The following is a 69076-nucleotide window of genomic DNA, read 5'->3' as shown; positions in this document are numbered from 1 at the left end:
CCAGACCAATAGAACAGACACTTGATATCAGTGATTAGAACCTGGGTCACAGAACCAAAATGGCTCAGAACTGTGGAAGAACCACAGAGTGATGGAACCAGCGTCATAATTAACCTAGCCTGCCAATCTTTTGTCATCTCTGTGTTTGTGTTGTGTTCTCTTGTGTGTGGATCTCAACTCAAATAGTTAGGCATTCTTATCTTGTTAGCTCTATAATAACACAGGGCACCTTTCTCAAGCTAATTTATTTTCTTACCAAACGACGAAAAAAGCCAAAAAATGTCAGCTTTAAAATAGTTGTGTGGGTATTTGTGATGAAGCAGTACAGTGTATGTAACCAAACAGTTTGCCATACGGCGGAACTCACCATAACCAGAATACCTCATGATAACAGTGTAAACCCACAGTTTGTCTTTCAGCCAAAACCTCAGACGCGCAGCATTTTCTCTTGTAAGTTCCCCCTTAAGGCGTTTGCATGCTTCCCAGCCGAAACAATTTGGAAGAGTTTGTGCATATATTATGACAACATTTTGTGACGTTTTTGTTTGTTTTGGACATCGGTAAGGTTTTTTTCGGCTGTTCCCGGCACACAAAATTTTTTCTCGAGGACAGCCGAAGGTCGGGAGCCGGAGTCTACGCCCCTTCGTCCGTGATTGGTCAATTGTAGGGATTCTTCAATAAAGTATTTGGGTGTGTTTGTAAATTGCCTCCATTGTGTCAGAGTGTGCTCTGGGTCATTCGTAAATTCAGAGCGTTGTCAGATTGTCTGTTGTAAATTCAGAGCGTTTCGCTCTCGGAGCATTCAGAGTGCACACTGGACGCACTGGCCGAGGAGTAGGGTTGATCCGAGTATTCTGACCTCAACGGCAGTCAAGCACCCAAGCTAACTGGCTAAAGTTGGCTAGTTTGCTAGGTACTTGCAGACACAAATGAGAGACCATTTTACTCGCCCTAGCAGAGCTGGTTAGGCTGTTTTCATGTTATCTAGAGTGTTAGTGACTGTAACTGTGCCGCTGGCAACAATTTAATTCCGTTTTTTTGCAGACGTTTACTGACACCGGTCATATTCATCAGGTGTTGCGTGATCGTAAATTCATCAGTTATTCTGTGCTCTGGCACACTCAGACAAGAGTACTCTGAAATCGGAGTAAATAGCCAGAGTAAATTTACGAACACACCCATGGTTGTCACTCAATGAGAGACGACTCGTTTTCATGCACATCTTTTCATTGAGAAATACTGCACCAAACATCTTAGTTAGATGTAAAATGAATGACAGATTTATTGAGTTATCTTAGATTAATTCTGACTATTTTGAGGAAGTGTATACTGGCTACGGCATGTCAAAATTGACAAACAGTACTATTGCCGCTTTTTTCTCGTTTTTCAAGGGAGTATGCGAGAACACTCTTTTGGTTCACTAGCCGCCAGCCGAACTGAAGCATGCTGATGCCTTTACAGCCTCATATCACACTATGCCTTTATCACCAAATCAGTATAAGATATAATATGGAGTGGACCCACAATGGAGCCTTGGGGAACACCAAGACATGATCCAGGCTGTAATACAGTAGTTATTAAGCTTTAAAAGTTGAAATCCAGTGACTCGTGGGAATAATCTTTTGAGAAGAGACCCAACACAACTCATAAAAATATCATTGTAATTGGATGCCCCAACTTTGGATACAATGATTCAATCTCAGTCAGTTTAAATTAGGCCAGAATAATATCACTTATACTGTGACTGACACTGAGTGTACAAAACATTAAGAACACCTTCCTAATATTTTGTTTTGCATTCATTTAAATCAGGTACCCTAGTTTTGGTAACAATCAACCTCAAGCCTACTGAAGTGAAGTTATGACAGATGTTCTAACATTGATGCATGATATGATATGCAAGCTAATCATTTAAGACGTGGTAACACACTTTCTACAACAGCAGGAAGTAGGCCAGCCTTCATGATTTTGCGTTGAAGAACCTGAACTGAATGCAAACCTTCACGCTATCCAGGGGCAGGAACATGAGTGTTTTTATTGGATCCTTCCTGTGCTCTGGTGCATTTGATACCTGTGCCTTTCCATTCTCCAAGTCAGGCTGTTTAGGGATGTACTTCACAGACGCTAGGGTTTATGTCGTTCATAAGTTGGACATCTCCAAAGCATGACTATTTGCTCCAGTTGGAGTGTGATTTCTACTAAGCCTACATGTTGGCAACATAATAATAATAATATAATATGCCATTTAGCAGACGCTTTTATCCAAAGCGACTTACAGTCATGTGTGCATACATTTTACGTATGGGTGGTCCCGGGGATCGAACCCACTACCCTGGCGTTACAAGCACCATGCCCTACCAAATGACCTATAGAGGACCACATACCCTATGCTCAAGGTCAAAAAGGTCAATTCTTTCCCCCATAGTTAGCAAATCAGAGGTGTCCATTTATACTCACTGTTTGTGATTTGTGCCTTTAGTTTTTGTCAAAGTAGATGACACCCCTCACAGTGGATTGTAACACACAAACAATACTTTGTCTTCCTTTGTCTGTAGATATACAGTACCATGATATACGGGTTGTCATCTCAATAGGTTTATCCCTTCTGTTGAGTGTGTTGGTTGGGGGGAAATAAAAAAGAACACAGCTCAAGTGTTTGTACATGTCACTGAGTTTTGCTGATCAATTCGGGCAATGCAGCAATAAGAAGTGAAATGTGTTGAGCTCAACAGCCCCTGAGTTAGATTGAGACCAACATCTAGTGGTTCCCTCAGGTACTGGGTCACAGCCCCATTGTAGGTGTTATTACATAACATTTTATTATTGCATCAGGCTGGTATTGGATTAATACTGTTTGACAGTTATACCCCAAATATCCATATAGCCCTTGTGGTTTTATTTAGCCTTACCGAATTATTATGTTACTAAGGTGTCTAATAGGAATTGGAAAACTTGCTGCCCCTTGAAACTGCGCATGCACTCCACACCCCCATGTCACAATTTATTTCATTATTTATCACTTAGGCTCTGGGACTGTTTCGTATTCAGGGATGAAGACAGGTTTAAAACTATTGTTGCTCCATCTATGGCTCTGCTTATCATAGTGTTATATCTACCCCACTACATCTCCCCTCTACCAATGCTTTAACCATTGAGAATAGGTTTGCAAAGATAACAGTAGTTTACCAAAGTTACCAGAATCCTTAGTAATTTAGGTAATTAACAGAAAATCTATGGCAATCTATCGTAACTATGGTAATTTATACTTCAATAACTTTTAAAAAATGCATTCATATATAATATTCCTTTTTTTATATATCGGTGTCCATATTGTCCATTAGTTTCTAGTAAATAGACCATATGGTTAAAGGAAAAATAGTCTTATTAATGAAAAAAGCATGTAATCAACAATGGCATTATTTTACATTTTAGTCATTTAGCAGACACTCTTATCCAGAGCGACTTAAAATTGATTTAACTCTGCAACTCTTCCAACTATTGACTCTTTTTTTTTTTTTTTTTTTTTTTTTTTTCAACTGCCATCAGTTTGAAGCCAGAACAATGACAACAAATACATACAGTGCATTCGGAAAATATTCAGACCCCTTGACTTTTTCAACATTTTGTTACTTTACAGCCTTATTCTAAAATGGATTAAATAGTTTTTCCCCCTCATCAATCTACACACAATACCCCATAATGACAAAGCAATAACAGGTTTTTAGAAATGTTTGCACATTTATTACAAATAAACAACTGAAATATCACATTTCCGTAAGTATAATATAATAATAATATGCCATTTAGCAGACGCTTTTATCCAAAGCGACTTACAGTCATGCGTGCATAATTTTTTTTTTTTGTGTGTATGGGTGGTCCGGGGATCGAACCTACTACCTTGGCGTTACAAGCGCCGTGCTCTACCAGCTGAGCTACAGAGGACCCTTTACTCAGTACTTTGTTGAAGCACCTTTAGCAGCGATTACAGCTTTGAGTCTTCTCAGGTATAACGCTACAAGCATGAGACACCTGTATTTGGGGAGTTTCTCCCATTCTTCTCCGCAGATCCTCTCAAGCTCTGTCAGGTTGACGGGGAGCGTTGCTGCACAGCTATTTTCAGGTCTCTCCAGAGATGTTCGATCGGGTTTAAGTCCGGTCTCTCCTGGGCCACTCAAGGACATTCAGAGACTTGTCCCGAAGCCACTCCTGCGTTGTCTTGGCTGTGTGCTTAGGGTCATTGTCCTGTTGGAGCAGGTTTTCATCAAGGATCTCTCTGTACATTGCTCCGTTCATCTTTGCCTCAATCCTGACTAGTCTCTCAGTCCCTGCCGCTGAAAAACATCCCCACAGCATGATGCTGCCACCACAATGCTTCACCGTAGGGATGGTGCCAGGTTTCCTCCAGACGTGACGCTTGTCATTCAGGCCAAAGAGTTCAATCTTGGTTTCATCAGACCAGAGAATCTTGTTTCTAATGGTCTGAGAGTCCTTTAGGTGCCTTTTGGCAAACTTCAAGCGGGCTGTCATGTGCCTTTTACTGAGGAGTGGCTTCCATCTGGCCACTCTACCATAAATGCCTGATTGGTGGAGTGCTGCAGAGATGGTTGTCCTTCTGGAAGGTTCTCCCATCTCCACAGAGGAACTCTAGAGCTCTGTCAGAGTGACCATCAGGTTCTTGGTCACCTCCCTGACCAAGGCCCTTCTCCCCTGATTCCTCAGTTTGGCCGGGCAGCCAGCTCTTGGAAGAGTCTTGGTGGTTCCACTCTTTTTCCATTTAAGAATGATGGAGGCCACTGTGTTCTTGGGGACCTTTAATGCTGCAGAAATGTTTTCGTACCCTTCCCCAGATCTGTGCCTCGACACAAGCCTGTCTCGGAGCTCTACGGACAATTCCTTCGACCTCATGGTTTGGTTTTTGCTCTGATATGCGCTGTCAACTGTGGGACCTTATATAGACAGGTGTGTGCCTTTCCAAATCATGTCCAATGAATTGAATTTACCACAGGTGGACTTCAATCAAGTTGTAGAAACATCTCAAGGATGATCAATGGAAACATTATGCACCTGAGCTCAATTTCGAGTCTCATAGCAAAGGGGCTGAATACTTATGTAAATAAAATGTTTCTGTTTTATTTTTATTGTATTTTTATAAAATTGCTAAAAATTCTAAAAACCTGTTTTTGCTTTGTCATTATGGGGTATTGTGTTTAGATTGCTGAGGAAATTGTTTTATTTAATCCATTTTAGAATAAGGCTGTAACGTACCAAAATGTGGAAAAAGTGAAGGGGTCTGAATACTTTCCGAAGGCACTGTAGATCATTTGTGTTCACTTGTCGCATCTGTGCTTGGTTGCGTTTTCCCTGTGTTTGTGTCACCGATGCACTTGGGACCTCATTCTAAAAATATAACTTTTGGTAGGCTAATCAAAACAGTGGTCTGAATACTTTCCGAAGGCACTGTTGACATAGTAAAAAATAAAAATAAAATATATATATATATATCATGCTGAAACCCTCATATTAAACATTAATGGTATTCACTAAGTTGATCATTTATATTTAGGATAATGTTTTACAGCTTATATTTTACATGTGATAATGCTACACAGAGGGCCAGAGATAAATACAGACACCTATGATAATATGACTACCCAAAAGGGCCACTTGATGTCTTATGATAGATAACATTAAATCCTTGAAAGATAAAAACAATTCTGGTAGTTTACTGGTAAACTGAAAGTATCCAGTAATATACCCTCCCTTTGCAACCCTAATTGAGACCCATGTCATGTTCCTCTGCATTTGACCACATTCAAACTGATACCTGTCACAAAAAAGAACGTGAGTGAGATGACGGCCACTCAACAGGAATCGTACATCATTCCGTACATAAATTAACTATTTCATTTTAAAACAGAAAATATAATAGACAATATGTTATCAAGTGTGAAATTACTCAATTTGGCTATTTTATGGGTATTGTTATGTCTATTATTGTTGTAATTGTAATTATTTTATTGTAAAAAGACATGCTGCTCTTGTAATGTTGACTGTACACCAAAGTGAAATAAAAATACAGCATTGTAATTTTGATACAAACTTTGTTTTGTCATGTGTTGCCACTGTTTAAATGACTTTTCATGTTCATTTAGTTATAATATTCAGGTCCTTCAAGTCCTGAGGAATGGAATTAATAGTTTCTTCTCACAGCCACTGTATCTCTGGCTTTGAGGAGAGACTATTATTCTAGTGGCCGTAGTCTTGCTACTGTTCAGGTTGAACACTGGAGGGCATTCTCTCTCTATCCAGCCATACCCTTTCCCCTTTCCCTTTTAGTAGTAGCAGGAACTGATGACAGACTGGGAAAAACACACCATATGTTGCAGAATCTATTAGTTACATTGGCAACCTATCATAAACAGTGCTTATGCATTGGGAATAGATTTTACATTCTATTCATCCTATTGACTTTTTAGTATAGCCTTTTCTATATTCTGTTCCGAACAATTATACATAACCTAGGCTATCCTATATTAGTCAATGGTACCCATATTAGCATTTTCGCACTTCATGTCCACATTATCCCGGAGTAGAATGTTTTATATTGTGTAACTCAATTGTGATATTGTTATGGCATACAATTCAAAATAATGTCCTACATTAGGACTTCATAACTGTTGAGTTCTAACTTGAAATATACTTATTTCTGTCACTATAGAAGAACTTATTGATTACGTTACATGTATGATAACTGTTTATGTTCTCTGTCAATGAAGGGTGAATAAGGAATGTATGGAAAGTTACTGAGGGAGGCAAAGGGCAACAATCTCTGATAAGGCAGGCCAGCTGCGGAACTAGGGCAGAGCGAGGAATTCGGCCCGAGGTCAAGTCAACAGATGAAGTGAGAAGAAACCTCTGGGAGGGGGGCCAGAGGGGCCCATCCCAACAACCGTCCTACTACAGTCCAATCTCACACTTCCACACCCACGAAAGTTCTTGCAACAGGCAAGGCCATGACTACACCAGTGAGTGGAACCAATTAAGTTCCTGCCTAGCAACAGAGATATATTGGCTGTCTAGATGTGTAAGGAGTTGACCTCGCCTAGTAGGAGGTTAAAAATATATGTGCTTGTGTAATCATACCTTGTCTTTGCAGCTGTATGACCCAATGGGATGAATAAACTTGGCTTGAGCTTTTTCTAGTCACCATTTCAGTTATTAATATTTGTTCTGAACCTAACATAACCCATTCATAACCCATACATACTGCATTCATGAGCACAGACATGAGTGCACACCATTGGTGCATACAGACACACACACACACAAAGGAGGGAAGTTGTGTACAAAGACTTGTGCTTTTAGTTGTTACGACTTGCTTGTGTATGTGTGTGTATGTGTATGTATGTGCATGTTCATACTCTTCCTCATTGTTGTTGCTGTTGTTCACATTGAAGAGAACCTGCACACCGGGGGTGTTTCTCATAATGCATACTACCATGCTCCGAGCATGCAAATTGGAGCACGGGAGGGTCGGAGTTGGAGTCCAAATCAAAGTATGCCAAACGGAGCAAGGAGGACACTTCTCGAATGCGTACTCCATTTGTACATATTTAGAAGCATGTATCGATGCAAGCTTCAATGGAAAGTATGCAAAGAAATATGACGCAACCATGTAAAAAACGATGCAAAATTGATTGAACTCAATGGCGGCCATTATTTGAGCTGAAGCGAGAGAAAATACCCTCAGACTTCAGAATGAAATGTTGCCTATTCACATTTACATTTTTACATTTACATCATTTAGCAGACGCTCTTATCCAGAGCAACTTACAGCTTTGACTGGGCTGAGCGGGAACTGTGCTTCCGTAGAGGTAGGGGGGCTAGCAGGCCAGAGGTGGATGAACGTAGTGCCCTCGTTTGGGTGTAGGGTCTGATCATAGCCTGAAGGTAAGGAGGTGCCGTTCCCCTCACAGCTCCGTAGGCAAGCACCATGGTCTTGTAGTAGATGCGAGCCTCAACTGGAAGCCAGTGGAGTGTGCGGAGGAGTGGGGTGACATGAGAGAACTTGGGAAGGTCAAACACCAGACGGGCTGCGGCGTTCTGGATAAGTTGTAGGGGTTTAATGGCACAGACAGGGAGCCCAGCCAACAGCGAGTTGCAGTAATCCAGTGCCTGGATTAGGACCTGTGCCGCTTTCTGTGTAAGGTAGGGTCGTACTCTGCAAATGTTGTAGAGCATGAACCTGCAGGATCGGGTCACTGCTTTGATGTTAGCGGAGAACGACAGGGTGTTGTCCAGGGTCATGCCAAGGTTCTTTGCACTCTGGGAGGAGGACACAATGGGGTTGTCAACCGTGATGGCGAGATCATGGAGCGGGCAGTCCTTCCCCAGGAGGAAGAGCAGCTCCGTCTTGCCGATTTTCAGCTTGAGGTGGTGATCCGACATCCACACTGATATGTCTGCCAGACATGCAGAGATGCGATTCGCCACCTGGTTATCAGAAGGGGGAAAGGAGAAAATTAATTGTGTGTCGTCTGTGTAGAAATGATAGGAGAGACCATGTGAGGATATGACAGAGCCAAGTGACTTGGTGTATAGAGAGAATAGGAGAGGGCCTAGAACTGAGCCCTGGGGGACACCAGTGGTGAGAGCACGTGGTGTGGAGACAGATTCTCGCCACGCCACCTGGTAGGAGCGACCTGTCAGGTAGGACGCAATCCAAGAGTGAGCAGCGCCGGAGATGCCCAACTCGGAGAGGGTGGAGAGGAGGATCTGATGGTTCACAGTATCAAAGGCAGCGGATAGGTCTAGAAGGATAAGAGCAGAGGAGAGCGAGTTAGCTTTAGCAGTGCGGAGAGCCTCCGTGACACAGAGAAGAGCAGTCTCAGTTGAATGACCAGTCTTGAAACCTGACTGGTTTGGATCAAGAAGGTCATTCTGAGAGAGATAGCAGGAGAGTTGGCTAGAGACGGCACGCTCAAGAGTTTTGGAGAGAAAATAAAGAAGGGATACTGGTCTGTAGTTGTTGACATCGGAGGGATCGAGTGTAGGTTTTTTGAGGAGGGGTGCAACTCTCGCTCTCTTGAAGACGGAAGGGACATGGCCAGCGGTCAAGGACGAGTTGATGAGCGAGGTGAGGTAAGGGAGAAGGTCTCCGGAAATGGTCTGGAGAAGAGAGGAGGGAATAGGGTCAAGCGGGCAGGTTGTTGGGCGGCCATGTCCCTTCCGTCTTCAAGATTTCATCTGGAGAGAGAGGGGAGAAAGAAGTCAAAGCATAGGGTAGGGCAGTGTGAGCAGGACCAGCGGTGTCATTTGACTTAATAAATGAGGATCGGATGTCGTCAACCTTCTTTTCAAAATGGTTGACGAAGTCATCCACAGAGAGGGAGGAGGGGGGGGGGAGGAGGATTCAGCAGGGAGGAGAAGGTGGCAAAGAGTTTCCTAGGGTTATTTAGAGTGGTAGAAAGTGGCTTTAGCAGCGGAAACAGAGGAAGAGAATGTAGAGAGGAGGGAGTGAAAAGATGACAGGTCCGCAGGGAGTCTAGTTTTCCTCTATTTCCGCTCGGCTGCCCAGAGCCCTGTTCTGTGAGCTCTCAATGAGTCGTCAAGCCACGGAGCAGGAGGGGAGGACCGAGCCAGCCGGGAGGAGGTCAAGCGTATTGCCTGAGAGGGTGAGGTCAAAAGAGGAAAGGAGTGGAAAGGAGGAGGCAGAGAGAAATTAGTCAAAGGCAGACGTAGGGAGGTTAAAGTCACCCAGAACTGTGAGGGGTGAGCCATCCTCAGGAAAGGAACTTATCAAGGCGTCAAGCTCATTGATGAACTCTCCAAGGGAACCTGGAGGGCGATAAATGACAAGGATGTTAAGCTTGAATGGACTAGTGACTGTGACAGCATGGAATTCAAATGAGGAGATAGACAGATGGGTCAGGGGAAAAAGAGAGAATGTCCACTTGGGAGAGATGAGGATTCCTGTGCCACCGCCACGCTGACCAGATGCTCTCGGGGTATGCGAGAACACATGGTTAGACGAGGAAAGAGCAGTAGGAGTAGCAGTGTTTTCTGTGGTAATCCATGTTTCCGTCAGCGCCAAGAAGTCGAGGGACTGGAGGGTAGCATAGGCTGAGATGAACTCTGCCTTGTTGGCCGCAGAACGGCAGTTACAGAGGCTGCCAGAGACCTGGAACTCCACGTGGGTCGTACGTGCAGGGACCACCAGATTAGAGTGGCAACAGCCACGTGGTGTGAAGCGTTTGTATGGCCTGTGCAGAGAGGAGAGAACAGGGATAGACTGATACATAGTTGACAGGCTACAGAAAAAGGCTACAAAAATGCAAAGGAGATCGGAATGAAATGAACTAAACATCTGGGATGTTTAAACATCTCATATGTTGCTTATAATAAATAATATGCCATTTAGCAGACGCTTTTATCCAAAGAAACTTACAGTCATGCGTGCATACATTTTTGTGTATGGGTGGTCCCGGGGATCGAACCCACTACCTTGGCGTTACAAGCGCCGTGCTCTACCAGCTGAGCTACAGAGGACCACATGCTTGACTACAATATTTTATGTTGATACGTTAATAAATACATGCTGTGTTAATTTTGGTATACCTGCATACGTACCGTAGTTTGCAAGCCCATAATAAGTCAATAGGGCTAACTGGCTAGCTACTACTGTTATCTAACCAATAATTGTTAGCTAGCTACCCACAAAGAATTTACATCTATCTTGCATACTATTTGTTTTAGGTAATTTTGCCTGTTAAACTATTTAGTTAGCTACATTATTACGATTCACATATAGCTATCAGCTGATAGTTATGAAGTAAAACGGTTGCTTTGTGTATATCTTTTTTAGTCTCTATTGCCATTGTCCTGGCTGGAAGATAGTTCAGTGAATGGGTAAGTCCATAGGTCAATAGGGCTAACTGGCTAGCTAGCTAGCCACAACATCTTTGACATCTACATTGCAGAAATTTAGTTTTAGGTCATTTTTGCCTGTTTAACTAGCTGGCTAGCTAGATTATTACGATTCACATATCTAGCTGATAATTATGAAGTAAAATGTTTGCTTTGTGTATATCTTGTTTCGTCTATTGTTGACATTGTCCTGGCTGGAAGAAGGTTCAGTGAATTTATACAACAGGTGTGTCTAATCCTGAATGCTGATTGGTTAAAACCGCATTCCAGCCTGCTAAATCTATGATGTTAAAATGCCTATTTACTCTGTTATGCTGAATGTGCAATCCACTGTCTCATCAGACCAGCCAGGCAATTTATAAACTTTAGACATTATCTCACATTTCTTTTAGACTAACATTTTGTTTTTTAACAGCTGAGATTTTTATAAACCTTGCTGTCAGTCTCTCCGACATTTGCAACATTGTTTAAATAATCAAATTCGATCTCCTGCTGTCCCATTGTAATGAGTCAGACAGGCAGGCAGCGGGACGAGACAGACAGGCAGGCAGCGTTTCTCAGCCAGTCAAATCATGAATCAGTTTGAAGTGATTGTGTTAACTGTGTTGTTGGCTTGCTCCTGACGAGAGCACATTTTCTATGCCAGGCGATATCGCAACTCATTAGCTCATTGTTATGGATGTGTCCAAATAAATGTCACTAGAAAACAGCTTAAACAAATGCAGCTACTGTCGTTATTCTGGCTGCACTGTTTGCCATGACTGTAAGTTAGCCGTAGTTGGCTAGCAAGGGATAAGAACATTGCCAGCCAGTATGGCAATGGAACATTTAGAACAAACGACTGGGTCGCATCTCTGGCAACCGAACCGATAGAACGAAAACGCAGCCGGCTTGGGTATGTAGTGTCTTAAAGTCTACAATATGCTGACTGTTGCAGAAAGTGTGATAGAGGGAACTTGGCCCTAAGATTTTGCTGATGTGGCAAAATGGTGTACTCTACTGTGCTGGAAACATCTGGAAAACATTACTGTGGTTCATGGAAAGATGATATGGGGAGCAGTGTGGAAAAGGCCAGGGATTGGTTTTTTAGAATCACACCATATTACGTCATAAATTATATAAAACCATGTCTTGAACAATAGAAGGAGAGAATAGCAAATTACTGATTGGCTGTGCTGTCTCACAGATATCTGCAGAATCTGTCAAATTCCGATGCTGGAACCTTTGTTATAATAAACCTTTGAAAACAGAGTACAGTGTCGGCGGATTCCTTATCATCACAAGCATGGACCAGCAAAGGTGTGTCTTTTAGACACTACATTTAATGGCGACGAGGATTGGGGCGTCTTGCATCTTTTCTCAGCGTTCCATTCATGGGCTACGAAGTGACTCCTGCTCAAAAGGCATGCAGAAACGGTGAGCTTTCTCACAAACTTTGGGCGCTGGCCGGTTCGTGTGGCTGTGTGTGTGTGCGCTGGGGGGGATGCACCGTCTAAGAACTTGTGTGTGCGTTTTGCTCTTTTTTGCTGTGTGATAGGAATTCCGTTCTAAATTTTCTAAATTAGTTTGCGTTGAGAACAACGCAAAAAGTGGGGAGTGTCTGTAGGACACACCGACAGGACACCGATGTTTTGGCTTGAATAAAAGTGCAAGGAGTGTCCAAGGAAAGGCTTAGAGGATAACGCTTGAAATGAGTAACAGTATACTTTTAGGGCGCCGTTAATTTAAGCAAGCCCTTGAAACCAAGGCATCAATATGATGGCCATAAATCTTGATAGTTATTAGATTAACTCTCAAGTCAGTTCTGGGAACTGTGAGTTTGTACGAGATATGTTAAATTGTATGTTACCTCTTGGAATATGGTTGACGAATTATATGTCCAAAGTGACCTCTCATTTAATGTCTGCAACTCAAGGTAGCAGAAATTTAGCAAAAGGAATACAAAAGAAAATAGGAACGGCGATAAATGGATCCTCTGTGTGTGTGTGAGAGAACGACAGCCAATTTCTCTCTGTGTGTGTGTGAAACAGAGAGAGGGGGGGGCTGCGTCTCTGATTACTTCCAGTTGTGTGTCGAATACAGGGCTTTACTCTTTTGTAAGGAAATATGGTAGTCGAAGTCAAAACCTTATGAGTCTCTATAAAAAGGAGAATGTTCATTAACTATTAGAATAGCATGACCCTACAGGGAGGACTTTTTGAGAGTGTATAGAGATGTTTTGTAATTGATAACAGCATAACTATCAATCTGCAAACTAGGATAAGTGAAAGATAACATAACTTGGAAGTGGGATTTGTGTTCTGTGTGTTTCGTGTTTGTTTGTATGTTCTGCAGAGTCTTGTTATTGTCTGTGGGAGCGGAGAACGGAGCAACAGCGGGTCTGTTTATAGCTCCTTCCACTCTGAAATCACATTGGTGACTGAACTGCGCACGTGTAGGATTTTCTGAGTTTAGAGTTACGCACGACAGCTGTGCCTCTCCCCCACCTCCACTGAACTATTGGGGGAGCAGAAAAGTGCACACAAAGTGAAATGTTCTGTTGAATTAACTGTTGCTTGACTGTAAAACTGTTTGGTTGATAATCGGTTGAGTTAGTGAATGAGAGATATATTGACGGATTAAAAATAATAATAATAAAATAAATGAATAAAATACAATGTTATTGAGCTATTTATAATATTCCTGAGTTAAGCTGTTTGCTTATTTCTTAGCGTGAATGTGAAAAGAAAATATATATATATATATATATATATATATATATATATATATATAAATAATGATGAACTAAATTCTTGCTTGTCCTTTTGTCCTTCTGTCATACGAGAGACAAGAAGGAGGAGACAGTGTCAGGACCCGGTGCGAGAAACAGTCACTAATAATTGTCAGAACCCAGAAGATGAGGCAGACACAGCAGTACTAGAGATGGTGGTTTAATAAAGAACAAAATTCCTCAGGCAAAGAAACTAAATCCACAATGTCCAAAAATAAAGCCAAGAGGCACAAAGAGGAAAACCTCCAAAAAACAAAGAAACTCCACAAAGTGGTAAAAATCCCACCAGAGAAATATCCATATAACACAAGGCTGGGGCTGGGGCTGGGTGCTAACTTACAAACACTGAGCAAGGAACTGAGGAACACACAGGGTTTAAATACTAACAGGGGAATGACCTACAGGTGCAAACAATAATTAGATCAAGAAAAAACAAAAGGTACAAAAAAGGTGCAATGGGGACATCTAGTGACCAAAACCCGAACAGTCATGGCCAAAACCTGACAGACAGAGAGAGAGAGAGAGGAGGTGCTAACATCAGCTGGCATCGATGACAACCACCCAGCCAAATTAAGGCCAGTACTGTACTTATCCACAAAACCTACTTTCCCTTACAGGATTTAATTGATACATTGTGTCTACATATAATTTTTCATGTTGTGACCATTTCGCAGGAACTTGGCAACAGACTGATGAATTGATGTAATTGATAATTGCACATTAGAGTTTTTGTCAATGACTTGTTTTGATTAGAGTTGTGTTGGAAATCCAGCATTGACATTATTCTGTAAAATTAAGGTAATTAATTGCTTATTAAGCAATTGGGTAGTGCTGCTGGTACAGGTATTTTATTTTTTAATTGCTCTGGAGTTGACTACTTTCCTTTACTCTTCCTCATCGGATGTGGTAAGATTGCCACTAATCAATAATTTGGTAAAATAAAATTCACAGAATAATTAGTAATTGATTGATTGATTTGATTGATTAGTTTGTTGATTGGATTAATTGATTGATTGATTTGATTAGTGATTGATTGATTGACTTGATTGGATTAATTGATTAATTGATTTGATTAGTAATTGATTGATTGATTTGATTGATTATTGATTGATTGGATTAATTGATTGATTGATTTCATTGGTAATTGATTGATTGATTGATTAGTAATTCATTGATTGATTTAGTTAGTTGATTGATTGGATTGATTGATTGGTTGATTCGATTGATTGATTTGATTGGTTGAATTTATTGATTGATTGATTGATTGAATTAGTTGATTGATATATTGATTTGAATTGGTTAATTAATTGATTGGATTAATTGATTAATTATTTTTTAATAAAAAAAAAAAAAAAAAAAAAAAAAAAAGGAGGGAAACTAGAGGGAAACACACAACATAGTCATTACAATGGGGAAAAAGGACACCAAAACTACAAAAGCAATTACTCCTCTTCATGTAGTACAGAATAGTAATCCTCTAGTTAATGGTATAGCAAAATTATCTGAAAAATGGAATAAACGTTGGCCTGACATTGAACAACCATGGCCATTGGAAGGCACTCTTAACCCAGACGTCATCAAGATAATGCAAGTGCTTGTATCCACGTATAAGGCAGATCAAAAGAAGGGGAAGAAAGGAAAACTTCGTAAAGAAAAAAGACAAAGAGAGCTGGGTGTTCTTAAGCTTTTTGAAAATGAAGGACAAAAACTGATAAAAGATACAAAAGATAAGAGAGACAGAGGTACAGAGAAAATGGCAAAAGAGGTGAAGGTGACAGAAAAGCTAATTGCAGAAGTCAATACACCTTTCTCATATATGGATTCAGCAAAAACACCCCCACCTTATGAGAAAGAAGCCAAGTTTAAGGACGTTTATCCTCAGCTTCCAGTGATCATTCAGGAGGGTGACTATTGCATCAGAGATGAAGATGAACGAATAATAGAGAGAGGACAAGCAGAAACGACCATAAAGATGAATCCAAACTCCAAAAGCAGGAACAAAACGAGATGTCTGGAAACTAAGGGTAGAGTGAGGTCAAGGAGGATGGAACTTGATGATGATGATGATGATGATGATCAGAGTGATTCAGAAGAGATCATGGGTGGATATGACCCTGTCATCAGACAGAGGTTGGCCAGAGCGGAAAGAAGGGGTGATGGAAGTTGGAAGAAGAAGAATACAAGTGATTCGAGTGCTGGTGAAAATGAAGATGGAGACAACGATGAAGATTTGGAGACTAAAGGTGCTTCATGTTCAAGAGGATTTTATCCTCCAATGACTAACACAGAAGAAATAGAAAGAGATATAGACCGATGTGTATCATACCTGTATAAGGCCAATGATTTAGAAGAAGTAAAAGAACTGGAAGAACGACTCAAGAAGCTGAAGACGAAGGAAAAGAAGCTGCTGAGAAAAGAATCCCAAGAATCTGAGAAGAAATATACATTGAGGCCAAGGAAAGATGGCACTAGTAAGAAAATTATGCCGGTGATCATTCGAGGACAAAACCTAGAATATAAGCCTTTGCAGAATACCGATATGTCAGATATACTTGAGAAGCTGCCTACTCTTCAAGATGGAGCATATCCTTGGATTTCAAAGTTGGAAGAAATTACGGTGGGAACACAGTCTGCCATAGGAGACATTAAGAGACTTTTGGCTAATCTCCTTGGGATTCCAGGCATGGAAGAAATTTTTCAGAGAGCTGGACTTCATAGATATGTGGGAACTGCTGTGAATGATCCTGAATTGTTGGCTGCAAGCAGGAATCGGCTGTGGAGAGCACTGAAAGATACGTTTCCAACAAATGTGCATCCTGACAACATTCTGATTGACCCACTAGGACAACAAGAAAATCCGAGAGCCTACGTGTCAAGAGTTCATCAAGTGTGGAGAAATATTACCGGAAATGATCCAGATGTGAGTCAAATTGAGCAGTCAATCTTGAGAGCTAAACTACAGATGGGACTGCCCTTACCGGTAAGGAGCAAACTGGCAGAAGTGGTTGGACTTGGGAGCATGACAAAAGGTGTCTATACAGATCATATAGCCCATCAAGTGGATCTGTACCGGAAAAAGGAACACAACCAGAAAGAACAGGACCAAGAAACTCTCAGAAAACTCAATCAAATACAACTGGAGAAGAAGAAGGAGAAGAGAAGCATTGGTTATGCAGAATCAGTGTGAACCAAATAACAATCACTGCTACAGCTTCAACTGAACAAGGTCAAATGCAATTATACCAGCCACAACAAGTGGTATAAATTGTTTCATATCCATAGATAGTTTCTGGAAAGAAAGAATTTCAGAGGAAGATACGGGAGCAAGTGAAGATCACCTGTCCTCTAGGTGAACCCTATAAGGAGCAAGGACTCTAGAGGTGCCTAGAAGATCCGAAAGGAGTTTTCAACTGGTAGCATCAGGACCGGAAAAAGATCCAACAATTGAAGTGAAAATAAACAATGGACTATGGGAAGTGATGATGGATAGCAGAAAGGCTTTTATCTGTGTTCAGCCTGAAGAGGTTACACATCTCACGATGTCAAATCAACTAATTATGAGAAGGATTTGGAGGAGTGAAGATCAGCGATTTCTGAAGATGATGATTTTGGCTCAAGGACAAGGAGAGTCATAAGCTGTATGGAAGACAAATGAATCTGTTTGAAGTGTGAAGATGAATTGAGAATCTATGGAAGAAGAGATGTTGAAAAAAGTTCAAGAATGTTTGAGATATCAGAGTAGGACTGATATTGGATTTGTGAAATCAGCTCAATGGAGATGAAAGTTGAGGAGCCAGACCTCCTTGGAAGAATCAGTATCCATTGAAAGATGAAGCAATCCAAGGGATTGAACCTGAAATTGAAGGACTTTCGAAAGCAAGTGTTTTGAAGACAATGAAAGAAAAATCGTTAGAGTAGCAATCAAATATTGTTTTGGAGAAACCATGATGATTTAGTAAGCTATGGGTTAGCTTATGTTGCAAAAGGGGAGATTAGGATAAAAATCACAAAGGAGTAGAGTTTTTGGGAACCATATTTTCTTGAATAGATTGACTATGTCATAGGCAGATGCACAATCTGTTTGAAAAATAATGTGTGACTGTTATTCTTGGTTACATTCATATACCAAGAGGTGCATAAGATGTTCAACTAAGCTAAAATATGCTCAGTCGGTTGCAAAGTTGTTGTGTAAAGAAGTCATAAGCAGGTGGGAATTTCCCGATTTAACATCCTCAGAAAATGGGAAAGAGTTTTGTGAATAAATCAGTGAAATGGGTTTTCGAAAAATTAGAGAAAAATAAAAATTGGAAAAAGTTAGACTAAAATGTTATGAAAACTAGGGTTGAAATAACTCTAGGAAATTTGGAATATCTGATTGTGGGATGATTATATTATTGTGATGAATCAAAGGGGGGAAATGGAATGTGATTCATTTTATATATAATCTTAAATATACATTCTTATATTTTTAGCTGATATTGATGTTTTAATTTGCATGTGTTGTTTTGCAAAAGATACTGTTTGGTATTTTCTTTTCTTCCAGAAGCATATGGGGGAATATGTAGAGGGACTCAAATACTCAAACATGGACAATATGAATGGACTGGAGGAAGTGGAACAAGAAAGGAGTGGAAATGTTCCGATTCCATCATCGACGTCGCATTGAAAGACGACACTGTGGAGGAGATGAAGTGTAGTGGACTACTTTCCAGTGTTATATTCTTTCTGTATTAATTTTTGAACAATTATGTTTTCTGTTGTTGGGTACATGTGGGGACCTCAGATGTTTTTGTTTATTTCGTTGAAGTTTAGGGATATGGGGTCTAGGCAAGGAAAGAGAGAATCCACAGGAGGGTCCGATGGGTCGACCAGCCTGAATGTGGACATTTTGATTGTATTTTGTTTGCTGGGGTTTTCATATGTATTCAATTGCATCATAGCTTAAAATGTATTCATGAAGATGTGTGAATTGATCTGGAGTACTTAGGTGGTCGCCTAGGGCAGAGGGGCCGTGAGAGAATTTTCCTGTCTTGACTGACTGATGGATATTTGGAATGAAAGCTGCCAGACAGGTTTTTCGCTCTTACACTCCATGACAATTCATTTACACTCCATGACAATTCATTTACACTCCATAACAATTTATTTACACTCCATAATAATGTATTTACACTACATACAAAAATGTGTCTATATAAACATGTGTTTAATCTCCATAAATTTTGGTTTATTGTTAAAGTTACTCAAGAACAAGAATTGTTATTTGTCATAATCCTATTCTTTTTGTTTTCGAGACTTAATTAGTCTCGAAGGGGGGAAATATGTAGTGTCTTAAAGTCTACAATATGCTGACTGTTGCAGAAAGTGTGATAGAGGGAACTTGGCCCTAAGATTTTGCTGATGTGGCAAAATGGTGTACTCTACTGTGCTGGAAACATCTGGAAAACATTACTGTGGTTCATGGAAAGATGATATGGGGAGCAGTGTGGAAAAGGCCAGGGATTGTTTTTTTAGAATCACACCATATTACGTCATAAATTATATAAAACCATGTCTTGAACAATAGAAGGAGAGAATAGCAAATTACTGATTGGCTGTGCTGTCTCACAGATATCTGCAGAATCTGTCAAATTCCGATGCTGGAACCTTTGTTATAATAAACCTTTGAAAACAGAGTACAGTGTCGGCGGATTCCTTATCATCACAAGCATGGACCAGCAAAGGTGTGTCTTTTAGACACTACAGGTAGCAATTGTGTCGGGACTATATCTTGTGGAAGGATAAAATAGTATGAATAAATTCATTAAAATAACGTTAATAATATTTTTTTGAATATGTTGTTAACCCGTTATATAAAAGTGATAAAGCCCTCGAAGCCGGTGTTTGAAGGATATATTGGCACGGTTTGGCGGCCCTCAACTTTTTTATTGTTGTCATTTAGCAGACACTCTTATCCAGAGTGACTTACAGGAGCAATTAGGGTTAAGTGCCTTGCTCAAGGGCACATTGACAGATTTCTCACCTAGTCGGATCGGGGATTAGAACCAGCGACCTTTTGGTTACTGGCACAATGCTCTTAACCATTAAGCTACCTGCTGCCCCCGGGCTTAACAACACCCGTGCCAATACATCCTCCAAACACCGACTTCTCTGGCATTATCACTTAAGGGGAGGTGAAGCGTGAGGTAATACAGTAGGGGGAGTAGGAGTGCTTCTGAAATGTAATGTTTTACGCATTCTCCATACTCTCATCCTCACAAGAACGTACTCAAGAGAACGTCGTCTGAGAATGCAAATGGAGCATGAGAGTGTGGAGCACGGTAGTATGCATATTGAGAAACATCCCGGGTCTCCTTGTACACCTGTGTTCCTCCTTCGTCTCCCTTTTCTCCCCCTCCATATCCAACTTCACATTTACATTTTACATTTCTCAATGGCAGCCATGTTTAGTGCCAAGATATCGACCAATAAAAATTGTCAGAATGTTACGAGGCACTCAAATCTGCTCTAGAGACTCAGGGAGGCCAGTGGAGGACTTTGAGGAAGGGTTTGCTGGTGTTTGCTACTATTAATTTAATATTACATCTACATCCAATATGCTCACTGTGATTCAATTTGACATCTTATATTCATAATTACAAACTTTTGCTATTATTTTCACAGCAGACATGGACCCCATCTTCAAAAAGTTGGTATGGCAGGTGCAACAACCTCGACCGCAAGGTTCTACAGAGGGTGGTGAAGAATACAGTGAGGGAAAAAAGTATTTGATCCCCTGCTGATTTTGTACGTTTGCCCACTGACAAAGAAATGATCAGTCTAAAATTTTAATGGTAGGTTTATTTGAACAGTGAGAGACAGAATAACAACAAATAAATCCAGAAAAACGCATGTCAAAAATGTTATGAATTGATTTGCATTTTAATGAGGGAGATAAGTATTTGACCCCCTCTCAATCAGAAAGATTTACATTTACATTTTACATTTTAGTCATTTAGCAGACGCTCATCCAGAGCGACTTACAGTTAGTGAGTGCAAAAAGGAGTGGGACAAAATCCCTCCTGAGATGTGTGCAAACCTGGTGGCCAACTACAAGAAACGTCTGACCTCTGTGATTGCCAACAAGGGTTTTGCCTCCAAGTACTAAGTCATGTTTTGCAGAGGGGTCAAATACTTATATGTTTTTCTGGATTATTTTGTTGTTATTCCGTCTCTCACTGTTCAAATAAACCTACCATTAAAATTATAGACTGATCATGTCTTTGTCAGTGGGCAAAGTGCTGGCAATCACAGAGGTCAGACGTTTCTTGTAGTTGGCCACCTGGTTTGCACACATCTCAGGAGGGATTTTGTTCCACTCCTCTTTGCAGATCTTCTCCAAGTCATTAAGGTTTTGAGGCTAACGTTTGGCAACTCGAACCTTCAGCTCCCTCCACAGATTTTCTATGGGATTAAGGTCTGGAGACTGGCTAGGCCACTCCAGGACCTTAATGTGCTTCTTCTTGAGCCACTCCTTTGTTGCCTTGGCCGTGTGTTTTGGGTCATTGTCATGCTGGAATACCCATCCACGACCCATTTTCAATGCCCTGGCTGAGGGAAGGAGGTTCTCACCCAAGATTTGACGGTACATGGCCCCGTCCATCGTTCCTTTGATGCAGTGAAGTTGTCCTTTCCCCTTCGCAGAAAAACACCCCCAAAGCATAATGTTTCCACCTCCATGTTTGACGGTGGGGATGGTGTTCTTGAGGTCATAGGCAGCATTCCTCCTCCTCCAAACACAGCGAGTTGAGTTGATGCCAAAGAGCTCCATTTTGGTCTCATCTGACCACAACACTTTCACCCAGTTCTCCTCTGAATCATTCAGATGTTCATTGGCAAACTTCAGACGGGCCTGTATATGTGCTTTCTTGAGCAGGGGGACCTTGCGGGCGCTGCAGGATTTCAGTCCTTCACGGCGTAGTGTGTTACCAATTGTTTTCTTGGTGACTATGGTCCCAGCTGCCTGGAGATCATTGACAAGATCCTCCCGTGTAGTTCTGGGCTGATTACTCACCGTTCTCATGATCATTGCAACTCCACGAGGTGAGATCTAGCATGGAGCCCCAGGCCGAGGGAGATTGACAGTTATTTTGTGTTTCTTCCATTTGCGAATAATCGCACCAACTGTCGTCACCTTCTCACCAAGCTGCTTGGCGATGGTCTTGTAGCCCATTCCAGCCTTGTGTAGGTCTACAATCTTGTCCCTGACATCCTTGGAGAGCTCTTTGGTCTTGGCCATGGTGGAGAGTTTGGAATCTGATTGATTGATTGCTTCTGTGGACAGGTGTCTTTTATACAGGTAACAAGCTGAGATTAGGAGCACTCCCTTTAAGAGTGTGCTCCTAATCTCAGCTCGTTACCTGTATAAAAGACACGTGGGAGCCAGACATCTTTCTGATTGAGAGGGGGTCAAATCCTTTTTCCCTCATTAAAATGCAAATCAATTTATAACATTTTTGACATGCGTTTTTCTGGATTTTTGTTCTGTTATTCTGTCTCTCACTGTTCAAATAAACCTACCATTAAAATTATAGACTGATCATTTCTTTGTCAGTGGGCAAACGTACAAAATCAGCAGGGGATCAAATACTTTTTTCCCTCACTGTATTCCACATTTTGTTGTGTTACAGCCTGAATTCAAATTGGATTAAATATATGTTTTCTCTCTCAGCAATCTACAAACAATACCCCATAATGACAAAGTGAAAACATGTTTTTAGACATTTTTGCTAATTTATTGAAAATTAAATACAGAAATATCTAATTTACATAAGTATTTCACCCATGAGTCAATATATGTTAGAATCACCTTTGTCAGCAATTACAGCAGTGAGTCTTTCTGGGTTAGTCTCTAAGAGCATTGCACACCTGGACTGTACAATATTTGCACATTATTCTTTTCAAAATTCTTCAAGCTCTGTCAAGTTGTTTCTTGATCATTGCTAGACAGACATTTTCAAGACTTATGCACCCAGGAACATTCAATTACATTTACATTTACATCATTTAGCAGATGTCGTTTAGCAGATGTCGTCTTGGTAAGCAACTCCTGTGTATATTTGGCCTTGTGTTTTAGGTTATTGTCCTGCTGAAAGGTGAATTTGTCTCCCAGTGACTGTTGTAAAGCAGGCTGAACCCAGTTTTTCTCTAGGATTTTTCCTGTGCTTAGCGCTTTTCATTTTTTTTTAATCCAAAAAAACTCCCTAGTCCTTTCAGATGACAAGCATACCCATAACATTTTACATTACATTTACATTTTAGTCATTTAGCAGACGCTCTTATCCAGAGCGACTTACAGGAGCAATTAGGGTTAAGTGCCTTTCTCAAGGGCACATTTACGTCATTTAGCAGACGCTCTAGACCAGAGTGACTCACAAATTGATGTATTCACCCTATAGCCGGTGGGATAACCACTTTACAATTATTATATTTTTTTTTGGGGGGGGTAGAAGGGGGGGGGGGGGGGGGGGGGGGGGGGGTAGAAGGGTTACTTTATCCTATCCCAGGTATTCCTTAAAGAGGTGGGGTTTCAAATGTCTCCGGAAGGTGGTGAGCGACTCCGCTGTGTGTGTGTGTGTGGGGGGGGGCGGGGGGGGGGGGTAGAAGGATTACTTTATCCTATCCCAGGTATTCCTTAAAGAGGTGGGGTTTCAAATGTCTCCGGAAGGTGGTGAGTGACTCCGCTGTGGGGTGGGGGGGGGGGGTAGAAGGATTACTTTATCCTATCCCAGGTATTCCTTAAAGAGGTGGGGTTTCAAATGTCTCCGGAAGGTGGTGAGCGACTCCGCTGTGTGTGTGGGGGGGGGGGGGGGTAGAAGGATTGCTTTATCCTATCCCAGGTATTTCTTAAAGAGGTGGGGTTTCAAATGTCTCCGGAAGGTGGTGAGTGACTCCGCTGTCCTGGCGTCGTGAGGGAGCTTGTTCCACCATTGGGGTGCCAGAGCAGCGAACAGTTTTGACTGGGCTGAGCGGGAGCTATGCTTCCGCAGAGGAAGGGGAGCCAGCAGGCCAGAGGTGGATGAACGCAATGCCCTCGTTTGGGTGTAGGGACTGATCAGAGCCCGAAGGTACAGAGGTGCCGTTCCCCTCGCTGCTCCAAAGGCAAGCACCATGGTCTTGTAACGGATGCGAGCTTCAACTGGAAGCCAGTGGAGTGTGCGGAGGAGGGGGGTGACGTGAGAGAACTTGGGAAGGTTGAACACCAGACGGGCTGCGGCATTCTGGATGAGTTGTAGGGGTTTAATGGCACATGCAGGGAGGCCAGCCAACAGCGAGTTGCAGTAATCCAGACGGGAGATGACAGGTGCCTGGATTAGGACCTGTGCCGCTTCCTGTGTAAGGCAGGGTCGTACTCTCCGAATGTTGTAGAGCATGAACCTGCAGGAGCGGGTCACCGCCTTGATGTTAGCGGAGAACGACAGGGTGTTGTCCAGGGTCACGCCAAGGCTCTTCGCACTCTGGGAGGAGGACACAACAGAGTTGTCAACCGTGATGGCGAGATCATGGAACGGGCAGTCCTTCCCCGGGAGGAAGAGCAGCTCCGTCTTGCCAGGGTTCAGCTTGAGGTGGTAATCCGTCATCCATACTGATATGTCTGCCAGACATGCAGAGATGCGATTCGCCACCTGGTTATCAGAAGGGGGAAAGGAGAAGATTAGTTGTGTATCGTCAGCGTAGCAATGATAGGAGAGGCCGTGTGAGGATATGACAGAGCCAAGTGACTTGGTGTATAGGGAGAAAAGGAGAGGGCCTAGAACTGAGCCCTGGGGGACACCAGTGGTGAGAGCACGTGGTGCGGAGACAGCTTCTCGCCACGCCACTTGGTAGGAGCGACCGGTCAGGTAGGACGCAATCCAGGAGTGAGCCGCGCCGGAGATGCCCAGCTCGGAGAGGGTGGAGAGGAGGATCTGATGGTTCACAGTATCAAAGGCAGCAGACAGGTCTAGAAGGACAAGAGCAGAGGAGAGAGAGTTAGCTTTAGCAGTGCGGAGAGTCTCCGTGACACAGAGAAGAGCAGTCTCAGTTGAATGACCAGTCCTGAAACCTGATTGGTTTGGATCAAGAAGGTCATTCTGAGAGAGATAGCAAGAGAGTTGGCTAAAGACGGCACGCTCAATAGTTTTGGAAAGAAAAGAAAGGAGGGATACTGGTCTGTAGTTGTTGACATCAGTGGGGTCGAGTGTTGGTTTTTTGAGAAGGGGAGCAACTCTCGCTCTCTTGAAGACGGAAGGGACATGGCCAGCGGTCAAGGATGAGTTGATCAACGAGGTGAGGTAGGGGAGAAGGTCACCGGAGATGGTCTGGAGAAGGGAGGAGGGGATGGGGTCAAGCGGGCAGGTTGTTGGGCGGCCTGCAGTCACAAGTAGCAGGATTTTATCTGGAGAGAGAGGGGAGAAAGAAGTCAAAGCATAGGGTAGGGCAGTGTGAGCAGGACCAGCAGTGTCATTAGACTTAACAAACGAGGATCGGATGTCGTCAACCTTCTTTTCAAAGTGGTTGACGAAGTCATCCACAGAGAGAGAGGAGGGGGGGGGGGGGGGGGGGGGGGATTCAGGAGGGAGGAAAATGTGGCAAAGTGCTTCCTAGGGTTAGAGGCAGATGCTTGGAATTTAGAGTGGTAGAAGGTGGCCTTAGCAGCAGAAACAGATGAAGAAAATGTAGAGAGGAGGGAGTGAAAAGATGCCAGGTCGGCAGGGAGTTTAGTTTTCTTCCATTTCCGCTCCGCTGCCCGGAGCTCTGTTCTGTGAGCTCGCAATGAGTCATCAAGCCACGGAGCTGGAGGGGAGGACCGAGCCGGCCGGGAGGATAGGGGACACAGAGAGTCAAAGGATGCAGAAAGGGAGGAGAGGAGGGTTGAGGAGGCAGAATCAGGAGATTGGAGGGAGAAGGATTGAGCAGAGGGAAGAGATGATAGGATGGAAGAGGAGAGAGTAGTGGGAGAGAGAGAGCGAAGGTTGCTGCGGCGCATTACCATCTGTGTAGGGGCAGAGTGAGTAGTGTGGGAGGAGAGCGAGAGAGAAAAGGAAACAAAGTAGTGGTCGGAGACATGGAGGGGAGTTGCAGTGAGATTAGTAGAGGAGCAGCATCTAGTGAAGATGAGGTCAAGCGTATTGCCTGCCTTGTGAGTAGGGGGGGACGGTGAGAGGGTGAGGTCAAAGGAGGAGAGGAGTGGAAAGAAGGAGGCAGAGAGAAATGAGTCAAATGTGGACATAGGGAGGTTGAAATCCCCCAAAACTGTGAGGGGTGAGCCATCCTCAGGAAAGGAACTTATCAAGGCGTCAAGCTCATTGATGAACTCTCCAAGGGAACCTGGAGGGCGATAGATGACAAGGATATTAAGCTTAAATGGGCTAGTGACTGTGACAGCATGGAATTCAAATGAGGAGATAAACAGATGGGTTAGGGGAAAAATTGAGAATGTCCACTTGGGAGAGATGAGGATTCCTGTACCACCACCCCTCTGACCAGATGCTCTCGGGGTATGTGAGAACACATGGTCAGACGAGGAGAGAGCAGTAGGAGTAGCAGTGTTTTCAGTGGTGATCCATGTTTCCGTCAGCGCCAGGAAGTCGAGGGACTGGAGGTTGGCATAGGCTGGGATGAAGTCAGCTTTGTTAGCAGCAGAACAGCAGTTCCAGAGGCTGCCTGCGACCTGGAACTCCAGGTGTGGGGTGCGTGCAGGGACCACCAGGTTAGAGATGATGCAGCCACCACCATGCTTGAAAATATGAAGACTGGTACTCAGTGATGTGTTGTGTTGGATTTGCCCCAAACATAACACTTTGTATTCAGGACATAAAGTTAATTTCTTTGCCAAATGTTTTTGTTGCTGTTTTACTTTAGTGCCTTATTGCAAAACAGGATACATGTTTTGGAATATGTTTTATTTTGTACAGGCTTTTCACTCTGTCATTTAGGTTAGTGTTGTGAAGTAACTACAATGTTGTTGATCCATCCTCAGTTTTCTCCTATCACAGCCATTAAACACTGTAACTGTTTTAAAGTCACCATTGGCCTCATGGTGAAATCCCTGAGCGGTTTCCTTCCTCTCCGGCAACTGAGTTAGGAAGGGCGCCTGTATCTTTGTAGTGACTGAATGTATTGATACACCATCCAAAGTGTAATTAAGGACTTCACCATGCTCAAAGGGTTATTTAATGTGTGCTTCTTTTTTTTTTTTACCCATCTACCAATAGGTGCCTTTCTTTGCGAAGCATTGGAAAACATCTGTGGTCTTTATGGTTGAATCTGTGTTTGAAATTCACTGCTCGACTGAGTCAAGGGGTGTGAATACTTCCTGAGGGCACTGTATGAGTAGACTTTTATTCTGTATTTTTCAACATAAATCACTGTTGTTCCAGTTAAGCCCCAACTTCAAGGTTCTAGCAGTCCTAACCTGTTATCATGGCTCACATCAACACCATCATCCCGGAAACCCTAGATCCACTCCAATTCGCATACCGCCCCAACAAATCCACAGATGACGCAATCTCAATCGCACTACACACTGCCCTTTCCCACCTGGACAAAAGGAACACCTATGTGAGAATGCTGTTCATTGACTACAGCTCAGTGTTCAACACCATATTGCCCACAATAAGCTAAGGACCCTTGGACTGAACACCTCCCTCTGCAACTGGCGGGCCTCCCCAAGGTGGTAAGGGTAGGCAACAACGCATCTGCCTCGCTGATCCTCAACACCAGGGCCCCTCAGGGGTGCATGCTTAGTCCCCTCCTGTACTCTCTGTTCACCCACGACTGCGTGGCCAAGCACGACTCCAACACCATCATTAAGTTTGCTGGCGACACAACAGTGGTAGGCCTGATCACCGACAACGATGAGCCTATAGGGAGGAGGTCAGAGACCTGGCCGTGTGGTGCCAGGATAACAACCTCTCCCTCAATATGAGCAAGAGAAAGGAGATGATTGTGGACTACAGAAAAAGGTGGGCCGAACAGGCCCCCATTAACATCGATGGGGCTGTAGTGGAGCGTGTCGAGAGTTTCAATAATAATAATAATAATAATAATAATAATAATAATAATAATAATAATAATATAATAATAATAATAATAATAATAATAATAATAATAATAATAATAATAATAAATAATAAATAATATGCCATTTAGCAGACGCTTTTATCCAAAGCGACTTACAGTCATGCGTGCATAAATTTTTGTGTATGGGTGGTCCCGGGGATCGAACCCACTACCTTGGCGTTACAAGCGCCGTGCTCTACCAGCTGAGCTACAGAGGACCACAAGTTCCTTGGTGTTCCAGAGGACCACAAGTTCCTTCAAGTTCCTTGGTGTCCACATCACCAACAAACTATCATGGTCCAAACACACCAAGACAGTCGTGAAGAGGGCACAACACCACCTTTTTCCCCTCAGGAGACTGAAAAGATTTGGCATGGGTCCCCAGATCCTCAAAAGGTTATATAGCTGCACCATCAAGAGCATCCTGACCGGTTGTATCACTGCCTGGTATGGCTACTGCTCGGTATCCGACCGTAAGGCGCTACAGAGGGTAGTGCGTAAGGCCCAATACGTCACTGGGACCAAACTTCCTGTCATCCAGGACCTATATACTAGGCGGTGTCAGAGAAAGGCCCAAAAAACTGTCAAAGACTCCAGTTACCCAAGTCATAGACTGTTCTCTCTGCTACCGCATGGCAAGCGTTACAGGAGCGCATAGTCTAGGTCCAAAAGGTTCCTTAACAGCTTGTACTCCCAAGCTATAAGACTGCTGAACAATTAATAAAATGGCCACCCGGACTATTTACATTGACCCCCCTTTGTTTTTACTACCTCGACTAACCTGTACTCCTGCACATTGACGCGGTACTGGTACCCCCTGTATATAGCCTCGTTATTGTTATGTAATCTTATTGTGTTACTTTTTATTTTTTACTTTAGTTTATTTCGTAAATATTTTCTTAACTCTATTTCATTGTTGATTAAGGGCTTGTAAGTAAGCATTTCACGGTAAGGTCTACTACACCTGTTGTATTCGGTGCATGGGACAAATACAAATGTATTTGATTTGATTTGACAGGTGTATAAAATCGAGCACACCAGCCATGTGCTGTTATTGTGTAGTGGAAACATCTAGGAGCAACAACGGTTCAGCCGAAAAGTGGTAGGCCACACAAGCTCAAAGAATGGGATCGGCGAGTGCTGAAGCGCGTACCGTGTAAAAATCATCTGTCCTCGGTTGCAACACTCACTACCGAGTTCCAAACTGCCTCTGGAAGCGACGTCAGTACAAGAACTGTTCGTCGGGAGCTTCATGAAATGGGTTTCCATGGCCGAGCTTCACCATGCGCAATTCCAAGCGTCGGCTGGAGTGGTGTAAAGCTCGCCGTCATTGAACTCAGTGGAAACGCGTTCTTTGGAGTGGGAGATCACGCTTCACCATCTGGCGGTCCGACGGACGAATCTGGGTTTGGCGGATGCAAGGAGAATGCTACTTGCCCGAATGCCCAGTGCCAACTGTATAGTTTGGTGGAGGAGGAATAATGGTCTGGGCAGTGGTGTAAAGTACTAAAGTAAAAATACTTTAAAGTACTAATGTACTTTTTACTCCATGCATTTTCCCTGACACCGAAAAGTACTCGTTACATTTTGACAGGAAAATGGTCCAATTCACACACTTATCAAGAGGACATCCCTGGTCATCCCTACTGCCTCTGATCTGGCGGACTCACTAAACACAAATGCTTTGTTTGTAAATTATGTCTGAGTGTTTGAGTGTGCCCCTGGCTAACCGTCAATTAAAAATAAATAAAATTGGTCCGGCTGGTTTGCTTAATATATGGAATTTTAAATGGTTTATACTTTTACTTTTGATACTTAAGTATATTTTAGCAGTTCCATTTACTTTTGATACTTAAGTATATTTAAAAACAAATACTTTTAGACTTTTACTCAAGTAGTATTTTACTGGGTGACTTTCACTTTTACTTGAATCATTTTCAATTAAGGTATCTTTACTTTTACTCAAGTATGACAATTGAGTACTTTTTCCACCACTGGGTCTGGGGCTGTTTTTCATGGTTAGTTCCAGTGAAGGGAAATCTTAACTCTACAGCATACAATGACATTATAGATTTACATTTACATTATTTAGCAGACGCTCTTATCCAGAGCGACTTACAGTTAGTGAATACATATATATATATTTTTTTATACTGGCCCCCCGTGGGAAGCGAACCCACAACCCTGGCGTTGCAAACACCATGCTCTATCAACTGAGCTACATCCCTGCCGGCCATTCCCTCCCCTACCCTGGACGAATTGTGCACCGCCCATGAGTCTCCCGGTCGCAGCCAGCTGCGACAGAGCCTGGATTCGAACCAGGATCTCTAGTGGCACAGTTAGCACTGCGATGCAGTGCCTTAGACCACTGCGCCACTCAGGAGACTTAGATGATTCTGTACTTCCAACTTTGTGGCAACAGTTTGAGGAAGGCCCTTTCCTGTTTCAGCATGACAATGCCCCCGTGCACAAAGTGATGGTCCATACAGAAATTGTTTGTTGAGATCAGTGTGGAAGAACTTGACTGGCCTGCACAGAGCCCTGACCTCAACCCTATCGAACACCTTTAGGATGAATTGGAACACAGACTGCGAGCCAGGCCTAATTGGCCAACATCAGTGCCTGACCTCACTAATGCTCTTGAGGCTGAATGGAAGCAAGTCCCCGCAGCAATGTTCCAACATCTAGTGGAAAGCCTTCCCAGAAGAGTGGAGGCTGTTATAGCAGCAAAGGGGAGACCAACTCCATATTAATGCCCATGATTTTGTAATGAGATGTTTGAGGAACAGGTGCCCACATACTTTTGGCCGATAAATCCCGGTAAATCTCGGTAACCGGGTTCCTGCCACTCAACCTTTGCCCAAACAGTTTGGACGCTACAAACGGAAGTTGGCACATTGGATGGTACCAACTTCAGACGAGTACCCTGACACTTGTTGGGGTCAAAGACGCTTCGGACACTACAGATGTTTTCGTGAAAAGACTGATTTTCGGGATGTCTCATGGTTTGACAAACACTGCTCTATCTCTGTCACCTTTCACTGCAAATTTGGAAGTGCGACATCGGTGGATGCAGTGGATTGAGACGCATCCAATGCAAAAAAAAACCAGATATCTCTATGTTAAACTGACGGATTTTGATGGGGATCTTTTTTATTACGCTACTTAGATTGACGCACCGGTGCGTTAAATTACTCTAGGGGGTTAAAGACATTTTGATAATTCATTCATTACTACATTTAGCTAACATTAGATAGTTAATCCAGAGATTCTTACCTTTGCCTTAATTTGGCAGTCACGTCCAGATCATCATGGCATTTGTAGTTCTTTATGATAGCCACATTAGCAGCTTCTTAGCATTTCATTTTTGGGAGGTAAATACAGGTGAATATATTGATAAAAGACACCTTGCCCTAGAGAGATTTATACAGTTATCACAACGTCATGCCAGGGTAAGCCTACACAAAACACAGCCCTTATTTTTTGTGTTTCTAAAATCCCCTATAGGAAAAATGAATGGTGGAAAAATGATTGGAACCATTTTTCCCTGTTTGACCACAAGGTTTTATGGGTATTATGACTCATACTGTGGTACTCTATACACACACACACCTCTCCCCCCCTCCCCTCCGACTCCTCCTCTCCTCCCAACCTGGAGTCAGGTTCACGTTATATGCCAACCCATCCAGCCTGACCAACCACTCTACTTTCGTATTTGACTTAAGTAAGCTTCTGTCTTATGGAACCATACCAAACGTAACATATTATAGTAATTTAAGTGTCACGGAATTACGTCTACTATGTTACGTATAGTATATGAGACCAGGCTGCTTCTCCCTCCCTCTATTCCTTCCAGATGGAGAGTGTAGTTGTCATTCTGTCATTCAGTCTGTGACCTGTTCTAACAATGCGTTACCTGATTCTATTCATTCTCCTCTGCTCCGGAACTCTCCTGTCTATTACACTCATAGACTACTACCAACACCAAAGGTACGTTTGTAATGCTGTGTATGTGTGCGTGTGTGTGTAATGAGGAAATTTAAGAGTGATTTATACTGAACATAAATAAAAGCGCAACATGCAACAATTTCAAAGATTTTACTGATTTACAGTTCATATAAGGAAATCAGTCAATTGAAACAAATTCATTAGGCCCTAATCTATGGATTTCACATGACTGGGAAAACAGATACCCCCAAAAAAGGTAGAGGCTTGGATCAGAAAGCCAGTCAGTATCTGGTGAGACCACCATTTGCCTCATGCAGCGCAACACATCTCCTTTGAAAAGAGTTGATCAGGCTGTTGATTGTGGCCTGTGGAAGGTTGTCCCACTCCTCTACAAACATGCTCAATGGGTGATATGTCTGGTGAGTATGCAGGCCACGGAAGAACTGGGACATTTTCAGCGTCCAGGAATTGTGTACAAATCCTTGCGACATGGGGCCATACCTGATCATGCTGAAACATGAGGTGATGGCGGCGGATGAATGGCACGACAATGGGCTTCAGGATCTCATCAAGGTATCTCTGTGCATTCAAATTGCCATCGATAAAATGTAATTGTGTTCGTTGTCTGTAGCTTATGCCTGCCTATACCATAACCCCACCGCCACCATGGTGCACTCTGTTCACAACGTTGACATCAGCAAACCGCTCGCCCTCACAACGCCATACACATGGTTTGCGGGGTTGTGAGGCGGGTTGGACGTATTGCCAAATTCTATGGTAGAGAAATTAACATTCAATTATCTGGCAACAGCTCTGGTGGACATTCCTGCAGTCAGCATGCCAATTGCATGTTCCCTCAAAACTTGACATCGATGGCATTGTGTTGTGTGATAAAACTGCACATTTTAGAGTGGCCTTTTATTGTCCCCAGTGCAAGGTGCACCTGTGTAATGATCATGCTGTTTAATCAGCTTCTTGATATGCCACACCTGTCAGGTGGATGGATTATCTTGGCAAAGGAGAAATGCTCACTAACAGGAATGTAAACATTTGTGCACAAAATTGGAGAGAAATAAATTATTTGTGCGTATGGAAAATTTCTGGGATCTTTTATTTCAGCTCATGAAACATGGGACCAAAACTTTACATGTTGCGTTTATATTTTTGTTCAGTGTAGTTTAAAGTGATCAACACAATGTTTAGCATATTTGGAGTTTCTGTAATACACATAATTTCCAGTGTTCTGTTTGTGACACTCAAGGTGCGGGTTCATGGTCACTAGACTTGAAGCTGAATGTTATGGATTATTCTCATATCTGTTGATAATGCTTGACGCCAGATTGGAGGTAAAAGGACCGAGGACACAATTATTATTCACTGTTAAATTGTATCGATAACATTCTGTGAACACTGTGTGATTCTGTAGCAGCTGACAAAGTCACTATCTTTTTATTTGGCTTTCACACAAGCCTACCGGGCTGGTGCTGTCTAATTAGGATATGAAGGGCCTGTCTCCAAGAGGCCAGTTACATTTTATTTCTGCTTCTGTGCTGGTGGTGGCTCCCTGTTTCAACTTGCAATAAACCAGATAGATTTACCAATGACTGCTCTCCTCCCACTGGGCAGAGACGTCAGTTCAACATCTAGTTTTGATTTAAATTTGGATGAGTTGTCAATTAATGTGAATTCAATGTGAAAAAAAAAAAAAAAAGGAAATTCCCTGATGTTGATGACTTTTTGCAAATCTGTTTCCCACATTGATTAAATGTCATCACATTGCATTATTGTTGAAATGACGTGGAAACAATGTTGATTCAACCAGTTTTTGCCCAGTGGGCTTTATGTTCACCTGGAAATTCATATTACTCTGTCTGTGTGTGTGTGTGTGTGTGTGTGTGTTTGTACTTTATTTATTCCAGTAGGGGAAGTTGGTTTGTCAAACCATTTCTGTGTGTGTCTGTGGTACCCTGCAAACCATGACACATTTTGTATTTTACATTAGTCAAAAGTAATGGAGTCTGTTGCCCATGTTGTGAATGGTTGCTGGTCATAGAAGGACCTGTACATTGCTAGACATGACCACAACTGCTGCACATGATGCCACTGTTTTGATTAGCCTACCAAAAGTTATATTTTTAGAATGAGCAGCGCGCAGCCAGGTCCCAAGTGCATCAGTGACACAAACACAGGGAAAACGCAACCAAGCACAGATGCGACAAGTGAACACAAATGATCTACAGTGCCTTCGGAAAGTATTCAGACCCCTTCACTTTTTCCACATTTTGTTACGTTACAGCCTTATATTAAATAAAACAATTTCCTCAGCAATCTACACTATCTACACTAACCCTAACCCTAACCCTAACCCTATACCCCATAATGACAAAGCGAAAACAGGTTTTTAAACATTTTTGCACATTTATTAAAAACTAAAAACAGAAATACCTTATTTACATAAGTATTCAGACCCTTTGCGGTGAGACTCGAAATTGAGCTCAGGTGCATCCTGTTTCCATTGATCATCCTTGAGATGTTTCTACAACTTGATTGGAGTCCACATGTGGTCAATTCAATTGATTGGACATGATTTGGAAAGGCACACACCTGTCTACAGTGAGGGAAAAAAGTATTTGATCCCCTGCTGATTTTGTACGTTTGCCCACTGACAAAGAAATGATCAGCCTATAATTTTAATGGTAGGTTTATTTGAACAGTGAGAGACAGAATAACAATTTAATACATTTTAGAATAAGGCTGTAACCTAACAATATGTGCATCAAAGGGTCTGAATACTTCCTGAAGGCACTGTAACTGGGGATAGCTAGCTAGCATAATGTCACAAGCATGATGAGCTCGCCATGGTGTTTTTGTCCTACCAAATCCACAAGAAGGTTCTAGTGTATCCTTCTGTCCTTTACTGTTAATGGATGTGGATGTCAGGTTCAGGTCCCAGGATACTAATGACTATAATGATTATGTATTTACAAGTTCATTGCAATTTCCTCTTTAGCTCCATCTGTTCAATACCTGATAAAGCAGACCCAGAAGACCTGGGCGTTCATTTCAACACCCCAGGAAGGTCCATTTAATAACTGTAAAATGTACACAGATTAACCACACTTTAATGGACATTTTAAACATAATCCTTGAATTACAGTACCAGTCAAAAGTTTGGACAAACCTACTCATTCAAGGGTTTTTCTTTATTTTTACTATTTTCTACATTGTAGTAACCAAAAAAGTGTTAAACAAATCAAAGTACATTTTATATGTGAGATTCTTCACATATATTACCCTATTTGGTAAAAGACGAAGTCCATATTATGGCAAGAACAGCTCAAATAAGCAAAGAGAAACGACAGTCCATCATTATGTCATGAATCCCGCTTCCTGAGCCTGTTTCTGCCTGTGTTGCCTGTTTTCTGTTCTGAAGTCTGTTTCCTGAGGTTCCTGAACACACCCTGTCTGGTTGCCAGGCGACGAAGCTAGGCGGGGATCTCTCTATTACCCGCACCTGCATCTCATCAGCTATCTGCACACCTGGTCCTGATCATCACCTCTCCACTTCATAAGCTCTGACCTGACATCCATTCCCTGCCGGATCGTTAGCCATGAACATCATTCTCCCGGAACATTCACCCCACCCCTGCCTGGTCGTCGGTGGCTTCTGTGACATCATCGGATCTGCCTATTCACTCCCACCAACTCACCTCCGCTGCCCGCTCCGTCTCCTGGATTATTCTGCTTTCACATTTGAATCTGTAAATAAATACTCACCTTCGTTCTACTCACCTTGTCCTGGTCTGCTTCTGGGTTCTGCTTTAGAGAATCGTGACAGAACGATCCGGCCAAGAATGAACCCAGTGGACATGGACTCCGTTCGCCATGCCATTACCCATCAGGAGAAGATGTTGGGACAACACAGCACGGCGCTACTACAGGAGATAGCGTTTTCGGTTCGGAACTTTTCTGCTAGTCTGACGAGTATCCAGGCTCAGCTCAGTTTGCCGGCGGATCATCCACCACCTGCTTCACCCCTCTCACCTGCCGCTTCTGGAGCTGTTTCCTTCTGTGAGCCCAAGGTTCCGACGTCAGAAAAGTACGAAGGGGATTTGGGAAGATGATGTTCATTTCTTATGCAGTGTGGATTAGTGTTTGATCTGCAGCCCCACTCTTATGCAGCCCCACTCTTACGCCACAGACAAGGCTAGAATAGGTTTTGTTATTGAACTGCTGCGTGGAAGAGCTCTGGAGTGGGCTTCAGCCATATGGGAACGACAGGACACCTGCATGGCGTCATACCAGGAGTTCACGGCAGAGATGAGGAAGCTTTTTGACCATCCAGTCCGAAGTAAGGACGCAGCTAAGCGTTTGTTCTCTCTTCGCCAAGGAGCTCGCAGTGTGGCCGACTTTGTTATCGAATTCAGGACCTTGGCTGTGGAGAGTGGGTGGAATGAGGAGTCACTACAAGCTGCTTTTTATCAGGGGTTGTCGGAGCAACTCAAGGAAGAGCTGATCTCCCATCTGGAGCCTAGTGACCTGGACAGTTTGGTAGCATTATCTATTCGGGTGGATAACAGAGTCCGAGAGAGAAGGAGGGAGAAGCAATGGGGCCCGTCCAATAAATCAGCTACTCGGTTACCATTCGGGTCAGGAAGTGGACCAGAACGAGTCGATCATTGTTCACCACACAGGATTAGTGGAGAGGTCCTGCCTCCAGATCCTGAAACCATGCAAGGGGGGCGGCACGGGTTAACCAAGGAGGAGCGCCAACGTAGACGTGAGACCAACAGCTGCCTCTACTGTGGTAGCTCGGGACATTACATCTCCGCTTGTCCCCAGCGCCCGTTAAACTGCCCGGCTCGCTAAGTTTGAGAGGACTTTTAGCGAGCCAGTTTCAACCTCTCAATAGCCCTGTCAGACCCAGTTTTCCTGCTACCCTCATGAACAAGAATCAGAGTTCAGCCATTAATGCTTTCATAGATTCAGGTGCCGATGGCAGCTTTATTGATGCCGACTTGGTGGAACAGCTGGGGCTTTCCAAGGAGCAATTACCGGAAGCCATTGAAGCTACCACTCTGAACGGCAGTAGTCTGACACATATTACTATGAGGACTGAACCGGTTAAGATGCTGTTGTCAGGGAATCATTCAGAGGTTATCTCCTTCTTCATTCTGTCTTCTCCCCATGTTCCTCTGGTTCTTGGATACCCCTGGCTGAGAGAACACAATCCCACGTTCGATTGGGTGACTGGCAAGGTAACTAGTTGGAGCATTGAATGTCATGCTAACTGCCTTAAGACTGCCTGTTCTCATTCTGTTCCCAGTCAGGTCATTGAGTCTACCCCCCCAGATTTGTCCCTGGTTCCTGAAACATATCACGATTTGGGGGAAGTGTTCAGTAAGCAGAAGGCTCTGTCACTTCCTCCCCACCGACCATATGATTGTGCCATTAACCTGTTCCCTGGAGCTGCCCATCCCAAGGGACGGTTATACAGTATCTCTTGACCTGAACGTGAAGCTTTGGAGACCTACATAAAGGAGTCTCTAGCTGCTGGTCTCATTCGTCCCTCTTCATCACCCCTGGGGGCAGGATTCTTTTTTGTGAGTAAGAAGGATGGCTCTCTTCGACCTTGTATTGATTATCAGGGTTTGAATGATATTACGGTCAAGAACAAGTATCCCCTGCCCTTGATGAACTCTGCTTTCGACTCCTTACAGGGTGCTACTGTGTTCACCAAGCTGGATCTACGCAATGCGTATCATCTGGTCCGGATCAGAGAGGGGGACGAGTGGTTGACTGGTTTCAATACACAGATGGGTCATTTCGAGTATCAGGTGATGCCGTTTGGACTGACCAATGCTCCAGCAGTGTTCCAGAGTATGGTGAATGACGTCCTGAGATATATGATCGGTATTTTTGTGTTTGTGTACCTGGATGACATTATTATCTTCTCTAAGGAGCTTTACATCCACGTCCAGCATGTCAAGCAGGTTCTGCAGCGATTGTTGGAGAACCGCCTGTTTGTGAAGGCCGAGAAGTGTGAATTTCACGCCCACACTACATCCTTCCTCGGGTACATCATCTCCAGGGGAGAGATTAGGATGGATCAAGAGAAAGTTAGTGCGGTTCTGGATTGGGCCCAGCCCGGTACGAGATTGCAGCTTCAGAGGTTTCTGGGGTTTGCGAATTTCTATCGTAGATTTATCCGTGATTACAGCCGTGTGGCCGCTCCTTTAACTGCCCTGACTTCTAGTACCAGAACCTTCAGTTGGAATCCTGAGGCAGACCGAGCATTTCTGGATTTGAAGAGGCGGTTCACCAACGCCCCAATTCTCTCTCAACCTGACACTGTCCGTCAGTTTGTCGTTGAAGTGGATGCGTCTGATGTGGGGGTTGGCGCCATCCTGTCCCAGCGAAGCTCAACTGACGGTAAACTCCATCCCGGGAGCTTCTCGCGGTGAAACTTGCCTTGGAGGAGTGGCGCCACTGGTTGGAGGGGGCGGAGCAACCGTTTATTGTCTGGACTGACCACAAGAATCTTGCTTACGTGCAATCGGCTAGACGTCTCAACTCCCGTCAGGCCAGGTGGGCTTTGTTTTTTGGACGCTTTAATTTTTCCCTGACATTCCGACCTGGATCAATTGAAACAAATTCATTAGGCCCTAATCTATGGATTTCACATGACTGGGAATACAGATATGCATCTGTTGTTCACAGATACCCCCAAAAAAGGTAGAGGCTTGGATCAGAAAGCCAGTCAGTATCTGGTGAGACCACCATTTGCCTCATGCAGCGCAACACATCTCCTCTGAAAAGAGTTGATCAGGCTGTTGATTGTGACCTGTGGAAGGTTGTCCCACTCCTCTACAAACATGCTCAATGAGTGATATGTCTGGTGAGTATGCAGGCCACGGAAGAACTGGGACATTTTCAGCGTCCAGGAATTGTGTACAAATCCTTGCGACATGGGGCCATACCTTATCATGCTGAAACATGAGGTGATGGCGGCGGATGAATGGCACGACTATGGGCTTCAGGATCTCATCAAGGTATCTCTGTGCATTCAAATTGCCATCGATAAAATGTAATTGTGTTCGTTGTCTGTAGCTTATGCCTGCCTATACCATAACCCCACCGCCACCATGGTGTACTCTGTTCACAACGTTGACATCAGCAAACCGCTCGCCCTCACAACGCCATACACGTGGTTTGCGGGGTTGTGAGGCGGGTTGGACGTACTGCCAAATTCTATGGTAGAGAAATTAACATTCAATTATCTGGCAACAGCTCTGGTGGACATTCCTGCAGTCAGCATGCCAATTGCATGTTCCCTCAAAACTTGACATCGATGGCATTGTGTTGTGTGATAAAACTGCACATTTTAGAGTGGCCTTTTATTGTCCCCAGTGCAAGGTGCACCTGTGTAATGATCATGCTGTTTAATCAGCTTCTTGATATGCCACACCTGTCAGGTGGATGGATTATCTTGGCAAAGGAGAAATGCTCACTAACAGGAATGTAAACATTTGTGCACAAAATTGGAGAGAAATAAATTATTTGTGCGTATGGAAAATTTCTGGGATCTTTTATTTCAGCTCATGAAACATGGGACCAAAACTTTACATGTTGCGTTTATATTTTTGTTCAGTGTAGTTTAAAGTGATCAACACAATGTTTAGCATATTTGGAGTTTCTGTAATACACATAATTTCCAGTGTTCTGTTTGTGACACTCAAGGTGCGGGTTCATGGTCACTAGACTTGAAGCTGAATGTTATGGATTATTCTCATATCTGTTGATAATGCTTGACGCCAGATTGGAGGTAAAAGGACCGAGGACACAATTATTATTCACTGTTAAATTGTATCGATAACATTCTGTGAACACTGTGTGATTCTGTAGCAGCTGACAAAGTCACTATCTTTTTATTTGGCTTTCACACAAGCCTACCGGGCTGGTGCTGTCTAATTAGGATATGAAGGGCCTGTCTCCAAGAGGCCAGTTACATTTTATTTCTGCTTCTGTGCTGGTGGTGGCTCCCTGTTTCAACTTGCAATAAACCAGATAGATTTACCAATGACTGCTCTCCTCCCACTGGGCAGAGACGTCAGTTCAACATCTAGTTTTGATTTAAATTTGAATGAGTTGTCAATTAATGTGAATTCAATGTGAAATAATAAAAAAAAGGAAATTCCCTGATGTTGATGACTTTTTGCAAATCTGTTTCCCACATTGATTAAATGTCATCACATTGCATTATTGTTGAAATGACGTGGAAACAACATTGATTCAACCAGTTTTTGACCAGTGGGCTTTATGTTCACCTGGAAATTCATATTACTCTGTGTTTGTGTGTGTGTGTATGTGTGTGTGTGTGTGTGTGTGTGTGTGTGTGTGTGTGTGTGTGTGTGTTTGTACTTTATTTATTCCAGTAGGGGAAGTTGGTTTGTCAAACAATTTCTGTGTGTGTGTGTGGTACCCTGCAAACAATGACACATTTTGTATTTTACATTAGTCAAAAGTAATGGAGTCTGTTGCCCATGTTGTGAATGGTTGCTGTTCATACAAGGACCTGTACATTGCTAGACATGACCACAACTGCTGCACATGATGCCACTGTTTTGATTAGCCTACCAAAAGTTATATTTTTAGAATGAGCAGCGCGCAGCCAGGTCCCAAGTGCATCGGTGACACAAACACAGGGAAAACGCAACCAAGCACGGATGCGACAAGTGAACACAAATGATCTACAGTGCCTTCGGAAAGTATTCAGACCCCTTCACTTTTTCCACATTTTGTTACGTTACGGCCTTATTCTAAAATGGATTAAATAAAACAATTTCCTCAGCAATCTACACTATCTACACTAACCCTAACCCTAACCCTAACACTAACCCTATACCCCATAATGACAAAGCGAAAACAGGTTTTTAAACATTGAGCTCAGGTGCATCCTGTTTCCATTGATCATCCTTGAGATGTTTCTACAACTTGATTGGAGTCCACATGTGGTCAATTCAATTGATTGGACATGATTTGGAAAGGCACACACCTGTCTACAGTGAGGGAAAAAAAGTATTTGATCCCCTGCTGATTTTGTACGTTTGCCCACTGACAAAGAAATGATCAGTCTATAATTTTAATGGTAGGTTTATTTGAACAGTGAGAGACAGAATAACAATTTAATACATTTTAGAATAAGGCTGTAACCTAACAATATGTGCATCAAAGGGTCTGAATACTTCCTGAAGGCACTGTAACTGGGGATAGCTAGCTAGCATAATGTCACAAGCATGATGAGCTCGCCATGGTGTTTTTGTCCTACCAAATCCACAAGAAGGTTCTAGTGTATCCTTCTGTCCTTTACTGTTAATGGATGTGGATGTCCAGTTCAGGTCCCAGGATACTAATGACTATAATGATTATGTATTTACAAGTTCATTGCAATTTCCTCTTTAGCGCCATCTGTTCAATACCTGATAAAGCAGACCCAGAAGACCTGGGCGTTCATTTCAACACCCCAGGAAGGTCCATTTAATAACTGTAACATGTACACAGATTAATCACACTTTAATGGACATTTTAAACATAATCCTTGAATTACAGTACCAGTCAAAAGTTTGGACAAACCTACTCATTCAAGGGTTTTTCTTTATTTTTACAATTTTCTACATTGTAGTAACCAAAAAAGTGTTAAACAAATCAAAGTACATTTTATATGTGAGATTCTTCACATATATTACCCTATTTGGTAAAAGACGAAGTCCATATTATGGCAAGAACAGCTCAAATAAGCAAAGAGAAACGACAGTCCATCATTATGTCATGAATCCCGCTTCCTGAGCCTGTTTCTGCCTGTGTTGCCTGTTTTCTGTTCTGAAGTCTGTTTCCTGAGGTTCCTGAACACACCCTGTCTGGTTGCCAGGCGACGAAGCTAGGCGGGGATCTCTCTATTACCCGCACCTGCATCTCATCAGCTATCTGCACACCTGGTCCTGATCATCACCTCTACACTTCATAAGCTCTGACCTGACATCCATTCCCTGCCGGATCATTAGCCATGAACATCATTCTCCCAGAACATTCACCCCACCCCTGCCTGGTCGTCGGTGGCTTCTGTGACATCATCGGATCTGCCTATTCACTCCCACCAACTCACCTCCGCTGCCCGCTCCGTCTCCTGGATTATTCTGCTTCCACATTTGAATCTGTAAATAAAAACTCACCTTCGTTCTACTCACCTTGTCCTGGTCTGCTTCTGGGTTCTGCTTTAGAGAATCGTGACACATTACTTTAAGACATGAAGGTCAGTCAATACGGAAAATGTAAAGAACTTTGAAAAACATCAAGCGCTATGATGAAACTGGCTCTCATGAGGACCGCCACAGGAATGGAAGACCCAGAGTTACCTCTGCTGCAGAGGATAAGTTCATTAGAGTTACCAGCCTCAGAAATTACAGCTCAAATAAATGCTTCATAGAGTTCAAGTCACAGACACATCTCAACAATCAGGCCTTCATGGTCGAATTGCTGCAAAGAAACCAGTACTAAAGGACACCAATAATAAGAAGAGACATGCTTGGGCCAAGAAACACGAGCAATGGACATTAGACCGGTGGAAATTTGTCCAAATTATAGATTTTTGGTTCAAACCGCATGTGTTTGTGAGACGCGGTGTGGGTGAACGGATGATCTTCGCATGTGTAGTTCCCACTGTAAAGCATGGAGGAGGATGTGTTATGGTGTGGGGGTGCTTTGCTGGTGACACTGTCTGTGATTTATTTAGAATTCAAGGCACACTTAACCAGCATGGCTACCACAGCATTCTGCAGCGATACACCATCCCATCTGGTTTGGGCTTAGTGGGACTATCATTTGTTTTTCAACAGGGCAATGACCCAACACATCTCCAGGCTGTGTAAGGGCTATTTTACCAAGAAGGAGAGTGATGGAGTGCTGCATCAGATGACCTGGCCTCCACAATCCCCTGACATCAACCCAATTGAGATGGTTTGGGATGAGTCTGACGGCAGAGTGAAGGAAATGCAGCCAACAAGTGCTCAGCATATGTGGGAACTCCTTCAAGACTGTTGGAAAAGCATTCCAGGTGAAGCTGGTTGAGAGAATGCCAAGTGTGCAAAGCTGTCATCTAGGCAAACAGTGGCTATTTGAAGAATCTCAAATATAAAATATATTTTGATTTGTTTAACACTTTTTGGGTTTCTACATGGTTCCATATGTGTTATTTCATAGTTTTGATGTCTTCACTATCATTCTACAATGTAAAACATTTTCAAAATAAAGAAAAACCCTTGAATGAGTAGGTGTGTCCTAACATTTGACTGCTACTGTAGATGACATTGATTTTAGCGTTGGCAAATTGGCTTAGTCTTGTAGTGAGGAGCTAGCTAGCTTCATAAACATATTTTTGGGAATTCTGAAATGTATTGGAATAAATGACCAAACTATAAAACTAGCTTGCCAGCTATGGGTAGCTAACTACCTGACAGGAGTGCTAGCTAGCTATGTTAGCTTTCTAGGTACATTAATAGCTTTAGGTTGGTTGTTTTTAAGCTCAACTTCAAGATTTCCACCAAGGACGTTGCCTCTCTGATCATCCCTCTCCCTCTCTTGGGCAAGGGACATTTAAGGTACACTCGGATGTGACGATGTAAAACGTAATTCAAAGGCTGAGGGCTTAGGGCTGAGGGCTGTCTACCATTATTTGGTTTGGCCACCGTCAGAGGACTCTTCCAGTATGTGTTCTTGATGAAAAAACATAACCATACATTCTATGTTCTCATCTGTGTTTTGCCATCTGTGCTGTTCTGGTTTTTGCAGTTAAAATAAATGGTTGAATGTTCATTGGAGTCTTGTCCACCTAAATCTCTAACCGGAGCCGGATTTCCGAGTACTGCATAATTGTCTTTTCATACTAAACCTTATAGACTAGTTTACAACCTTATCTAGTCATAAAGCCTTTCTATGATAGGTCACTTCTCTGATTAGGCTAAATGATAAATGTGTGTGTTTTTTTGTGCATGCGTGTGTTTGTGTGTTGCAGAGATGGGTTCCTGGACTCTGTCCAGAAGATGTTGCAGTGCAGGAGACTGCGAGAGAAACTGGTGACCATGACTACTATGAAAAAGTAGGTGGAGTTTTGAATTAGATTTTTTTTTGGGATCCCCATTAGCTGACACCATGATGCAAGCTAATCTTCCTGGGGTCCGAGAGAGAAAGATTCTATGTAAGATATTCTTTACTGGAAAGTCTGAAAGTCTGATCAGATCAACCAGACAATCCATCCTGATCCAACAAGTTCTCCATCTATATGTTTATTTACATTATGAGTGTGTGTGTGTGCAACAAGATTTCACGGTTTGACATGGTCTGAATTCAGTATTCTACGTTTGTCCACATTTGTCTAAACGTCATAATTTGACGGTTAAGTTTAGGAATGAATTCCGATTGGTTAAGTAACCTTTTACTAGGGTGGGCTAAATCAGGGTCACAGAGTGTTTCTTGGTAGTCTTAAACAAATCTACTTTGAAACAAAAGTATACACCTCACACACATGGTATGGGCCCAAATATAGAGTTGAAATGTATTCAATTTTGAGTTTACAACCCAATATTACACTTTATATACATCACAGAAGACTGAAAAATAACAAAACCATTTCACATAGAAGCACCGGATTTTCGGCTGTTTAAAATAAATAATGTTGATTAATTATGAAATTATGAAAAATATTAATAACATTTCACTGACGAGGCCAGTAGAGGGCGATTTGGTCATTTAACTGCAGGAAAGGGTTTTAAGGGTTAAGGTTTGGGAGAGGGTTAAAACAGAAACAACTCGAAGGTTATGTTTAGGTATTAATTCCAAATAGTTATGGTAAGGGTTAAGGTTTGGGAGAGGGTTAAAACAGAAACAATTCGAAGGTTATGTTTAGGTATTAATTCCGAATAGTTAAGGTAAGGGTTAAGGTTTGGGAGAGGGTTCAAACAGAAACAACTTGAAGGTTATGTTTAGGTATTAATTCTGAATAGTTAAGGTAAGGGTTAAGGTTTGGGATAGGGTAAAAAAAATAACAAATTAAATACAAACGAATGCCTAGCACTGGGAATGAACCCACGATTCTTGGAGCCAACGACGCAAGACTACTTGATAGTAATAATGCTCACCGTTGCCCCTAGTGGCCAGTATTGAAGGCATCTCCCGACGTCGTGGGGACCTGGACGAACGTTGAATATTGCATTGGATCTGGAGTGACCTGGCTGGTGTGTGTGTGTGTGTGTCTGTGTGTGTGTGTCAGAGTAGACATTGCCCTGTTCTCTCAGGAGGTGAGAGAGCTGATGGACTGTCCTTGGACACTCAACCTCACACACAGAGAACTACACAGGTGAGATACACACCAGTGGAGGCTGGTGGGAGGAGCTATAGGAGGACGGGCTCATTGTAATGGCTGTAGTGTAATTAATGGAACTGTATCAAATACATGGAAACCACATTTGAACCCATTCCAAATATTCCATTCCAGCCATTACAATGAGCCTGTCCTCCTATAGCTCCTCCCACCAGCCTCCACTGATATACACACACACACACACACCTTGCTCAGTCTTGCGATCGTCTCCAACAAACTTCCTGTCCTTCCCCCCCAGGACAGAGTTGTGGTCATGCTGTAATGCTTCTGACAGGCTGATCATGACCAGACAGAACACCAATCAGAACCAGATTCTGACTTATGATGGAGAGAGGTGGAGGAAGAGAAAGGTGGACCAAGCACTATGGGAGATGCTGCCTCAGGTTTGTGTGGGTTAGTTATTCTATCCTTGTGGGGAGCTAAAATCCCCAAAAGTCCCTACAAGAATAGTCAAACCAGGAAAATTGTTGCCCGTGGGGACATTTCCCACGTCCCCATCAGGACAAAGGCTATTTTAAGCTTAGGGGTTAGGTTTAGGGTTAGACTTAGGGTTAGGGTAAGGGGTTGGTGGTTATGAGTTAGGTTTAGGGTTTGGGTTAGGGGTTAAGAATAGGGTTATGGTTATAGTAAGGGTTAGGGTTAGTGGTCAGGGAAAATAGGATTTTTAACAGAAATCAATTTTATGTCCCCATGAGGATAGAATAACAAAACGTGTGTGTGTGTCTTTAGACCGTGCCCTGGAGTAAAGGTTCATTGAGTCGTTGTGCCGTGGTGGGAAGTGGAGGAATCCTGCAGAACAGCAGCTGTGGAGCGGAAATTGACAATGCTGATTATGTCATCAGGTATCAGCAACAACATCTATCAATCAAGCAAGCAATCAATCAATCAATTTGTTATAGGTAGTAATCTATAGCAATGTAGTGCTGTTGTGTAGTGTTTAACGTTGACGTGATGTATGAATGTTGTTGTTTATAATGTTGTTTGAACATTGTGTAGACATTCTGTGTATGTGCTCCCGAATGGCGCATCTCAGTGCTTGAGGCGTCACTACAGACCCCCTGGTTAGATTCCAGGCTGTATCACAACCGCCCGTGATTGGGAGTTCCATAGGGCGGCGCACAATTGGCCCAGCTTCGTCCGGGTTTGGCCGGTGTAGGCCGTCATTGAAAATAAGAATTTGTTCTTAACTGACTTGCCTAGTTAAATAAAGGTAAAAAATATGTTGTTAGAATGTTGTTTTATCCTATCGAAACCGGCACCTCTTTCTGAGTCCATCACTAGTTTGTATATGGCGCTCTTAATCAAATCAAATGAAATCAAATGTAATTTGTCACATGCGCCGAATACAACAGGTGTAGGACCTTACCGTGAAATGCTTACTTACAAGCCCTTAACCAACAATGCAGAGTTTTATTTTATTTAAGTAAGTAACAAAATATTTGCTAAAAATATATAATAAAAAATGGAAAAAAAAGTAACACAGTAAAATAACAATAATGAGGCTATATACAGGGGGTACCGGTACCGAGTCAATGTGCGAGGGTACAGGTTAGTTGAGGGAATATGTACATGTAGGTAGGGGTATTCAGTTGTCATGTGAATGTTGCGTGAATATTGATGTAAAGTTGTGTGAATGTTGATGTAATGTTGTGTGAATGTCGATTTAATATTCTGTGAATGTTGTTGTCTAGATTGTTGTTTCTAATCTTGTGTGAATGTTGTGATCTTAGTTGTTTGTAATGTTGTGTGATTGTTATTGTTGTTGTTGTTGTTAGGTTTAACCTGGCTCCTATCAACAAGAGTCGTGACGTGGGAGTGAAGACAGACCTCATAACAGCCAACCCTTCCCAGATCATTAAAGGGTACAGTATATACTCTATCAATACACATGATCAGATACAGTTAAAGAGCTCTATTTTCATGTCATCTGACCGAAGCACCTGTTCCAATCCTAGAGCCAATGCCGTTTATCAAACTCCAGGCGGTGCTATGGTCAGATGACATAAAAATAGAGCTTGGTGTTGAAAAATAGAAGCATATGCAGAAAAGTAGTTCATACCTACAGTAAAATATGATGGTGGATCTTTGATGTTATGGGGCTATTTTGCTTCCACTGGTCCTGAGGCCAGGGTATAGATCAGCTTTAATATTGCAGATAGATTGTAACTTCCATCAATGTAATTGTCTGCATCACTTCCAATCCCCCATATGTTTTTTTTTCTCGCAAATATATATATATATATATATATATATATATATATATATATATATATATATATATATATATATATATATACAGTGGGGGAAAAAAGTATTTAGTCAGCCACCAATTGTGCAAACTCCACTATGGCCAAGACCAAAGAGCTGTCAAAGGACACCAGAAACAAAATTGTAGACCTGCACCAGGCTGGGAAGACTGAATCTGCAATAGGTAAGCAGCTTGGTTTGAAGAAATCAACTGTGGGAGCAATTATTAGGAAATGGAAGACATACAAGACCACTGATAATCTCCCTCGATCTGGGGCTCCACGCAAGATCTCACCCCGTGGGGTCAAAATGATCACAAGAACGGTGAGCAAAAATCCCAGAACCACACGGGGGGACCTAGTGAATGACCTGCAGAGAGCTGGGACCAAAGTAACAAAGCCTACCATCAGTAACACACCACACCGCCAGGGACTCAAATCCTACAGTGCCAGACGTGTCCCCCTGCTTAAGCCAGTACATGTCCAGGCCCGTCTGAAGTTTGCTAGAGTGCATTTGGATGATCCAGAAGAGGATTGGGAGAATTTCATATGGTCAGATGAAACCAAAATATAACTTTTTGGTAAAAACTCAACTCGTCGTGTTTGGAGGACAAAGAATGCTGAGTTGCATCCAAAGAACACCATACCTACTGTGAAGCATGGGGGTGGAAACATCATGCTTTGGGGCTGTTTTTCTGCAAAGGGACCAGGACGACTGATCCGTGTAAAGGAAAGAATGAATGGGGCCATGTATCGTGAGAATTTGAGTGAAAACCTCCTTCCATCAGCAAGGGCATTGAAGATGAAACATGGCTGGGTCTTTCAGCATGACAATGATCCCAAACACACCGCCCGGGCAACGAAGGAGTGGCTTCGTAAGAAGCATTTCAAGGTCCTGGAGTGGCCTAGCCAGTCTCCAGATCTCAACCCCATAGAAAATCTTTGGAGGGAGTTGAAAGTCCGTGTTGCCCAGCGACAGCCCCAAAACATCACTGCTCTAGAGGAGATCTGCATGGAGGAATGGGCCAAAATACCAGCAACAGTGTGTGAAAACCTTGTGAAGACTTACAGAAAACGTTTGACCTGTGTCATTGCCAAATAAGGGTATACAGTGGGGCGAACAAGTATTTGAAACACTGCCGATTTTGCAGGTTTTCCTACTTACAAAGCATGTAGAGGTCTGTAATTTTTATCATAGGTACACTATGATTTTTAAGTAATTAATTTGCATTTTATTGCATGACATATGTATTTGATCACCTACCAACCAGTAAGAACTCCGGCTCTCACAGACCTGTTAGTTTTTCTTTAAGAAGCCCTCCTGTTCTCCACTCATTACCTGTATTAACTGCACCTGTTTGAACTCGTTACCTGTATAAAAGACACCAGTCCACACACTCAATCAAACAGAATCCAACCTCTCCACAATGGCCAAGACCAGAGAGCTGTGTAAGGACATCAGGGATAAAATTGTAGACCTGCACAAGGCTGGGATGGGCTACAGGACAATAGGCAAGCAGCTTGGTGAGAAGGCAACAACTGTTGGCACAATTATTAGAAAATGGAAGAAGTTCAAGATGACGGTCAATCACCCTCGGTCTGGGGCTCCATGCAAGATCTCACCTCGTGGGGCATCAATGATCATGAGGAAGGTGAGGGATCAGCCCAGAACTACACGGCAGGACCTGGTCAATGACCTGAAGAGAGCTGGGACCACAGTCTCAAAGAAAACCATTAGTAACACACTACGCCGTCATGGATTAAAATCCTGCAGCGCACGCAAGGTCCCTCTGCTCAAGCCAGCGCATGTCCAGGCCCGTCTGAAGTTTGCCAATGACTTCTGGATGATCCAGAGGAGAAATGGGAGAAGGTCATGTGGTCTGATGAGACAAAAATAGAGCTTTTTGGTCTAAACTCCACTCGCCGTGTTTGGAGGAAGAAGAAGGATGAGTACAACCCCAAGAACACCATCCCAACCGTGAAGCATGGAGGTGGAAACATCATTCTTTGGGGATGCTTTTCTGCAAAGGGGACAGGACGACTGCACCGTATTGAGGGGAGGATGGATGGTGCCATGTATCGCGAGATCTTGGCCAACAACCTTCTTCCCTCAGTAAGAGCATTGAAGATGGGTCGTGGCTGGGTCTTCCAGCATGACAACGACCCGAAACACACAACCAGATCAACTAAGGAGTGGCTCCGTTAGAAGCATATCAAGGTCCTGGAGTGGCCTAGCCAGTCTCCAGACCTGAACCCAATACAAAAGTCCGTATTGCCCAGCGACAGCCCCGAAACCTGAAGAATCTGGAGAAGGTCTGTATGGAGGAGTGGGCCAAAATCTCTGCTGCAGTGTTTGCAAACCTGGTCAAGACCTACAGGAAACGTATGATCTCTGTAATTGCAAACAAAGGTTTCTGTACCAAATATTAAGTTCTGCTTTTCTGATGTATCAAATACTTATTTCATGCAATAAAATGCAAATTAATTACTTAAAAATCATTCAATGTGATTTTCTGGATTTTTCTAGATTCCGCCTCTAACAGTTGAAGTGTACCTATGATAACAATTACAGACCTCTACATGCTTTGTAAGTAGGAAAACCTGCAAAATCAGCAGTGTATCAAATACTTGTTCTCCCCACTAAACTTCCGACTTCAACTGTATGACTTCAACTGTACATACACACACACACACACATATATATACATATATATATATATATATATATATATATATATACACACATACATATCCTTTTTTAAATGATATTTCCCTTCATTACTTTCCAACCCCACCACCCCTTCCCTAATTGGAGTAAACTTGTGAACAACAATGCTTAGGCCTCTACTTCCAGCTTATACATACTATATACATTTTATGGACACGGTCAAATTTTACAATAATTCTATTTTGTTTGTTTTTACTCCTGAACTTCCTCCGTTCATTTTCATAATGTCCATCTGGTTTGCTTCCATATGCCATATTTTTCTAACTGTGCTCTTTCACAAAAGCTCTCAACCTATAACTTGTATACTTATTATGAACACAGTATACCCTACATTAGTTATCTTGCTGTTATTAGTTGTTGTTATTAGTCCCATCCTTCAGCTCCATTCAACACCACCCATCTATCTCTTAACACCATCCATATTGGATTTCTATTTGCCATATATTTTTCAACTGTACTGTGATGTTTTACAAAAGTTCTGAACCTTTCAATTCTCATTGTTTCTACAGATTGTACATTGAAAATAAACATTTTTGCTTAAGTATTATTATATTATTGATCGATTGACTATGACTTTTCAGATCACCCAGTAGTGCTAACTGCAGGGTTAGCTCCAGGAAAATATTGCAATCCTTTAGTCATTCCTGGACCTTTGTCCAAAAACAAGCTACAAATGGACAGTACCAAAACAAATGATCTAATGATTCTGTCTCTTCGCAGCAAAATCTGCAGAGCTGGGAAGATTGTATCCCCCATATAAATAACATTCTATTGGTAGCAAGAATTTTATATAATAATTTAAATAGAACAATTCTAAGTTTTGAATCCGGCGTCGTTTTGCGTATCAGTTCATAAACACTATGCCATGGAATCGGTACGTCAAAAATCTCTTCCCAACTATTTTGCAATCTATATGGGACGGCTGTCAATCCTTTGGTCCTTAATTGAAACTGGTATACTTTTTTATTTATCACAGTTTTCTTTAACCAATTATGTTCTTTAATGCAAGGCCAACAGACAAGTTCCTTACTTTTTCCCCCTTCCACTTTCCTCTTCCATTTTTTGCAGTAATGCTGCAATTATTTGGTTGTAATTTTGGGTAGAGCAGACATTTCCATATGTTTTTGTTAGCTGCATGTGGTACATAACTCCACCAGTCCTACCGAAAATATCATTTACGAAGATTATACCTTTTTTGGGATAATACTAAAGAGTTTATATCAATGATGTCGCTCTTGCTGCTGGTGACTCTCAGATCCACCTCTACGCAGACGACACCATTTTGTATACATCTGGCCCTTCATTGGACACTGTGTTAACAAACCTCCAAATGAGCTTCAATGCCATACAACACTCCTTCAGTAGCCTTCAACTGCTCTTAAACACTAGTAAAACTAAATGCATGCTTTTCAATCGAACGCTGCTGGCACCCGCGCACCCGACTAGAATCACCACTCTCGACGGGTCTGACCTAGAGTATGTGGACAACTACAAATACCTAGGTGTCTGGTTAGACTGTAAACTCTCCTTCCAGACTCACATAAAGAATCTCCAATCCAAAGTTAAATCTAGAATCGGCTTCCTATTTCGCAACAAAGCCTCCTTCACTCATGCTGCCAAACATGCCCTCGTAAAACTGACTATCCTACCGATCCTTGACTTCGGCGATGTCATTTACAAAATAGCCTCCAACACTCTACTCAGCAAATTGGATGTAGTCTATCACAGTGCCATCCGTTTTGTCTCCAAAGCCCCATACACTACCCACCACTGTGACCTGTACGCTCTTGTTGGCTGGTCCTCACTACATGTTCGTCGTCAAACCCACTGGCTCCAGGCCATCTATAAATCACTGCTAGGCAAATCCCCGCCTTATCTTAGCTCATTGGTCACCATAGCAGCACCCACCCGTAGTCTGCGCTCCAGCAGGTATATCTCACTGGTCATTCCCAAAGCCAACACCTCCTTTGGCCGCCATTCCTTCCAGTTCTCTGCTGCCAATGACTGGAACGAATTGCAAAAATCTCTGAAGCTGGAGACTCTTATCTCCCTCACTAACTTTAAGCATCAGTTGTCAGAGCACCTTACCGATCACTGCACCTGTACACAGCCCATCTGAAATTAGCCCACCCAACTACCTCATCCCTATATTGTTATTTATTTTGCTCTTCTTGAGTGTCTGATAATCTACTATTTACATAGGAGTGGTTAACACATGCTAATAACGGTCCTCTGAGTATATCAAAAAAGGTTTGGTATACCTCGACTGGTATGCCATCCAACCCTGGAGTTTTCCCGGACTTAAAGTCTTTAATTGCATCCATAAGTTCCTTCTCTGTAATTTCACTTTCACATGAGTCTTTCTGTATATCTGTTAGTTTTACATTATCAATAGAAAAATAATCTCTTCAATTTGCTTCAGTTAGAGGAGATGGAGGCGACTGAAACGAAAACATATGCTTAAAGTACTTTGTTTCCTCCTTCAAAATATCATTTGGTGAATCATGGGTGACTCCGTCATTTGTAACCAGTTTCAGTAAATTCTTTTTGGCAGCATTCCTATGTTGAAGATGAAAAAATTATTTGGTGCATTTTTCCCCATATTCCATCCAGTTTGCTTTATTTTTATAATATATTACACTTGATCTTTCTTGAATAAGTTTATCCATTTCTTTTAGTTTTTCCTCTAATGTATTCGGAGCCTCTATGTTACAGTTTTTATTGCTATCTATCTGTTCTGTTAGACCTTCTATTTCCTTTGTTAGTGTGGACTCTTTTGACCTAAATTGCTTTTGTTTTCTAGATGAGTACTGAATTGCATGGCCTCTAAAGGCACATTTAAAGGTGTCCCATACAATAAGGGGATTTGCTGTACCTATGTTATGTCGGAAGAAATCAGTTATAAATTCCTCTGTCCTAGTTAAAAACAAGTTATCATCCAATAGGCTTTGATTAATTTTCCAATATCCTCGCCCACGTGGATATTCAGTAAGAGTAATGTATATGCCGATTATATGATGGTCCGACCGCATTCTGTACCCTATCAACACTTTTTAAACTTTTGGTGCCAACGAGAATGACATAGGAAAGAAGTCAAGACGACTAGCTTGATTGAGTCTCCGCCATGTATATCTCACTAGATCAGGATATTTAAGCCTCCATATATCTACTAGTTCTAATGTATCCATGACATTCACAATTTCCTTAAGAGCATGAGGGTGATTGTTTGTAGTGTGATTTCCTTTACGGTCCATTGAGCTATTTAAAATGGTATTATAATCTCCCACCATAATAATAGAGTCTTGAATTGCTTGCATAGTTGATAATTTACATTTACATTACATTTTAGTCATTTAGCAGACGCTCTTATCCAGAGCGACTTACAGTTAGTGAATACATCTTTTTTTTTTTATACTGGCCCCCCGTGGGAATCAAACCCACAACCCTGGCGTTGCAAACGCCATGCTCTATCAACTGAGCTACATCCCTGCCGGCCATTCCCTCCCCTACCCTGGACGACGCTGGGCCAATTGTGCGCCGCCCATGAGTCTCCCGGTCGCGGCCGGCTGCGACAGAGCCTGGATTCGAACCAGGATCTCTAGTGGCACAGTTAACACTGCGATGCAGTGCCTTAGACCACTGCGCCACTCAGGAGATATGAGCTATTTAAAATGGTATATATATATAATTTATTATATATATTGTCAAAGAAGTGTGGATCATGGAAATACTCACCAAGTATTATTCTATCTTCCAGCTAAAGGAGTCTTTTTCCACATTTTGTTGTTACAGCATGAATTTAAATTAAATTGAGATTTTATGTCACTGGCCTACACACTATACCCCATAATGTGAAAGTGGAATTATGTTTTTCGAAATGTTTACAAATTAATTTAAAAAAAGAAAGCTAAAATGTCTTGAGTCAATAAGTATTCAACCCCTTTGTTATGGCAAGCCTAAATAAGTTCAGGAGTAAAAATGTGCTTAATAAGTTACATAAGTTCCATGGACTCTGTGTGCAATAACAGTGTTTAACGTGATTTTTTTTTATGACAACCTCATCTCTAAACCCCACACATAAAATTATCTGTAAGGTCCCTCAGTCGAGCAGTGAATTTCAAACACAGATTCAACCACAAAGACCAGGGACGTTTTCCAATGCCTCGCAAAGACTGGCACCTATTGCTCCCTTTGAGCATGGTGAAGTCATTAATTACACTTTGGATGGTGTATCAATATACCCAGTCACTACAAAGATACAGGCGTCCTTCCTAACTCTGTGTTTGTTTTACCCCCTTTTGTTCCCCAATTGGTAGTTATAATCTTGTCTCATTGCTGCAACTCCCCAACGGACTCGGGAGAGGCGAAGGTCGAGAGTCATGCGTTCTCCGAAACACACTGCTCACTTAACACGGAAGCGAGCCGGAAGTCAGCTTGCAGGTGCCCATACCACCACAAGGACTTACTAGAGCACGATAGGACAAGGAAATCCCCCCAGCCAATCCCTCCCCTAACCGGGACAACGCTGGGCCAATTGTGCGCCGGTCACGGCCAGCTGTGACACAACCTGGGATCGATCCCGAGGCTGTAGTGGCACCTACACACTAGGTGCCGATGGGCCACTCGGGAGGCCCCCTTCCTAACTTGCCAGAGAGGAAGGAAACCGCTCATGAGTTCAATGGTGACTTTAAAACAGTTACAGAGTTTAATGGCTGTGATAGGAGAAGAGTGTGTCACGCTCTGGCTCCGGGACTGTGTAGTTTGAGCTAGGGTGTATTCATTTTGTTGTGTTGGGTATAGGGTGTGTTCATTTGGTTGTGTTTGGTTTTGGTTGTAGTGTCTTGTCTCGTCATGTGACTCCCAATCGGAGGTAACGAGTGTCAGCTGTCGGCTCGTTATCTCTGATTGGGAGCCATATTTAAACTGTCAGTGTTCACCTTAGGGTTGTGGGTTTTTGTTCCATGTTTCAGTCTGTGTACTGAGGACTTCACTATCCGTCATTGTTTATTGTTTTCTCGTTCGTGCACTTTAACTTTGATAAAGTCATGTTCGCTACAAACGCTGCGCTTTGGTCCACTCATTCCGTAGACGGCCGTGACAGAAAAACCCACCAAAGAAGGACCAAGCAGCGTGTCCAGGAGCAAGGAGATTGGACATGGGAGGAAGCGCCGGGTAAGGAGATCGAGAGGCTGGCGATGGCCCAGGTGGGCAAATCGTGGTCCTGGGAGGACATGCTCGGGGGCAAGGGACCTTGGGGGAGGATCAAGGCCCTGGCGAGAGAGGAGCAACGGCGTCAGCAGGGCCATCGTCGGAAGGACGAGAGGCAACCCCAAGAAATTTTTTGGGGGGGGCACATGGCTTGGGCGGATGGGCGGCAGGCGGCTGCTACAGGACGTTTTGGAGAGGTGGTCACCGGGTGTTGCGAGGCAGAAGGCAGGTTGGCGAGGCCTGGAGGTAGAGCGGAACCAACTTCCCGTACTCAGGCATGGCAGCGTGGGACGGGGCAGGTTCCGCGGTATGCGGAGCAGCGTACTGTGCCACGAGTGGTCCGGCACAGTCCTGTACGTCCTGTGCAAGCACCCCGCACGTGTCGTGCGAAGGGGGGGATGCAGCCAGGACGGAGTGTGCCGGATCTACGCTCGAGGTCTCCAGTGCATCTCCGCGGTCCCGGATATCCTGCTCCCGTATCGCGTGCTGTCATGTCGGTACGGGTTCACAGCCCTGTACGTCCTGTGCGGATGCCTCACGCAGAGTGTGTGAGGGTAGGCATCCAGCCGGGACGGGTGGTGGCCGCTCTTCGCTCCAGGTCTCCTATCCGTCTCCACAGTCCGGTGAGGCCTGTCCCAGTTCCTGCCACCCGCACCAAGTGTACGGTGCGCGTCGCCAGCCCGACCCGGCCTGTTCCTGCCACTCGCACCAAACCTACGGTGCGCGTCGCCAGCCCGGTCCGGCCTGTTCCTGCCACTCGCACTAAACCTACGGGGTGCGTCGCCAGCCCAGCCCGGCGTGTTCCTGCTCCACGTACGAAGCCTACGGTGTGTGTCGCCAGCCCAGCCCGGCCTGTTCCTGCTCCACGTACCAAGCCTACGGGGTGCGTCGCCAGCCCAGCCCGGCCAGTTCCTGCTCCACGTACGAAGCCTACGGTGTGCGTCGCCAGCCCAGCCCGCCCTGTTCCTGCTCCACGTACCAAGCCTACGGGGTGCGTCGCCAGCCCGGTCCGGTCTGTTCCTGCCACCCGCACCAAGTGTACGGTGCGCGTCGCCAGCCCGACCCGGCCTGTTCCTGCCACTCGCACCAAACCTACGGTGCGCGTCGCCAGCCCGGTCCGGCCTGTTCCTGCCACCCGCACCAAGTCTACGGTGCGCGTCGCCAGCCCGACCCGGCCTGTTCCTGCCACTCGCACCAAACCTACGGTGCGCGTCGCCAGCCCGGTCCGGCCTGTTCCTGCCACTCGCACTAAGCCAAGGGTGCGAGTCGTCAGCCTGGTCCAGCCCGTTCCTGCTACTCGCACCAAACCAGGGGTACGAGTCGTCGGCCTGGTCCAGCCCGTTCCTGCTACTCGCACCAAGCCAAGGGTGCGAGTCGTCAGCCTGGTTTAGCTCGTCCCTGCTACTCGCACCAAGCCAAGGGTGCGAGCCGTCAGCCTGATCCGGCCCATTCCTGCTACTCGCACCAAGCCAGGGATGCGAGTCTTCAGCCTGGTGAGGCCTGTTCCGGCTCCACGCACCAGGCAAAGGGTGCGTATCGTCTGCCAGTTCCGGTCCATTTCTACCTCACGCGCCAAGCCAGGGGTGCGCGTCGGAGGTCCTGATCCAGCAAGCTGGGTCAGATCGGACCGGGGGCACTACGGGGGGAGTGAAGTGGGGTGGTGGTCAAGCCCGGAGCCGGAGCCGCCTCCGAGGAGCAACACCCACCCAGCCCTCCCCTATTTTGGGGTGTAGGCGCGGTCGGAGTCCGCGCCTTTAGGGGGGGGTACTGTCACGCTCTGGCTCCGGGACTGTGTAGTTTGAGCCAGGGTGTATTCATTTTGTTGTGTTGGGTATAGGGTGTGTTCATTTGGTTGTGTTTGGTTTTGGTTGTAGTGTCTTGTCTCGTCATGTGACTCCCAATCGGAGGTAACGAGTGTCAGCTGTCGGCTCGTTATCTCTGATTGGGAGCCATATTTAAACTGTCAGTGTTCACCTTAGGGTTGTGGGTTTTTGTTCCATGTTTCAGTCTGTGTACTGAGGACTTCACTATCCGTCATTGTTTATTGTTTTCTCGTTCGTGCACTTTAACTTTGATAAAGTCATGTTCGCTACAAACGCTGCGCTTTGGTCCACTCATTCCGTAGACGGCCGTGACAGAGTGAGGATGGAGCAACAACATTGTAGGTACTTCACAATACTAACCTATATTATAGAGTGAAAAGAAAGAATCCTGTACAGAATAAAAAAAATATTCCAAAACATGCATCCTGTTTGCAATAATAGTAGAAGTTGAAAAGCTTTAAGTTCCTCAGCGTACACATCACTGACATTCTGAAATGGTCCACCACACAGACAGTGTGGTGAAGAAGGCGCACCAGCGCCTCTTCAACCTCAGGAGGCTGAAGAAATTCGGCTTGGCCCCTAAGACCCTCACAAACTTTTACAGATGCACCATTGAGAGCATCCAGTCAGGCTGTATCACCACCTAGTACGGCAACTGCACCGTCCACAACTGTAGGGCTCTCCAGAGGGTGGTGAGGTCTGCCCAACGCATCACCGGGGGCACACTGCCTGCCCTCCAGGACATCTACAGCACCCGGTGTCACAGGAAAGCTAAGAAGATAATGAAGAATCTCAACCACACTATATATACAAAAGTATGTGGACACCCCTTCAAATTAGTGGACTCTGCTATTTCAGCCACACCCGTTGCTGACAGGTGTATAAAATTGAGCACACCGCCATGCAATCTCCATAGACAAACAGTGGCAGTAGAATGGCCTTACTGAAGAGCTCAGTGTCTTTCAACGTGGCACCGTCATGCAGCCGCACACAAGCCTAAGATCACCATGTGCAATGCCAAGCGTCGGCTGGAGTGATGTAAAGCTTGCCGCCACTGGACTCTGGAGCAGTGGAAACGTGTTCTCTGGAGTGATGAAACACGCTTCACCATCTGGCAGTACGACAGACGAATCTGGGTGTGGCGGATGCCAGGAGAATGCTACCTGCCCCAATGCATAGTGCCAACTGTAAAGTTTGGTGGAGGAGGAATAATGGTCTGGGGCAGTTTTTTATGCTTTGTGCTAGGCCCCTTAGTTCCAGTGAAGGGAAATCTTAACGCTACAGCATATAATGACATTCTAGATGATTCTGTGCTTCCAACTTTGTGGCAACAGTTTGGGGAAGGCCCTTTCCTGTTTCAGCATGACAATGCCTCCATGCACAAAGTGAGGTCCATACAGAAATGGTTTGTCGAGATCAATGTGGAAGAACTTGACTGGACACAGAGCCCTGACCTCAACTCCATCGAACACCTTTGGGATGAATTGGAACTCCGACTTCGAGCCAGGCCTAATCGCCCAACATCAGTGCCCGACCTCACCAATGCTCTTGTGGCTGAATGGAAGCAAGTCAACCGCAGCAATGTTCCAACATCTAGTGGAAAGCCTTCCCAGAAGAGTGGAGGCTGTTATAGCAGCAAAGGGGGGACCAACTCCATATTAATGCCCATGATTTTGTAATGAGATGTTCGACGAGAAGTTGTCCACATACTTTTGGTCATGTAGTGTATTTATACTCCGGTCTCCGACATTGCTCGTCCTCATATATCTATATAAAAAAAATATTTTACCCCCTTTTTCTCCCCAATTTCGATCTTGTCTCATCGCTGCAACTCCCCAACGGGCTCGGGAGGTGAAGTTCGAGTCATGCGTCCTCCAAAACATGACCCGCCAAACCGCACTTCTTAACACCCGCCTGCTTAATCCGGAAGCCAGCTGCATCAATGTATCGGAGGAAACACCATTCACCTGACGATCGAGGTCAGCCTGCAGGCGCCCGGCCCGCTACAAGGAGTCACTAGAGAGCGATGAGCCAAGTAAAGCCCCCCGGCCAAACCCTACCCTACCCTAACCAAACCCTACCCTACCCTACCCTAACCAAACCCTACCCTAACCTGGACGACGGGTTAGTAAAAATAAAGAAAAACCCTTGAATGAGTCGGTGTTCTAAAACTTTTGACCGGTAGTGTATATAAATATATGAACAAAAATATTTTATGTGGGATTGGAAATTATGCAGACAATTACATTGATGGAAGCTACAATCTATCTGCAATATTAAAGCTGATCTACCCCCTACAAAAAAAAACGTGAGAGTGGTGTGGAGCCTTTCTTGCATAACTCCTTAGATCAACTCAGCAGAACCGTCTTTGTTTCGGCGACGATCTTAGATTTGGCTTTGAGACCGCTGCTGACATGACTGCCGCTGAGAAAACAGGAGAGGTTGAAATACCATCACTAATTGCTAATTGCCTAGCAGAGGTGAAGAGCACACCTGCCGGTACTAATTGCTGATTCCCTAAGAGAGGAGAAACCACTCCCCCTCCAATAAAGCCAGTATGTAAACAGACTTGGTAATAAATAAATAGAATTGTGCAGTTGTGAAATGGCAGCAGTGGTATGGTGTAAGGTGCATGAGTCTTTGGATGGAGGTATTTAGCAGTCTGTGAACTTGGAGATGTCTCTGGTAGTACTGCTGGACTGTAAATGATAGAACAGTTTACCATGTTGTTATAGGCTTTCTTTTGATGGTGCTGAACGTTTATTTACTGTGCTGCCTTCTGGAGTGAAGACATCTGAGCTCTACAGCCTAGGGATCACCACCATTTTCTTGTCCCAGGGCTCAATACTGCCAAACTTGTTTTACACTGCTTTTTTCCAGTGTGATAGTTAATGTAGCTACCACGTTAGCTAGCTTGGATATCGATCAAATATTTTACCAGGCAGAGAAATTAGCAGTAGCTACTACGTTATTACAAGACAATGTACCTAACATTGCTACCTTTCTGGCAAACACCATGAATACGTTTTATTTCAGTGTAAAAACAAAGATTTATATACAGTGTATATCTTGTTTTACCTGTTCTGAAGACATTGGAAAATGGAATAGATTAATCTTATTTTCAATCTTGTCTGTAAACTGTTATCGCATCCACTATCAGTTAAAAATTTGCAGCAGCCTAGACTGTTCAGAGAGGATGTTGTTACTACGTCACTCCCAGCCGACTACCCATGAAGGGGGGGGGTGTTCTGGGAAATTGTAGAAATCAAATCTAGAAAAAAATCTGCATTCTTGTCAGAGGGGTCACTACAAAACATCTGTACACACATAGTTACGCAGTGCAGCTGTAATTCACCACAAAATCAACATTTGTGGTCAATTAATTAGCACCCTCCCCAAGGCTCAGTGTTGTTATCCTCACAAGGGATAATCCTCACAAGGGATGATCCTCACAGGGGTGACAATAATTGGACCCCTTGAGATTTCTTTATTACTTAAACAAAATATTTTTCTATGAGCAATTGTATTACTATAAAAATAATATACTGTAAGTTCCCGGTAGTTTTTTGTTGTTGCATACAATATAAACTACTGGTCAAAAGTTTTAAAACACCTACTCATTCAAGGCTTTTTCTTTATTTTGACTATTTTCTACATTGTAGAATAATAGTGAAGACATCAAAACTATGAAATAACACCTATGGAATCATGCAGTAACCAAAAAAGTGTTAAACAAATCAAAATATATTTTACATTTGAGATTCTTCAAATAGCCACCCTTTGCCTTCATGACAGCTTTGCACACTCTTGGCATTCTCTCAACCAGCTTCATGAGGTAGTCACCTGGAATGCATTTAAATTAACAGGTGTGCCTTCTTAAAAGTGAATTTGTGGAATTGATTTCCTTCTTAATGCGTTTGAGCCAATCAGTTGTGTTGTGACAAGGTGGGGGGAGGGGGGGGGGGGGGGTAAACAGAAGATAGCCCTGTTATCATAGCAAGAACAGCTCAAATAAGCACAGAGAAACGACAGTCCATCATTACTTTAAGACATGACGGTCAATCAATACGGAAAGTTTCAAAAACTTTGAAAGTTTCTTCAAGAGCAGTTGCAAAAACAATCCAGCAGTATGATGAAACTGGCTCTCATGAGGACCGCCACAGGAATGGAAGACCCAGAGTTAACTCTGCTGCAGAGGATAAGTTCATTAGAGTTACCAGCCTCAGAAATTGCAACCCAAATAAATGCTTCACAGAGTACAAGTAACAGACACATCTCAACATCAACTGTTCAGAGGGGACTGTGTGAATCAGGCCTTCATTGTCGAATTGATACAAATAAACCACTACTAAAGGACACCAATAAGAAGAAGAGACTTGCTTGGGCCAAGAAACACGAGCAATGGACATTAGATTGGTGGAAATGTGTCCATTGGTATGGAATCCAAATTGGAGATTTTTGGTTCAAACCGCTGTGTCTTTGTGAGACGCGGTGTGTGTGAACGGATGATCTCCACATGTTTATTTCCCACCGTAAAGCGTGGAGGAGGTGGTGTTATAGTGTGGGGGTGCTTTGCTGGTGACACTGTCTGTGATTTATTTAGAGTTCAAGGCACACTTAACCAGCCTGGCTACCACAGCATTCTGCAGCGATACACCATCCCATCTGGTTTGGGCTTAGTGGGACTATCATTTGTTTTTCAACAGGACAATGACCCAACACACCTCCAGGCTGTGTAAGGGCTATTTGACCAAGAAGGAGAGTGATGGAGTGCTGCATCAGATGACCTGGCCTCCACAATCACCCGACCTCAACCCAATTGAGATGGTTTGGGATGAGTTGGACCGCAGAGTGAAGGATAAGCAGCCAACAAGTGCTAAGCATATGTGGGAACTCCTTCAAGACTGTTGGAAAAGCATTCCAGGTGAAGCTGGTTGAGAGAATGCCAAGAGTGTGCAAAGCTGTCATGAAGGCAAAGGGTGGCTACTTTGAAGAATCTAAAATATATTTTGATTTGTTTAAAACTTTTTTGGTTACTACATGATTCCATATGTGTTATTTCATAGTTTTGATTTCTTCAATGTTATTCTACAATGTAGAAAATAGTCAAAAAAAAAAAAAAAAACTTGAATGAGTAGGTGTTTCCAAACTGATGACTGGTACTGTATGTAAATGTGATATTTCCGTTTTTAATTTTTAATAAATTTGCAAAAAAACTGTTTTTACTTTGTAGTTATGGAGTATTGTGTGTAGATTGATGTGGGGAAAAAAACAATTTAATCAATTTTATAATAAAGCTGTAACGTAAAGGGGTCTGAATACTTTCCGAATGCACTGTATATCGTTAATAATCATCTCTCTCCTATCTCGTCCACTCACCTGCCTCCTAACCCCTCCCCATCTGTCTCCTAACTCCGCCTCTCACCTGCCTCCTAACTCCTCCCCATCTGTCTCCTAACTCTGCCTCTCATCTGTCTCCTAACACCTCCCCTCGCTTGTCCTCAGATACCCTGACCTCCAGCGGAACCCTGGACCCCTGGTGGAACGCGTGTCAGTCTATGGCCACGCCCATCTGCTTCTCCACGCCTTCTCTTTTGGCTTTGGGACCACCTCCTGCTTCAAGGTGAGCTGCTATTTTGAGATGAGACTAGTTAGAGCCCTGCTACCCGGCACCGGCCCAACAGGACCCATTGCTATGCACCTGGTAAGGGCCGGGCCTATTTTTTCATCAATAACTAGGGCATGGGCCGGGCTTGGTAGCATTTTTAATAACGACAAAATTGATAACTAACATTTTGATCCTGGGGAGGAGAGGAGGGTTGGGCGAGGAGGGTAGATCGTAATAATGTCATTAATCAGTCTTTGTTCTGTCCGAGGTGTACCACGCCCTTCGTAAGGCCCGCCCCCAACAGGAAGTGGTGTTCTTTCACCCAGTCTACCTGCTTGAGCTGGACAGGTTCTGGCGTCGCCGCGGGCAACGAGCCCCACGGCTCTCTTCTGGTATGATGCTGGCCAGCACTGCTCTGGAGATTTGTGAACAGGTGTGTGTGTGTGTGTTGCCTCAGAAGAGGTTCCCGTCCAATCTGAAGTTTCCATGTCCTTGTGCAGGAGTGTTGGGACACAAAGGAGCAAAGGAGCCTCACACTAGTGTCTACTCCAAAGGGTTCAGACTCCTGACCACCAACTGTTATCCTGGCCATCATCCCCTCATGGAACTAACACAGGATGTTCACACATTTCCCGGGGCAGCCATGCTGCAGGAGGACCTTCCAAAGGAGTTCACGTTGTACTGTGTTGAAGGCTTTGGAGAGGTCCACAAAGCCCATGAATAGGTATTGTTTCACTGCACTTGTCCTGCAGTTGGCGTGCACTGAAGATCATGTCCACGTGCTTCTGTTCTTTCTGAAGCCGCACTGGGACTCTGGTAGCATCTGCCACAAAGCTTGAATCTGAACGAGTACTTGAGCTTCAGTACGTGGATGATTGCGCTCTTGTGGCACATACCCAAGAAGCTCTACAAGCCACCCTCACAGCAGCTGTACAGACAGCTACAACTGGGCCGTCGTTCAGCAGGTGGTCAGAAAAAGCGTCTAAAGGACCAATTGAAGACTTCACTAAAGAAGTGTGGGATAAACCCTGCCTCCATGAACTGTTGCTGCAGACCGGCCTCTGTCATGAAGGAGTGCAGTTGGCTGAGGAGAAAAGTACTGAACGATGCCTGGCAAAGTGACAGAGAAGACATATGTCCATGGCTGCACTGGCCTCAACGACAGTGTGCATCCCGCATCGGATTATACAGTCATCAGCGAATCCACAAGCATTAGAGGAAGTCATTATTGGATGCGATCGACTACCTTAAGAGATTAAGTGTGTGTGTGTGCGCGCGTGCATGTATGTTTCTAAGTCTTTATCTCTCTCTGTCAGGTTCATCTGTACGGCTTCTGGCCCTTCCGTCTGGATCTATCCCAAAATACTTTGCCCCATCATTACTATGACAACGTTGGTCCAAGTCACATCATGCACACCATGCCTAAAGAGTTCCTGCTATTACTACAACTCCACAGCCAGGGGGCGCTACAGCTACATGTTGGACCCTGTACACCCTAACAAGCGGATGGTCGGGGGGGCAGGAACATAATTATAACAATTTGTACACTGCAAATTGACCACAACTAAGCCCAAAAAGAGGTTGTATTTGAAAATAACAGTAATTTCATACCTTGATTACACTGAGACACAGTATGGGCCCCCATTGACTTTGTTTGTCACTCTCACTCAGATATCATTAACATTTACATTTTAGTCATTTAGCAGACGCTCTTGTCCAGAGCGACTTACATCAGCAATTAGGGTTAAGGGCGTAAATCATTGCAAAATCTGTAGCATTGCAGGAAATTAGCTTTTAAACGGCAATAATTTATCTCTGCCCCATGGCAAAATGAGTAGAATTGCATGAAATGTGTTATAAAATTACAAAATGTTCTCTCCGCTCCATTGTAAAATGTGTAGAACTGCAGAAAACTTACTGGGGGGCCCCCAAAACAAATCTTGCGTAGGGCCCCCAAAATGCTAGAGACACACACACACACATACACACAAACACACGCATGAAGAAATGAAGAAATAATTTGATCAATAATTTATAGAAAAATAAATTAAAACCATACAGTAAGGAAATTCAAATAGAAGTATAACATTTTAATGTTTCCAATAAAATGCCTGTACACCCTAACCCCTACACCCTAACCCTTCACCATAACTCCTACACCCTAACCCGTGTTAATACAACTCCACAGCCAGGGGGCGATACAGCTACATGTTGGACTCTATCTAACCTACATCCTAAAAAGTTATTTATACATTATTTGTATGCTGTGGTTTTATATTTTATTGGAAACATTAAAATGTTATACTTCTATTTGGATTTCCTTACTGTATGGTTTTATTTCATTTTTCTATAAATGATTGATCCAATTATTTCTTAATTTCTTCATGCGTGTGTTTGTTGTTATGTGTGTGTGTGTGATACAGGATCAGATGTTTCATATATGAAGATTAAGGTGAACAGAGCCTTATACTACGAATATGGTTTGAGGAGTTAGTGAGGTAACTTTGGTCAACCCTGAGTTCAACTCGGGATAACTGGTGACACAAAAGTAGCTCACCTTTTAGCCAGGTACATTTCTATGGCAATGAATCCTTCAGAACTAACCCGCTCTGGGGCAGGCTATCTCAGGGCTAACTACACTTATCCTGAATGAAGTGTTTGAGATGTGAGTTGAGGAACAATCATATTAGATTCCCTCCCTCTTGCAAAGAGTGCATCATCATCCCCTTCATGTTTTTTTGTGTTAAAAATAGTAACATTAAAATGCCTATTACTTTACACATTTAGTAATAACAGGATGCATTTGCAACTTGATGCACAGTAAAACTTTTGTATGTTAAAGGGATACTTCGGGATTTTGGCAATGAGGCCCTTTATCTACTTCCCCAGAGGCAGATGAACTCGTGGATACCATTTTTATGTCTCTGTGTCCAGTATGAAGCTTTAGCACAATGAATGGAAGTCTATGGGTATCTGTTAGTATGCTAGCATGCTCTTTGCCAAAATCCCGAAGTATCCCTTTAATAAAATAATAGTATCTATAGAGGTGTAGAAAAAAGGTGCTCTTGCATTGATACACCACACCAAAGCACACCAAAGACAGCATTAATGATACATAATATAAGAATGATGGCACTTCTAATAGCCTATTTCACACCATAGCCTGCTGAATTTGCAAGATAACTTTTCTTTCATTTTGATTTCGGCAAAAATGAAAATGTGCCACTGACTCGCCTATGGATTAATGTTTCAGCGTTGTCTACTGTACATGAAGAGGTTGCCTTCGACTAACCTAACATACCAGGCATAAGATAAATGCCTGAGCGGAGTTCCCACGTCCGGTTTTCAGAAGAAAATGAAGCTAGGTTGAAAACCCTAGCCACATGCGACATGAATGTGCAGCTACAAGCCTGGCTCGAGCAAGCAAAAAAAAAAAGGATGGGTATATAATCAATATCCAACTTCGTAACATGGATGAAGCCTGAGCTGGAATGTGAAGATAACTGAAGTTAGATAACTTCAGAAAAGCCTGAGTACATCTAGCTAGATTCGTAGCACACCACTCAGGTTCATATTTGATGAATGTTCTAATATACACAAACTTGCAGCACCCCGCCATACGGCGGTAAATCATTGCATCTGATTAATTCCATTCGATGCGATTCCATTTATGAGGACTACCACCATATAAATACATTTTATTTATACTATTTATAAGCTATTGTCAACTTCCTGTCTATGGTTATTTTGCTCACTGATCACTGTCAATTGCTCACTGTCATCCTAATGTGTGCAACTATTATTGATGTCGCACAGAAAAGTTATTTAGTTGCAAATGCAACTAGGGCCATGTAAATAGGCTGATTGTTAGGCTACTCCATTTGAATCAATTGGTGGCACCTCGTGTGGCCGGCAGGGATGTAGCTCAGTTGGTAGAGCAAGGCGTTTGCAACGCCAGGGTTGTGGGTTCGATTCCCAAAATAAAAAAATAATGTATTCACTCACTAACTGTAAGTCGCTCTGGATAAGAGCGTCTGCTAAATGACTAAAATGTAAAATGTAATTCAAAAGCAGGTTGGCGTTTATTGTCATGAGTCTTGTCCTGGAGGCAGAACTGAGCAATTTCCCCTTAAACCAGCTGTAAAGTCAAAATTGGCTATGTTGCTTCTTGGTCTTAATTTAAGGTTAGGGTTAGACATTAAGGTTTGGTTTAGGTTTAAATAAGATTTTATAACTTTGTAGCTGTGCCAGCTAGTGACCACTCTGCAGAGCTGCCTCCAGAACATTATTCATTATCAAAGTCAGCGCAAAATTGTAGGAAGAGATCCTCCCGCAGCTGAGAAGCTTTTGGTATTATAATATACCACAGGAAGTTGGTGGCACCTTAATTGGGGAGGATGGGCTCGTGGTAATGGCTGGAGCTGAATGGTATGTGTTTCATGCAATTCCATTATCTCCGTTCCAGCCATTATTGTGAGTCGTCCTCCCAGCAGCCTCTACTGTAATATACAGTAGATAACATGATATCACATAAAATATTGGCAGTGGCTCCTGATCCGTGGTCAGAACTTTTATTTCTGAGGCTCTGTATCCGTGAGTCTGCAAAATCTCGCAGTATCTTGTTATTTTGGATCGGGTTTTGACAAACAGGACAAACTAGACTGAATCTTTATATTGATCCTTGATGGCTGAATAAAAACATCTGACTAACACACAGACACACACACACACACCAGGGCCTGCGCTAGAACGAATCAGTTGGAAGGGCATTTGATTTCCATATGGGAGCATATTTTTTCCACGGGACTTCCTATGTTACATTTTTTAAGTGGGTGTTATAGTAAAACCCAGCATGAGTTTCAAGTTTGGGAACGCTTACAATTTATCCTACCATTTCTACCGATCTGGTGCCAGTTATGATTTTCATATGCCCATTTTCATTTCAATAATAAAGTTGTTTCATTTCTCAAAATCATTGTCACTTGGTTAATCAAAATCTACCATATGGACACATTGATGGACCGTGATCCATTGTCGGCTAAAGAAATGAGCTCATGGAACTCAGAGAAAGTCTATAGCCCAATGCAACAGTAGGCCTATAACTTCCATCGTCAACTAAGTAAAATACATAGCTAGGTCTAAAGCCGACAAATAAAAACAGTAGAAAATATCATTTTCAATCGCATTCTACTCCACCCATCTGCCTCCCTTTCTATCTGTCATTACTTGAGCTATAGCTAGTGAAGTGCAACATTGTATCAAATCAATCAACTGGGTCCCAGACCGAAGCTGTCACTAGTGAACTTGCAATATTGCCATGCCCTCCGTGCCAGTGAGCTCGGGAAAGACAGCTGTTTTTGCGGAAGGGAAAAAGTTAAGGTATTTTATGATGTTCCACTGGATATATGGGATCATCACAGACCCGTCGCCAGACCTCAGTCTTAAGGGGGGCATATGAAATGCATGGGAGGGCAGGGCACAATTGTTATTAGCCTACAGTACATATATTTAATAATAAATTCCCTCAAGTGGGGGGGCACAAGCATTTTTGGGGGCGGGCCCGGCCCCCTATGGCCCGCCCATAGCGACGGGTGTGGATCATCAGATCATTATATGTGTGCCTGTGGTGGGGTTGCAGGCCTCTCTCGTCTTTTTGGGTGGGAGAACTTGCACAATTGGTGCAAGCGAACCCCCACTGTACCTTATCCATGGGCGGCGCACAATTGGCCCAGCGTCGTCCAGGGTAGGGGAGGGAATGGCCGGCAGGGATGTAGCTCAGTTGATAGAGCATGGCGTTTGCAACCCCAGGGTTGTGGGTTCGTTTCCCACGGGGGGCCAGTATAAAAAAAATATGTATTCACTAACTGTAAGTCGCTCTGGATAAGAGCGTCTGCTAAATGACGTAAATGTAAATTATATTTTGCTCTTTCACACCGAGGCTTGGTGATTATCGAGGCTGGGAGTGTTGGAAAGATTTTTCAAATACTTTGAGGAACTATTATCATTCGCAATGGATGTTGTTGACTTATTGTGTCAGCTTATTAGTGGTGGACCTGGTGAGTTAAAACAATCAGAACTCAGGCATCTCCAAATTGGTACTTTTCTACATTTGCATGCAGCAGGCCAGGTACTTCAATGCACGCTCAGGCGCGCCCTCCATCAACATTATCAAGACAGAGAAACTAGACACATGCTCACATGGAGCACTCAAAAACAATTAGCTCAATTGGTAGAGCATGGCGCTTGCAACAACAGGATTGTGGGTTTGATTCCCGGGACCACCCGTATGTAAAATGTATGCACGC

The 69076-nt window shown here is 43.4% G+C and overlaps 1 protein-coding gene across 1 annotated transcript; it reads left to right on the top strand.

Moving 5' to 3' along the window:
• Nucleotides 1–31685: 31685 nt before the first annotated feature.
• On the top strand, nt 31686–64270 carry LOC311126301 (alpha-2,8-sialyltransferase 8F-like; the record flags this gene model as incomplete). Its single annotated transcript, XM_084158503.1, has 9 exons — nt 31686–31768; nt 43794–43877; nt 45048–45134; nt 45397–45541; nt 45888–46000; nt 46934–47020; nt 62669–62786; nt 63040–63204; nt 64088–64270. The coding sequence occupies 9 exons, from the start codon at nt 31686–31688 to the stop codon at nt 64268–64270; spliced, it is 1065 nt and encodes a 354-aa protein (XP_084014629.1).
• Between the last annotated feature and the right edge of the window lie 4806 nt (nt 64271–69076).

Source organism: Coregonus lavaretus (assembly GCF_964263955.1).
Source record: "Coregonus lavaretus genome assembly, chromosome: 3".
Taxonomy (NCBI): Eukaryota; Metazoa; Chordata; class Actinopteri; order Salmoniformes; family Salmonidae; genus Coregonus; species Coregonus lavaretus.
This window is presented reverse-complemented; position numbering and strand designations above follow the sequence as displayed.